The 72,089-nt window shown below is 42.4% G+C and overlaps 2 long non-coding RNA genes across 4 annotated transcripts; one reads left to right on the top strand and one right to left on the bottom strand.

The window, feature by feature from the left end:
* Nucleotides 1–36,566: 36,566 nt before the first annotated feature.
* LOC139078739 (uncharacterized) lies at nt 36,567–57,046 on the top strand. 3 transcript variants are annotated; one of them, XR_011531811.1, is made up of 5 exons: nt 37,235–37,373; nt 37,789–37,922; nt 38,234–39,076; nt 45,604–45,657; nt 48,132–57,046. It is a non-coding gene; the product is annotated as an uncharacterized lncRNA (long non-coding RNA). The 3 variants fall into 3 exon arrangements; XR_011531802.1 differs by adding an exon at nt 36,567–36,783 and having other exon boundaries at nt 37,178–39,076; XR_011531790.1 differs by having other exon boundaries at nt 37,789–39,076.
* LOC139078767 (uncharacterized) lies at nt 49,702–61,015 on the bottom strand. Its single transcript, XR_011531842.1, has 2 exons — nt 60,722–61,015; nt 49,702–49,949 (listed from the first exon to the last, which is right to left on the bottom strand). It is a non-coding gene; the product is annotated as an uncharacterized lncRNA (long non-coding RNA).
* Between the last annotated feature and the right edge of the window lie 11,074 nt (nt 61,016–72,089).

The following is a 72,089-nucleotide window of genomic DNA, read 5'->3' as shown; positions in this document are numbered from 1 at the left end:
GTAATTTGAAGTTCTATTATGAGGTACATAAATATTTAGGATCATTATGTCCTTTAATGAAGTGACTCCTTTTTCTTTGTGAAAGTAACTTCTTTATTTCTCTTAATATTCTTGGCTCTGAAATCTACTTTGTCTGATGTTGATATAGCTACTCCAACTTTCTTTTGATTAGTGTTAGCATAGTATATATTTTCTACCCTTTTACTTTTTTTTTTTGCTAAGGAAGATTGGCCCTGAGGTAACATATGTTGCCAATCTTCCTCTTTTTGCTTGAGGAGGATTTGCTCTGAGCTGACATCTGTGCCAATCTTCCTCTATTTTGTATGTGGGTCACTGCCACGGCATGACCGTTGACAAGTGGTGTAAGTCCATGCCCAGGAACTGAACTTGGGCTGCCAAAGTGGAACGCACTGAACTTAACCAGTAGGCAACAGGACCAGCCCTCTATCTTTTTACTTTTAACCTCTTTGTGTATTTATATATAAAATATGTTCCTTATAAGTGGGATATCCAATTTGACAACTTCTGCTTTTAACTGGGACGTTTACATTATTTACATTTAATACGCTCAATGATATGATCAGGTTTAAGTCCATCATCTTGCTATTTGTTTTCTATTTATCCCTTCTGTTTCTTCCTCTCTTTCTTCTTTATTTTCATGACTTCTTTTTTAGATTAATCGAATATTTTTGTTATTTCACTTTTATCTCCTTTGCTGGCTCATTAGCCATAACTCTTTCTTGTCATTTTACTGCTTACTTAGGGTTTGCAGTATACATCTTTAATTTATTGCAATTTTCCTACAGTGATATTATACCATTTCACTTATCTTAAAGATCTTTTCGATAGGATGCTTCCGTTTCTTCCTTCCCAGGCTTTGATTGTCATACATTTCACTTTTATATATGTCACAAACCTCATACTATATTATTATTACTTTTCCATAAATAGCCAATTACTATTTAAAGATATTCAAATGCCAAGGGAAAAGAAAACTTATTTGCCATCTAGTTACCATTTCCTGTGCTCTTCATTCTTTTGTGAAGATTCATATTTCCATCTGGTATCACTTTCCTTCTGCCTAAAGAACTGCTTTTAAGATGTTTTGTAGTGAGTGCTGCTGCTGATGAATTCCTTCCACATTTGTATATCTGACAAAGGCATTTCTCCTTCGTTTCTTTTTTTTATGGTATGGAAGTCTAGGTTGACAGGTTTTTTTCTTTCAGCTCTATAACAATCTTGTTCTAGTGTCTTCTCACTTATATCTTTTCTGACAAGAAATTTGCAATAATTCATATCTTTGTTCCTCTGTATAAAATGTGATTTTTTTTCTCCAGCTACTTTTAAGGTTTTTTACTTTTTCAAGTGTCTTTCCTTTCCTTTTGAGCAATTTGATTGTGATCTGCCTTGCTGTAGTTTTCTTTATGCTTGATGCCCTTGGGTTTTGTTGAGTTTCTCAGATCTCTAGATTGATAATTTTCATGAAATTGAAAAAATCTTTAGACATTATTTCTTCAAATATTTATTTCTGTTTCCCACCCGTCCTCTCCTTTGTGGATTCCACTTTCAGTTATGTCAGGCCTCTAAAGTTGTCCCCCAGCTCACAAATGCTTTCTTCATCTAAGAAAAAAAATCCTGTTTCCTTTTGTGCTTCACTAAAAAATTTCTATTGATATGTCTTCAAATTCACTGATCCTTTCTTCTGCAAGGTCTGATTACTACTAATCTCATCCAAAGTATTTTCATCTTGTACATGATAGTTTTCCTCTTTAGGAGTTCATTTTGAGTCTTTTAAATAACGTCCATGTACATCTCTACTTAATTTTGTAAACATATGAAATACATATAATAACTGTTTTGATATTCTTGTCTGCCAATTCTAACATCTGTGTCAATACTCCATTGTTTTTGATTGATTGATTTTTTTTAAATTTCAGGTTATCTTTTCCTGCTTCTTTGCATGCCTGGTTATTTTTGCTTGAATGTCGGACACTATACAATTCACTTTAATGAGTATATTAAATTAAGAAAAAATTATTCTCTTTCAAATTCAGCCCCTCTTATTTCATCTTGACTACAAGAGAAAGTCCCTGCCCAATACCCTTGTAAACAAATATGTTTTGTGCACATATCCTCCAGAGTCAAGATCTATTGCTTGCAACTAAGAGCCTATCTGAGGCGTCCTCTTTGAATCCATCAGTCCCTCCAAAGGGAAGAATCGGACTTCCCATCTTTTCCTGTTCCAAAGGTTCCCCTTCTTCCCTTTTGAGCTGCCCATTAAGATCCTGTTACATGTGGCAGATGCCTCCACCTTTCAGGTGATTTACAGACTCAGATAAATGCCTCTCACCCTCCGCCCTCCCACCACATCTCCCTTCAGCTCCCTAACAATGCCCATCCTTCAAGGCTCTGCTTCCATGCCAGCTTCTCAGGGAGCACCTTCCCTAACGATTAGATTGGAGTAGGCCTCTCTTGATAAATATTTTCACAGCTTTCTATGCCTCCTTATCATGTTTATTCCCTCCACTTAATTGTAATTACTTATTTTTTTAAATCTGTATCCTCCATTCCATTGTCAGCTCCAAGAAGGCAGGGACCACTCTGTCCTGTTCTTTGCTTTATCCTCTTCATAGTGTCAGGCCCACCATGCGTACTCAGTGAGTACTTATTAAAGGAATGAGTCAATGGATGAATCAATGAATAACTGAATCATTCACTTATAAGGTGATAAAATGGGACCTTATGGATTGATTGATCACTTAGCCAGTTCTTGGTAAATTATCTTTTTATCTTGGAAGTTTTATAAGACAAAATCATTATCGACTTAATTTGGAGGGAGGTTGTGATTCCTGCAGCAGGGAGTGGAGGGCAATTTACTCACTGAGAGTGATTTCCTGAGCCTGCCACCCACAGAGAACAAGCCTTATTTCTCCAGAGGAGGAAAAGACACAATATCCTAAGTCAGACCTGGAAAGAAACTCTAAAAATCAATGAATTCACTCTTTTTCCTACAGAGTAAGATGGAGCAAGGATGAGACTTGCTGGGGTCACTGGGCTATTTGGTGGCCGAATCTGGACTAGAAATTAAACCTCCTGATTCTCTATCCCATGCTTTTTCCAGCCCCCAACTTCCATACTGCCCCCATCCCCACACTAATTTGAAATATAGCCTGGGGAAACGGAGAACCTTAAATAATTTTCTGGCTATAATGGTGCCACTGATTTGCTGAACTTGCTTTTCTCCAAAAGGGGAAAAGTGTAGCAATGCACATCTTCCATCCGGGAGAGCATTTCCTAATAAATGCACACAAGTGAAACTCAGCAACATCCCAAATGTTATACATTAATAATAGTAATGGCCACGAGCAAGTGTGTATACATACCACCATCTGCAGGTGCAAGCCGGAGCCAAACTATTTTAGAAGTAGCAGTGAATCTCATTTATATCTAGCTAGCTAGCTGCGGGGAAAATGTTCTAACCCAGCATGCTGCCTCCAACTTTTAACTTATCCCGGGATTACTCTTGCTAACCAACGTCTTCAGCTAAAGTTTTATTGTTCCCTTTTAACAATAGTCTGAGCAACTATTCTTTTGTTAATGCAAAGTCCTAGAACTTAACCAGCTGATTAAATAATAGAGACATCTTTTGCTTTTCTCTGTGACTCTGCCTTCTTCTGGGTCTTTCTGCTTCTCCAATTTTTAATGAGTGCGTTATCTAGAACACAGTCCAATAAAGGTCATCATAAAACAAGAAAAGGATAAACATACTTCTTCTCTACACTGTTCGTCTCTGAGCACAGTGAGACTACTCAGACCCCTCCTGCTGGGGAGGGGTCATGTGGCGCAGCCCACACACTGGCCGTCAACTTCTTGTTCCTGAAAGATGAGTCCGTGGCACAGGGAATAGTTATCTGTCTGAGCAGATGCCTGTGCACCTACTGTCTCATCACCAGTAAAGCTCTGAGCCTAAAGATGACAAAAGGCCAGGGGCTGCCACACTATGGACCATGTACAACCTACATAAGCAAAGGTTGAAATGATCTTAAGCAAGTGGACATATCTCTAGAAATGTCTTTTTCCCTCCCTGACATAGGCCATCAGTAGCAAGTGATAGATTTTTGTTTCTTAGCTTTGACATCCCAACGCCTTATTCACATCTTTAATTCCTGGACCATTAAAGAAGACAAGAAAAAAACTTGGCGGTTCCTCTGTGTTACGGACTGAATGTTTGTGACCCTCCCTGCCCCAAATTAATGTGTTGAAATTCTAACCCCCAAAGTGATGGTATTAGGAAGCAGGGCCTTTGGGAGGTGATTAGGTCATGAAGGTGGTGCTCTCATGAATGGAATTAGTGCCCTTATAAAAAAGACCTCAGAGAATTCTCTTGCCACTTCCACTCTGTGGGGACAAAGTGAGAAGACGAACTTCTATGAACCAGCCAGTGGCCCCCACCAGACATTGAATCTGCCGGCACCTTGATCTTAAACTTCCCAGCCTCCAAAACTGTGAGAAATAAATGTTTGTGGTTAAGCCAATCAGTTTCTGGTATTTTTGTTACAGCAGCCTGAACAGAGTAAGACACGCTGCAAGAAGCTTCCTGGAGGGGAGGAGTTTATGCCCAGAGTATTGGATAAAAGCTCAGTGCTGGCAGCACACCTATGTAGACGGAAGCGTCACTTCTTCATTTACTAGTTTGGCCAAAGCTGGGCAAGTCATGGCATTTCTCTGAGCCTCAGTCTATTTGTAAACGGAAATACCAGTACTGGCTGTCAGGGCAGGAGGGAATTAAACATGATAGAGTGTGTAAAACACTTGGCACCAAGTCTGACACATGTAAGTGCTCAGCTGAGAGCCATCTTTAACCAAGAACGTCTTGTGCAGAATAGGTGCGCAACGTGTGTTTTTGGTTGCAACTGAATTCAGCTAACGTGAACACAAAATAAGTTTCTTGGGAAAATTATATTTTATACTTTTCATTTAATGACCCGTACTCTGAGATCCCATTTAACGTAACCTCCAGTCTTTGCACGTAAGCCTTAGGTTAGTTAAACCTCCGTCAGGGTGCCTCTGCCCATTGCCATGCTATCATACTAGAGAATGGTTATTGTTTTCACAGCATGTTCAGGTTTTGGAGGGAAATGCAAAGAAGAATGAAGGAGCAAAAGTATACCCTTCTTCCCAGGCATCGATGGAGTCAACTGGGGAATCAATGAGATGACAGATGTTGGAGACAGATGCCCAAATATCCACTCAATAGTCAGGCTTAATGAACTAACACAGGAAGAGCAATTAGAGAATTCATTAATTATACTCTAGGTTCAATTCCATTGTTAACTCTAATCCTTTATTTGGGCTAATGACTTCAGTTCTTATAATAATTTGTGCCTATCAATGAATGATAACGTCTTCAAATTTCTATTGTTGCATAAAATTCACACTATATGTATAACTTTCTATTTCTAAAAAGGACCTAAAGTATTTCTAAAGATACGTAAAATACTTCAAGATGATGCAAATTAGGAGAAAAACAAAAGTAAGAATGCAGCTGAGAGCAAGGAATGAAGCTAAAACAAAAATATATAACACAAAGTCCCGGACACTTGTCTCAGGTTGTATTTTATACGCAGGATAGCTCAGAGAGCTCAGCCAAGATTTTCATCCATTAACATTTAAAATTAGTGAACAGACTTCTGTTTAAACATCCACCGTAGTAAATTGGCTCTAATTCAATAGTTTGAAAATTGTTGGTCTTTTTTATTCTTACATGGTAAGATATTGCCAGCTAGCCTGTATTCCTTAAGTCATCAAAGAAACCAAAACAGAAATTCCTTCAGTTAATGAAAGGTAATGAAAATGCATTTTTGGTCACTTTATGTATTCTCAGAGAAGGGTAATGAGATTCTGTGCTCCTAACCTTTAAGGTGCTCAGTCCTGCTCTTGAACTAATACATATGCACTCATTTGCATACTCTCTCTCCCTCCCTCTGGCGCAAGCCACACTCTGACACAAGGAGCCTCCTTGCTAGGCACTGAAACTGTTTCAAGATGTTGCTAGCCGAGAAATGGCCACCTGCACGCATTCTGGGTAAGACTTTAACTTATCCTACTGCTCAAGTCTTCCTGGGGAAAGTTCAAAAGGTGTTCATCTGAATCATTCATGCTTTTGTTATCCTTGACCTACAGCAATCTGGTGGAATTTTTGACGGGGAGTGAGCTCCAACTTTACATGTGAAAATGTGAAAAAAAATCACATTTATATGTTCTAATATTTTAATAATTGTATGGATTTGTTTTTTATTGCATCATAACACTGTACTTTATATTACTGATAAGCTAAACTCTAACATGAAGAATTAGAAAATAAATAAGAGATATGAAAAATCTACTGTCGTTTTGATCAAAAGAGAGATTCATGTATGAAAATATGATTTCATATAAATGCATAATTTTATCTTATGCGTGTAGACGATTTCATTTGTTTTTATAAGCAAATAATTTACTTCCAAGCTGGCTTAAAATGCCTCAGCTAGAGAACAATTACGGTAGCAGAACTGTATTTGCATTTGTTAGTGTGGAAACCTTTTCAGTGATTTCAGAACCAGAAAATGCATGACACATGAGAAAATGCACCTTCATCTCTTTGGCGAGAAATGTGTGAGTCAACATCAACACAGACCTCCTAAAGGGAAAAAACCTATATAGTGTGGGTTCTTTCACCTTTGCAAGCTGGGAGCCATTAAGTAGTGACTCCCTCCGCTCCCCCACCCTCTTTGGTGAAACACATCCTGAACATCGGGCCCACGTTTTCCAGAAGAATGTGCCCCACTGCCCCTTGGAAGCTCCATTTCATTTACTTGGTTCAGTTAGTTAATGACGGTCCATTTTGGCTCAAACATCCAATTCCCTTTCATCAATCATGTCTTTCTGGACTGTCAGTTTCAGAGCAATGTCGACCAAGCCTGTCCACGCAGACATCCACAGACACTCTAGGAGAAAGATCCAGATCCCCTTCTCCATTTAGGATTTCCTAGAGACCCATTTCTTCCACTTCCTTCCAAAGAAAAGGAATGAGTTATGTGAGAGGCGAAAACCCCACCCGAAAACGGATGTTGGTGACTCAAGTGTTAATCTAGAAATTCTTATTATTTTGTGCTGCGAAAGGGCATTGTAATAAGATGGGGTTTTGTACAATGCAAACGTGGGGAGCACAAAACACTGTCAACCATGAAAATAAGATTTAATTTGGAATCACAACACACAGGGTTTTTTCCACTTGAAATTCTCCTTATTCAATCATATTTGTTATAAATATTCAATAGAAACGCAGTTTTCCAGGACTGAAATGCTCTTTAATGAAGCAAGCCATGTGTGGCTTTTCAGTCAAGCATTTTCATGCTTGGCTAACTGTCAGGACGTTCATGTTCCTTTCCCAAAAAATATTCTTTGTGGCTCTGCTGAGGTCTCTGAAAAGCAACTTATTCTCTGGAGACTTGAGGAATCATCCACACATCACAGTTCTACAGACATCAAATGCACGAAGCATTTGCATGTGCTTTAACGCAGAGGCAGGCCTTCCAGCTGGACATGGCCACCCGTCCACGTGTCATTACAATTAATTCAGCCTGCTGTGAGCATTGCCTGGAAGCTGGAAGGACCAATTTCAGCTCCAGCTCTGCCACTTGTTGTGCAACTTGCTGTTTAACTTTGGGTAAGTCACTTTCCCACACAAGACCTATGATGTCTGATCTTTAAAAGGTGGAAGTTGGGCTCCATAAGAGATCATCAAAATACTACCAGTGGGCCAAATCCAGTCTGCTGCCTGCTTTTGTAAATAAAGTTTTATTGAAACACAACCATGCCCATTAGTTTACATCTTATTGTCCGTCACTGCAAGGGCAGAGTTGAGTAGTCGTGACAGGGACCACCTGGCCCACAGAGCCTAAAATATTTACTATCTGCCCATTAGCAGAAGAAGTTTTTAATTTTTTGAGAGATCTCCATACTGTTTTCCATAGTGGCTGCACCGGTTTGCATTCCCACCAGCAGTGTATGAGGGTTCCTTTTTCTCCCTGTCCTCTCCGCCATTTGTTAATTATAGTCATTAATGTTAATTAATGTTAATTATAACCATTCTGACAGGTGTAAGGTGATACCTCATTGTACTTCTGATTTGCATTTCCCTAATAATTAGTGATGTTGAACATCTTTTCATGTGCCTGTTGGCCATCTGTATATCTTCTTTGGAAAAATGGCTGCTCCACTCCTCTGCCCATTTGTTGACTGAGTTGTTTGTTTTTTTGTTCTTGAGTTGTATGAATTCTTTATATATTTTGAAAATTAACCCCTTGTTGGATATATGATTTGCAAATATTTTCTCCCAGTTGGTGGGTTGTCTTTTCATTTTGTTCATGGTTTCCTTTGCCTATGGGTGGTGAACACGATACAGTCTATATAGAAGCTGATATAAAATAATGTACACCTAAAATTTACACAATGTTGTAAGCCAATAGGACCTCAATAAAATAATTAACAGAAAAAAAAAAGAATAAGTTTGCCAGCCCTGGGCTAGACAATTTTCCGGGTCCTTTCTAATTCTAGAATTCCTTATATATTCTACAAAACACCTAATTTTTCTGTATTAATCCTTTCAACCCCTTATCTTCACTGAGTTTCTCCTATGAAGTATGCTTTGTCCTGCTTCAAAAGATTTTTATAATACATTAAGCAAACTTTGTAATAGTTTCTTTTTCTTTTTCTTATGAGATTTAAATTGTATTAACAGCTCTTGGAAATATCCAAGGCAATATTTGGGGGCAAATGCCTTATGATTTGATTATCATCGGTAAATAGAGCATATCTTTTTTTCCTACTAAAAATGTTTAAGAAGTTAAAAAAAAAAAAAACCGTATGGCACAGGAGACTTATTGCATTAAGACATCATTTTAGCAGATTGTTTAGTTTTGGTAATATAATTTGACATCTAAACATAAGCTGAGAGGGATCTCTCTCAAAACCTTTGATAATATGATTCATTGTCAAATGTTTGTTTTGCCTATCTGGCACTCATTAATTAATTCTTTTTAATATAGCTTGGATTTACTGATTTCAAAAAAGAGAATTATTCTTATTGATGTTGCTAAAATATCCAGGTGGCTTGAATTTCACCAACTAGATAGTTTAATCTAGCACATTTGTGTCACCCTAATCAAATCTTTAGTAACAGATGTGAGAAGCCCCGTACTGGAGCTAATGTTTGTGTCTCTATGACAATTAAATTACCTCAATAAGGAAAATAAATGAACAGTAATGACCAAACTTTTCCCCTAAAACTTGTATAATAGTCTTTACAACATCTTTTTCCTATGGAGCCTTTCCATAATGAAATACAAATTAAGAAAGTTTCATTTAAAGATATATTTTTTTTCAAGAACTACTCACGTACTAAATTGCTTAAAATCAAATAATCAAGTAGGACTTCTTTTATGAAAAAGGCAAAACCTACAACTAAGCCAAAATTCAAATTTAAGGTTTCTCAACCAATTCATTATAAAGAATAGAATAGTCATTTCTTTTGGCCAATAGGATAGGAAGTTTTTTTAAGTATTATCTCTTCGTAGTATTTTCTAAGGGATAGGAAATGCCTTTCTCAGATTGAATGATTATTTCCACATATAATTAGTTCCTGCTTACGACTGCTGCGTTACTGTCATGGCTCAATGGATTGGCTTTATAATTCATTAATCATAGCATTCATTGAGCTTCTGGCTCCGGGTGACAGTACCCACCAAAGGCCAAATAACTTCTCATTTAAAGGCAATTTGTACAAATAGGAAAGGTTAGAATTCTCACATTCACCAAAGGATTGAAAAGTGTTTAAAAAGCCAAAAGAAGGCATTTTATGCAAGGCAAGTTCATGGAAGAAAGGTGGCTAATAGGTGACCGCAGATGGCTTGCTGGGGAGGCCCTGGTTCAGCCGCCATGGGGAAGGCCATGTGGCAGCTGCAGATCAGAGCACATTGGAGGTGTTTCGTGTGAACGTGGAGACAATGCCGCCTCTGTTCCTGTTCCACTGGGCTCTGACCTCGCTGGAGGCGAAGTGGAGTCACAGCTGCGCTGACGGGCCGGGCAGCAGTGCTGGAGAGGGGCCAGTGTGGTCCTCCCACGGCCGAGCCCTGCTCACCCAACCTGTGTGCCTGCAGGTGTGGCAACCTTCATGTGTGTATTCTACTGTATTTGTTTATTTGCCTGGCTAATCAGCTGGGGTCACGTTCCCATGCAAGATGTGTCCCTTCTTTGTCCCTTCATGAAAGAAAGAAAGAAGAAGGAAAAAAGCCGTCTAATTTTCTTTAGTTTCTCCAATAAATTGTCTTATTTTAAGACCTCTTGGACAAGGAATAGAAATATGATTTGACAATCAGTTAAAAAGTAGGTAGGTGTGGTGTTTAATGCACGTATTGTTTAATACAGAGTAGCTATTGCAGAATACAAATAAAGCAGGCCCGGCCCATTCTGTGCTCTTAGTTTAAGATATTCTAACTTTAAAAGTTCCGAGACAAAGCTTTGATTATTTTTTCTTTCGTGAGGAGGCCTGAGAGTCCGTTAGCTTGATTAGAAAAGCTGTGCGAAATGAATGTGCTAATAATTTTAAATTGAATTGGAAATAAACTTTTTCCTGTTTCATGCAAAACAAAGTGTATCTGCCTGTTAGTTCGTTCAAAGAAATAAAATCAGTTATGTCAATCAGTGAGTGGGTACCTAATGAGCCAGCCCCGTCCTAAGGCTTTATTTATCTCATGTAATTCACATAATGGAGAAGGAAGGAAGGCCTCGCGTGTCCCATTGACCAGAGGAGGAAATCGAGGCTCCAGGAATAACCTGCCGAGGGCGTGCGGCCTCGGTGGACAAGCTGCCTCCCAGAGTGCTGCTGGGACTGTTCCTCCGGGGGCTTAGTGGCGGGTGTGTGGTTAATTTTCCATGTTTATAGAAGCTGTCCTTCAAAGCACATGCATTCAGGTAAGTTCACAATTTTAGCACGAAACACACTTTTGAGACAAGATCGTGTAATTCCCATCAAATCGCCAGGATGTGCTCTAACAGGCCTGGTATACAAATTTAAATACGAGGGTCCCTTCATTCTGAGCAATTTATTATAACCAATTTATTTAAAATAGATAAACTAATTCTTTTTATGGGATTGGGAGCCTCTGCTTACAGAATCGCCAGTATGTAGGGCAGAACAAAGCATTTAGAAGATAAAATGAAATATTGAAAGTGTTGTAAATGAAATTAGTGGAACAGTTGGAGAAATTTGAATAAGGTCTGTAGATTAGATAATGGTACTGACTCAATGCTGAGTTCCTGATTTTTATTGTTGTACTGTGTCTGGGTAAGAGAAGATCCTTACGTGGAGGAAATAAATGTTGAGGTATTTAAGAGTAAAGGGACATCATGCTTATAACTTATTCTCAAATGGTTTGGGGAAAAATTAAATATCTATCTATCACATATCCATCCACCCATCGATCCATCCATCCATCTATTGAGAACAATAAAGCAACTGTGGTAAAATGTGAACATTTTGGAATCTGGATGAAGGATGTAAGGAGCTCTTTGTTCTCGTTTTGCAACTTTTCCTTCCTAATATATGAAATTACTTCAAAATTTAAAATGTGATAAAAAGGAAACTTTAAAATAAGTGAACCTCTAGACTAGGCATCCAGTTCCAGAGGGCATGGTGCCGGGATGTCAGTGAGATGCTAGAATATTCTGAGACAGATCGCTGTGGGAACTGTTTCTCTCCACGTGTTTGGAGCGTGGTTTCTGAAAGCCAAAATGACAACAGAATCCTGACAGCAGAAACAGGATTCATTTCCCAGCGAGGTATTTGGTCACAGGAAAATATCTGTTTCACCAAACAATGTGCACCAACATAAAAAAGCTCACTATTTTCAGGTTAAATGCTCCGAGTGTAACAATATGTATCAAGAAGCATACTGTTGTCCTCCTTATAGACAGATGTTTCTGTGTGCTGGATTTTCAATTATCAATACCAAATATTAAAATATTCCAATAAATGTAGGAGGTCCGTGAACACTGAGATTAAGATTAAGAAGCACCTTTGTGTAAGTATATTTTATACCCAAGGAGAGGTAATGTAAACATGGAAAATAACTTTTGAACTAAACTAAGAATAAAAAAGAAACAAAATTTAGAGCAGGTAAGAATGTGAGTCTATAAGAAGTCAAATTCAACCTGTATTTCAATTCTTAATGTATTGAGTTCTTCATGCTTTTTCAGGTTGCCCACTGTGTTTGAGATGGGATTTTCACTAGCACCTTTAATTAAAAAAACAAGTGCAGGGAGGAGGTTTAATTGTCAACATGTTCCAAGTAACGCTGGCATCCTCCACAGTCCCTCTTGACTTAGCTGGAACGTTAAGCACTTGACATATAGGGACTAGGCAAAGCCCTAGACTTAGTCAGTGGACCCAAAGCCTGTTCTAGTCCTGGATCTGGGACACATGCAAAGTCACCAAAATGCTACCCTTCTCTGGTCCTCAGCTTCCCCATCTATAAAAAGGGGAGATTAGCATGCATGACATTTACAATGACTTGCGGCTATCATGCTCTGACCTGCGACACCTGATGAGCTGACCTTGTTGGACAGAGGACATGAATCCCAAGAGAAGCATTCATATTATGCAGAGAGGGAATTTTATCGCATTTAATATTGCTTGAAAATAGCAGCTAGCACTCAGAAGTCTTTGGGTTACGTGAATAGTGTTGTTTTAACGAGAATTTTCTTTTGAATAAGAGAAAATGACATGCAAGCAAATGTATTTTCTTCTTAGGTTGAGTGTTTGAATTAACTAAAAATAACTCATTTTTCTACTTTTTACCTATATTTTAAAAGACATTTTCTTGTACTGGAAACGTCATAAGGAAATTTGGTATCATCATCTCTTTTCCCTACCTCCCAAGAAAAATTTAACTAAACTAATCCAAATGCTAGTCTTTCACAAGTACCTTCAATATTTTTCCATCTGTACTATTATTTACTTAACATTTTTCTTCTAATTGATTCATTTTTTTTTAAGCCTTAAATGCTTACAACCACCTCACGCATGTTGGTGGTATGCATATCATCCTTTGGAATCATAATATCCTAAATGTGAGTAATGATAATTAATATTTAGAGTTTGCCAAATGTTCCCACATATATTAGCTCATTTAATCCTTTACAACAGCCCCCAATTTTACCGGTGAGAAAATGGAGAGTTAGGTTAAATGATTTGCTATAATTACACAGTTAATTAGCGATTAACTAAAATTCAGGTTCCAATCTTCTAACGCCACATTCCATGCTCTCCTTGCTACACCAACAACACTATAGATTCTAAGGCTCACGTTCCAGTTCTCTTTCTAAAACTTTCCTTTGGCTGCACTCTCTTTCCCTTGGGCTGGGGAAGTGGGGGATGTGTGAATTTAGAAGAAAATACCAGGACTATGTACTATACGTTTATCATATGTTATCCTCTAAACTATACTTTATACTCTGTGCTCAGTAGTATGTGTCATATAATATATATTATGCATTTGATTTTTTTAAAGACAGAAAGTTCTGACATCTTGGTTTGATTTTTGTTTCTAAACACTCGTGAGCAGAAAGACCTGCTCTTTAGCTCCTATAAATTGGGTTTATTTCCTTGTGAATGCAAGCAAAATTGAATTTCTCTCCTTTTAGTTAAAGAAATCAGATAAGTTGCTGATTGGAGCAAGATATTCTGATTTTCATTTATTTATTTTTAGCGTTAATCGTCTCGGTTAGTGGGTACACCTTGGTTGGAAAGGAGTTAAAAATACAGTCAAAGAGATTTCCTTTCCTCCTTTCTTCCTGTGGATCGTGACCTTTGCTTTTTTCAACTTCCTCAATTTAGATTCAGTAAATTGTCATAGAGTGCCACAACACCTGCTTCGGTACTTGAGAAATTGACTTTTCCTGCAAATTACCCTGATCAGTGACCTTGTCTTGGCTACCAAAGGGTTTGGAGAAGGAGGCAGGCTGTACGTGTGGCCATGCCCCAGCTCACGGTTGGTATTTAGCTCTTTGAAGTTCACAGTTATCTATTTAATGCACAGACATATTCTGAAACAATTGCCACATTATCATTGTCAACCGGAAAACCCCACTGTCGCTTCTTAAGGAAATAGCATTTGATCTTACTTGGGATGGACTGCAGTATAATTTAAGAGCTTCCAATTATACTTCTCTTAAAGAGGGGACATTGGGTAGATTTGCCTTTTTGTTGTGAGTGACCATCTCTGTCAGGTCTCTGCGTCAGTAAGCACGCAAGAGTGATACAACAGAGGATAGAAACATTCGGTCAGCTCTTAGACTTTGTGTCTTTCAAAGGCGCTTCTCTTGGAAGAAAATTTAAGATCGCTGCCTCCTGCCACACAGACATCGGACGAGATCAAAGGTCACCCTGGAAGCTCAAGAGGTAAAATTATATTTTTATCCTCCAGCTTTGATTTTTGGCGGCTTACTGCATTTTTAAAAAAATTAATTGCTCTGTCCAGCCAACAGGTGTTAGCCTTCAAGTGTAGGCCCAACGGCCGGGTGCTGGGCAGGCAGCTTAAAGGCCCATAACTCACCGCAGCCTTGAGCTCCCTCAAATTGGTCCAGGAGAAAGTTCTAAAAGTACTTCAAGGCCAGATGACATGGGAACCTGCGTCCCTGTCAGATATCAAAGAAAAACAGTTAGACTGTAAAAATGTAAACTTATAAAGCGTGCACTTAATTTTGACAAGCTTTTAGTATCAAGTTGCAGATTTTAGGCAATAAGGCAGCTTAGGCTGAAATCGGCCGTAGGAAGCGGAACCTGAAAGCTCATTGAGAATTATATGGGGAGCCCCTGCCTCATTTTTTCCACATCTGTTCAGTTTAATTTAGACAAGGAGTTTGATGCACAATTTAGAGAATCAGATTCACTTTCTTACCTGTGATTCTGGTAACTCCCAAGAATCAAAAAAGATTTTTCTTGTTTTCCAAGACATTTCATACAGGTTAACTTGCATTTTGCAATTCATTAAAATGCTTTTAAAATATTGTTTCAAACAATGTCATGCTGTAAATGAAAACACAATGTTGTTTTTTTTTTTCTCTCTTAAACAACTGAAAGAGCAGGGCTTAATAAAATATTTGACCTCATACTGAGTCGGCTTAGAATGTCTCTAGAAAGCCTCGTTTCATCAGGGCCATCTGTGCCATGTACGTGGCAGGAAGGGAGATTATCAAAGCTATGAGACAAAGAATATCCAACCATCATTTTTGCGATGAATGGAGACTGGCCTGAAGGATCCCCCACAGCTTTAGTCTGTCTCTGGGTGTGCATGCCTTGTAGGTAGGTCAGCTCATCGGGTTACAACAAAATACTAACGAGGTTGGAATTATAAGCATGGCATGGAGTTACCTTTTTGTCCATTTCACCAATAGCCGCCATCCCATTTTCAATCAGCTAAGGAGGACCAGGTGAGTCCATAGGGGCTTGGGGGCTATCATAACCTTTCTACTAAGTAAAAACTTCAGAGTCACACATCTCACTGGCTATGTGAAAGGAGAGTTACCCTTATGTATAAAATGGCAAACTGAAAAAAAGAAAATTGATAGAACATCAATGCCAAGTGTTTGAACTTGTGGTCCTTCAAGTTCTCTTCTGCCAGAAGTCCCCTGAGAGTCAATGAAAGTCACTACGGGACGTGCCCAGGCGAGCTTAGTCCAGTCCGGATGCTGGAGAGTAAACTACCTTTAATGTTCTCCAGGCTTTAAAAATTTTTCTGACTGGAGGGTTAGTTGTATTTCCTGCTTCCTCTTTCTTCCCACCCCCACTGCTCCAAAAAAACATTAGCTCGGTGACCAGGCTGCTCATACTCCAATATGCTTTCTCACATGGAAAGGAGGCGAAACTTCAGCATGTGAATTGTATTCTCCACAACATATGGTGGAGAAAACAGACAGTGGGAAGGGAAGTGATTTGTGACTGTTCATCCCAATGTGCGTTCTATTGTGTTGCCAAAAATGATAGACTTAAATAAATTGCTCTTTTTGGAATTTCTACTCGTGCCTTATTCTCATTTTTAAAAAATGAAAACGAAAATCCTCGTGTCCATGTAGAAATTCCCATTTATTTATGCGGTTCCCTGGCCTCCCCTCCTCCTCCTGACTTCCTTACCCCAGCAGAGCCGAAGGCATCTTGGATATGGAAATTGTATGTCCCTTTTCAGTCCAGATGAACAAGAAAAGATGAGGTAAAAGGGGAGGCCAAGCAATTAGTGTGGAATCCTGAACTCCAGATTCTTCTCAGAAATTTTTATGGCTTTTCTTGGGCAGCTGAGGAGAGACTGGATTTACTTAGAGAAACTATTAAGCCTGGTGCAAATTAATTTTTGTTGGTCTACATTTTCTATTTTAATTTTGTCAATTGCAGCACCCATTGTCAAGAAAAAATTAGTACCTTAATGCCGTCTAAACATAAATCTCATCTTCAATCTGTTAACATTCAGCTGTGGTAAGAATAATTAGATGAAGTGTTTTTTAAGTATTATTTACAAATATGCTGGCAAAAGAGTGATTTAAACAGGCATTTTCTTTAATGGATTTAAAGACAGGCGAACGAAATTAATCAAGAGACTCTTGCCGTTCTTAATTTTATGGTTTGTGGCTGGGGGGAGAGCAGCCTGCCACGGGGCTGATACAGAGCAGTACCAAGTGAGTGCATCCTGGTGCCCTGCAGAGAAGGAAGAGCAAATTAGGCCAGGATAAGATTTAGAACGTAGATCTTGGGGACAGGCTGGAAATGATCCAGGGGTCACAGTGGACCAGACGCAGAGTCACATATCTAACCCTGCTTATAGATAGAGAAGTGAGGGGGTGGAGAGACGTTAAGATACAAGGTTGTAAAACTAGGAGTTTGGAATAAAACATCTGAGGTAGGGTAAAACGCTAATGGTGGGCAGTTCTGGTTCTACCAAAAAGGAGAGCTGAGGAAAGCTTTGCGGTACATCAAAGCAGAGCCACAAAATTTACAACAGAGTTGAAACCATACAGACATGAGGAGGAACAGCAGTAGGAACACAGGGATTCCGTGCATAGGCTGAGTTAAGCTCCTGCAGACGAAGGAATGCCCTCAATCCTGCCCCTCTGTAGGGGATACCACTCGTGCCAACTGGGTCAGCCTCTTCAGCCTGACGTCCGGGGGGGTCCAGCCTATCTTTCCAATCAGTCCTACACACCTCCTCTCTTACTTTCGATGCTCCAGCCAAACTCGACTGGTCTCTGTTCCCCCTAAACTCTATGCTTTCCTGACTGGCTGGGTAGGGCATCTTCCCACCCATCTTCAAACGTACAAATCCTTCTCACGGCCATCCCTTCTGCGAAGCCTTTCCTAAGCTCCTCAGCCAGACCTTGTCGCTCCTTTGAAATCCCCTCCCACGCCAGAGCTCTGTAGCTGCCTTTACTTTCTGCCTTCTAGACCTTGCAAAGCCAGCATTTTCATGGCCAGCTTTCACTGAGACCGTACCTTGTGCCAAGTGCTTTATGTGCATTATTTAATTTATTCCCCCAAAAGACATTAATCCCATTTTAGAGATGAAGAAAGTGAGGCACAGGGACATTAAGAAATGGGCCCCAAATCACATTGGTGAAATCAGCCAGGATTCAAACCCTGCTGGTCAGACTGGAGTTCACGCTCTTAATCATAGCAACATTACGACGTAAGGAACGGCAGTGACAAATGTGCAGCCCGCCTTCTAACGAAGTGTGGCATACCCTATGGCAGGTACTCTGGATATGAACCCTACCCTTCGCTTTATTTGGCAAGCTCTTTTCCCTGTTCCATTGCTGATTTCTCTCTTGCTGACGCTAGGGCTGAATAGTGCCCCAGCCCCCAATTCATGTCCACCTAGAACTACAGAAAGTTATCTTATTTAGGAAGGTCTTTGCAGATATAATTAGCTATATTAAGATGTGTCATTCTAGATTGGGGAGGGGGCCTGAATCCAGTGACTAGTGTCTTTATAAGAAGAGAAGAGGACACAGTGCAACACAGGGAAAACTCCATGTGACGATGGAGGCAGAGATCGTAGAGATGCAGCTACAATCCACGAGTGCCAAGGATTGCCAGGGGTCTCCAGAAGCCAGGGGGCAAGGCAGGATTCCTCCACAGAGCCGTCAGAGGGAGCCCAGCTCTGCCACCATCTTGATCTCTGACTGCCGGCCTCCAGAACTGAGAGAATACGTTTCCAAGGTTTGTGACGTTTTGTTACAGCAGTCTCAGAAACGAATCCACTCAGTTTTGAACTTTGTTATCCCGTCAGACCCTGGCTAGGTGCCTTCATCTTTATGCTTTTTTCCAAAGAACTGAGATGAAATTTATATAAGTAAAATTAGATTTCTGTGAGACCATTAAAAGAAAGTGGCTGAAGAGACCTTTCACTCAACTTAGGAAGGTCTGACTTCATACAGGGAGGGTGTGACCCAGAGAAGTCAGGGTGGGACGTGGCAAATGGATGGATGGTTATTCTTCAGAGTATCCAAAATGGGGTGCCCCAAGAGGCCAGGGGACCGCTGATTGGGAGAGTTGTGGCATACATTCTCATAGCAAACAGACGTGGGTACTCCTGAAAGTCACAGGCGTAGATGCTCCAGTTCAGGCTGATTTGCCAGTCAGTTTCTTCTCAGATGGACAACTGCACCTGGTGCCCCCATGGGTGTGGACCAGCTGGGGTTCACAGTTAGTCCAAGTTTGACCTCAGCCTGGGATGTTAATAACTCTGTCCTTGTCTCCTCCCCTTTCTGGGCGGTGAGCTTTCTCTGGACAGCTGGGCCTTTGTCAGTGACATCTTCAGCACTTAGCATGATTCTTCCTACAGAGCGGGATCTCGGTAAACTTTGTGGAATCACATTTCTGGGAGGAAGGAAGGCAGACATTCCTCTCTGTGCTAAGAAGTACCTAGTGCATTTGAGATGGAAGATATTTAGAATAATTATCATATTCTTCAAACACCCTGTAGGCCAGTGTAAGTCTGACCAACGCTTCAGTGTGAATACTAATACTTAACCAAGTGCCTTAAAAACTAGCCATTACCCAACTGCTTATATCATACTGATCCACATTTTGTGTTCGAAGAAAATGGATAAAGATTCTTTGAATTTTTTTTTATCAAACTGATCCACAATTGATTGGAGAATAAATTAGTTAATATGGAAATATTTGTATCATGAATTGCTATTGCCAAAGAAAGTTCACACTGATAATGTCCCCTGATCTTAACCAAAGCTCTGTCAAGTAGAGGGAGCAGATAGTAGTTTATTTTAAAGAGGCAGCAACTGAGAGCCAGAAAGTTCAGGTAAACTTGTGATGGAGTTTGGGAATAGACTCTTTCTGGGGCTTCACTCTGGAAGGGACCTTAGGGACAAGGAAACTGATCTCAAACCTATTGCCTAATGGGCCCAGTGAGGGCCAGGCTGCCAGGGACATAAGTGCACCTCCCAGGGAACCTCAGACAGTGGAGCTATGGAGTAGATCCAGCCTAGTCCTGTTTGACCACCAACCGACAGGTGGCATGTCCCAAAACTCCTCTGGTCTTGACAGCCTCACCTCTAAAGGGAAAAGCTTGTAACATCTGGTCTCGAAGAGCATTCGAGTCTGAATGCTGAGACAAACCCAACCGCCCTCTGCCTAGACTTACTTAAACTTTGTAGTTGAGTGCTTTTTTTTTGTTTACTCATTTGAATTCTTTAATTTTTCCCTTCAAGGATAGGTACCAGATGCACCAAACACAAACACGAATCAAAATTTTATAATTTTGAGTAAATGTAGCATTCAAAATTGTAAGATGTTTCTTTCTTGTGAGTAAAAAAATCATGGTAGTTTCAGTTCTGCATCGTAAATTGCATGTAGGAGCATAATTCAGCACAGGGACCCAGAAGATGCTCAGAGGATGTTGAATAATGGCTTTGTGAGTATATTAGGGAATTCTCAGGGTTGACAAACCTTGAACTTGGCTGAATTTGGATTTTGGACATTTATTTGACCATATGAACTGTAAACAGATAAAGACGATGCAAATTAATTATTCCCTTGTGGAGGTTTGTTGTTTAAACAAAAAGGGGAAATGTCTTTCTAAATAAATGACCTGTCACCACTTTATGGAGGTCTCTGCTTTGCAATCCGTCTTCCACTCCACTGCTGGATTCATCTTCCTAATGCATTTCCTTCTGTGTGTCACTCTTTTCCCCACTGACCTTCAAGAGCGCGCCTTCCCTGCCAAAGAAAGTAAGAAAGTCCCCAGTCTCACCCGTCCTGCCTCTTGGGCCTCTTTTCCCACTATGGATGGAGATCCATCCTTGTGCCTTTCCTCCCTTCTCCTCTTTGGCTGAAATTTCTTCCCTCTTCTGCGTCTCAGACCTACTTCCTGCGGCCAGCCTGGTCCAGAAATAACAGAAGCAGTGACATGTCTTCACCGTTCACTTAGCACCTCCTTATCTTCTTGTCTCTAGATCTGGCCTTAGCTGGATTAGAAGCTCTCTGAGGATAGAGGCTGAATCTTCTTGCCCCCAGCAATTTTCCTAGACAGAGGTAATGGGCAACAGATAATTCCCGACAATAAACAGGAGAGCCAGACCATGGCTTACTCGGGGAAATGGTTTCTCCACATTGTAAGGCCCTGAATCTATTGGCAAGCCATTACTGAGTCCCTCGCTAAACCCTCTGCCAGTTATCAATTCCTTACTCTCCAACACCTTCTTTCGTATCATGATTTTATAAAAGATCTCTCATATTTTAATGTACTGTTTTATTTTCCTCTCGTCTTCAATAGATTCTATATTTGAATCTCTTAAATCTGCACACAGCAACCAAACTAAGCAGAGAAATTCTCCATGCTATATCTCCAAGAGAAAGCCCCACGACCACTTTCTCTCTGCTCCCAGCCTCTTGCAGAACTACGTAGGCAGACGGTAAAGACTCAGATCCAAGGAATTTCCCTGTCATGTGAGATTCTTTGGAGCCCAAGAAAAATTCAGCTACAGTGTACTTTGTCTGTAATTTGGGGTCAGAATGGGTACCATCTCATCTCGTCATTATGTGTTCCTCAAAATGTTTCCCGTGTTTCAGAGGTCTTCACATACAAAGGCAGGTAGAGGAAACTCTGCGGAGTTTGGCCTCCATTGCACAGAAGGAATCTGAAATTCAGAGAAGACGCAATTTGTCCAGCTTGGGTCCAGATGAGGATTCAGAATATAACTCAAGACTTTCAAAAGATGATTCATGAGTTGGAGGAGTTATGGTGAGGAATTTTTGAAAGGGGTGGAGAAGTAGTAAATTCCCTACCTCTCATTGATTCCAAACAAGTCTTCTCATTGGAGCCTGGAAGTATGAGAGCAGGTCAAATATTCTCTTTTTAGATGATAGAGAAGAAAGCCTTCTGAAAAGATTAGTCTTCATGATTTTCTATAAAAGAGAATTATTTATTTCACAGTAGGGAAACAAATACGTCGATTGTTTAGTATAAATCTTCAGGGGATCTTGTGTTTTGTTCTGATTTTTATAGTACCACTTCCTTTTCTGTAAAACTGGGATAAAAATATTTGCCTTACCCCCCTTTGCAGGGCTCCCAGCAGGTTCAAATATGATAAAAGATAAGACAGTACTTAAGAAAGTATCAAGAACTCTAAATACAAGAGAGCATCGTTTTCATTCAGAAAGGGTTTTGGACAGTCTTAATGATGGCAGATTCCTTAAAAGAACGTGTTGAGTACTTATTTCTAGGTTTCACATCTAAGTTTGCTTTATATTTACTGTCTTTGTTTTCCTACTGTGAAACCTATAATCTCCAAATTATTATTTTTTTAAACAAAAATCTTTATATTCTTTAAAAATAAAGTAAGAACTTCATCTTTTGGGAAGATGAAGTCCACCTACTTTTCCCTACCTCTCCCTCAAATACAACTAAAACCTGTGGACATTATATATCAAACAAGATAAGATGACTCTGAAAGGCAGAGGAAAGAAGGCAGAATGGGCTGGGCACCATGGGAGCTGAAGAATAACACAGTGATGAGTTCCCTGAACTTTCTTGTTGTCTCACACAGCCCAGACAAGGTGCTGGAGAAGCTGGCAACCTGAAAATGCCAACAGATGCAGACCAGAAAGCCCCAGTAAAACCCTGATGTCTCTGGCCAAGGGACAAGGAAATGGCAGCCTTGCAAAAAAGAACTTTCAGAAAACAACTGCTCTGCTGCAGATAAACATTAAAGAAAACACGGTGACCCTAGCCCCACCCACGACAGCAAAGGCCAAGTGGGAGCCTAGACATCCATCCTTATTAGGCTGTAAGGAGGTGCCCCATACTCCACCCCTACCCCTGTTGGGGTCGTGTTAGAGATGGCCATGTAGCTGGGACTTTCCTTTTTTACAGGGGATGAGGAACTCCCACTCCCAACACTGCCCCCACGCCCCTGCAGTATCAGTGCAGACCACGTGGGAAGCCTAAACTTCAACCCCACCCAACAAGGTGCCCCCAACTCCCCTACTCCACTGAGGTGGTGTCACAGGGAATATAAAGAGTCAGGAATTTCACAGCCTTCTGGCGTTAAGAAGGCTACTCCATCCTGGGGTGTCAGTGGAGGCCTAGTGAAGAGCCAGAGATCGTACACCCACCCAGCACTTAGAAGAAGCCCCCTCCCAGATAGGTGTCAACAGAGGCTGAAAAGGAACTGGACTTCCACTCTTACCTGGCCATAATGAAGGAGCACCCTCCCCAACCTTCTTCTGCCAAAGCAGTGTCAAAAAAGCCAACTAAAACAAAAGACTAAGAGAAGATACAGTCTCTTAACATTATACCCAAAATGTTCAGATTTTAATCAAAATCATTCATCATACAAAGATGTGGGATGATATCAAACTGAATGAAAAAAAGACAATTGATAAACGCCAACACTGAGCTGAAAGAGCTATTAGAATTATCTGACTAGGATTATAAAGGAGCCATCATAAAAATATTTGATGAGCAATAATGAACAACTTGAAATAAAGGAAAACAGAGAGAATTGCCACAAAGCCATAGCAGACATAAAGAAGAACCAAACAAAAGTTTTATAACTAAATAATACAATAATTTTTAAAACTCCACGGATAGGGGTTCAACAGCAGAGTGAAGGGAACAGAGGAAAGAATCATTGAACTTGAAGATAGCACAATAGTAGTTACCTAATCAGAACAATAGAGAAAAATTAGGCTGAAAATAAATGAGAAGAGACTTTAATAGAAGATCTAATATTTGTGCCATTGGAATCCCAGAAGAACAGGAAAAAGAGAGTGAGATTGAAAAAGAACTGGAAGAGAGAATGGCTGAAAACATCCTGAATTTGGCAAAACACGTAAATTTTCAAATTCAAGAAACTGAGTGAAACCCAAACAGGATACGCCCAAAAATATACACATCAAGACACATCATAGTCAAACTTCTGAAAACTAAAAACAAAGAAAAAATAAGTGAGAGAGAAATGACACCTTACCTATAGGAGAAAAACAACTCTAATGACAGGGGATTTCTCGTCAGAAACCATGGAGGCCAGAAGGAAGTGGTGTAACATTGTTCAAGTGCTGAAAGAACTGCCAACCCAGAATCCTATATCCAGGAAAGACATCCTTCAGGAATGAAGGGTAAATCAAGACACTTTCAGATGAAGAAAAACTAAGAGAGTTTGTTGCCAGCAGACCTATCCCAAAACAATGGCAAACAGAAGTTCTATTCAGAGAAGTTCTCTGAATAGAAAGGAAATGATAAAAGAAGCAATCTTGGAACATCAGGAAGAAGAAAAGAATATGGCAAGCAAAAATATGCATAAATACAACAGACTTTCTTTCTCCTCTTGAGTCTTTTAAGTTATGTTTGATGGTTAAAGCAAAAATTATAACACCATCTGACATAATTCTGAAGGTATTAAAGAAAATATGTAACAATCTTATTATATGAGGAAGGCTAAATGGACACAAAGGAGATAATTTTTCTTCACTTCACTTGAACTGGTAAAATGATGACACCAGTCGACTGATAAATTAAGAAAGAGATACATTCAAAACACCATAGATAAACCAAAGTTGAATTCTAAAAAATGTTTAAGTGAGTCACAAAAAGTCAGGAAAAAGAAAACAGAAAAATAAAAAATGGAGAGAACAAGCAGGAAAAAAAAGGCAGACTTTAGACCTAACATATCAATAATAATTTTAAATGTAAATGGTCTAAATATATCAATGAAAAGCCAGAGATTAGCAGAGTGGATTTAAAAACATGACCTAAGTACTTGGAAAAAAAAAAACTTCCACAACTCACCCAAAATGAAATAGATAATTTGAATAGCCCTGTAACTATCAAGAAAATTGAATTTATAACTTAAGAACTCCTCCTAAAGAAATCTGCATCCTTAGAGAATTCTACAGTTGATACTATCAATTGATACAGAAAAAGCATTTAACAAAATTCAACACCCATTCATAATAAAAAACCAACTCTCATAAAAAATAGGAATAAAAGGAACTTTCTCAATTTGATAAAGATCATCTACGAAAACTCTACAGCAAATGTTGTATTAACAGTGAAAAACTGAATGCTTTCTCCCAAGATCAGAAACAAAGCAAGAGTGTCCACTCTCACTGCTGTTATTCAACGCAGTGCTGGAATTTCTAGCCAGTGTAAGAAGGCAAGGCAAGGAAATAAAAGGCACACAGACAGGCTGCCCTTATTTACAGACAACATAATTGTCTACATAGAAAATTGCAAAAAATCTACAAAAAATCCACAACTCCTAGAGCTAATAAGTGAGTTCAGCAAAGTTACAGGGTACAAGATAAATATGCAAAAATCAATTGTATTTCTATGTACTAGCAATGAACACAGCACCAAAAGTAAAAATACAATACCACTTATTTGTTACCATTTCAAAACATAAAATACTTCAGTGTAAATCTAAAAAAATATGTCCAGGACTTATCAACTGAAAACTATACAACACTGATGAAAGAAACTAAAAAAGATCGAAATAAATGAAAAGACATACTTTATTCACGAGTTAGAAGACTCACAATAGTAAAGATACAAATTCTGTCAAATTTATGGACAGGTTTGATATAATTCACATCAAATTCTCAGCAAGATTTTTTGTAGATATAGGCAAGATTATTCTAAAATTTTTATGGAAAGACAAAGGAACTATAATAGCTGAAACAAGTTGGAAAAAGAAAAACTAAGTAGGAAGAATTAGTCTACCTGATTTCAAGATTTAGTAGAGAGCTATAGTAATCAAGATTGTGTGGCTCTGGCAGAGGAATAGACTCACTGACCAATGGAACAGAAAAAAGAACCCAGAAGTAGACCCATACAAATGTACCCAAATGATAAGTGCAAAAGCAATCCAATGGATGAAAGACAGCCTTTCCAACAAATAGTGCTGGAGAAATTGTGTATCCATGGGGAAATATAACCTTGACATAAGTTTCACACTTCATCCAAAAGTTACCTCAAAATAAATCACTAGCTTAACTGTAAAAGGTAAAACTAAAACTTTTAGAAAAAAATAGAAAAAATCTTCAGAATCTAGGGCTAGGCAAAGGGTTATTAGCCTTTACACCAAAATCACATACCAAAAAGGAAAACTTGATAAATCATACTTCATAAAAATTTAAAAACTTTTGCTTTGTAAAAGACCCCATTAAGAGGATGAAGAGATAAGCTACAGAATGGGAGAAAATATTTGCAAACCACATATCTGGCAAAGGACTGGTATATATAAAGAACTCTCAAAACCCAACAATGGGAAAGCAAGTAATCCAATTAGAAAATGAGCAAAAGGCATGAACAGACATCTCATTGAAGAGAGTATACAGATGGCAAATAAGTACATGAAAGGATGTTCAACATCGTTAACCATTAGGGAAATGCAAATTAAAAGCAGGAGCTATCACTACACACCTATCAGAAATGGCTCAAGTTAAAACAGTGACAACACCAAATGCTGAAGCTGATGTGGAGAAACTGGGCCACTCATACTTTGCTAATGAGAATGGAAAATAGTATAGCCACTCTGAAAAATCATTAGGTAATTTCTTAAAAAGCTAAACACGCAACTACCATACAATCCACAGTTGCACTCTCGGGAATTTCTCCCAGAGAAAGGAGAACTCATGTTCACGCAAAACCTGTAAGTGAAGGTTTATAGCAGCTTATTTGTGATAGCCAAAAGCTGGAAACAACCCAGATGTTCCTCTACAGGTGAATTGTTAAACTGTGGTCCGTCCATACCATGGAATACTCTTCAGCAAGAAAAAGAAAGGAACTCAATGTACATAACTGTCTGAATGAATCCCCAGAGAATTATGCTGAGTGGAAAAAGCCAGTCCAAAAAGGTCACATACATACATCTTTCCATTTATGTTACATCCTTGAATGACAAAATTACAGAAACGGAGAACAGCTTAGTGTTTGCCATAGGTTAAGGAGGAATTGGGACAACAGGCAAATGGATGTGGCCATAAAAGGACAACACGAGGGCTCCTTGTGGTGATAAAAATGTTCTGTATCTTGATTTCATCGATGTCAATATTGTGTGTGATACTGTACTATAGTTTTACAAGATGTCACTGGAAGAAGCTGGGTTAAGGGCACAAGAGATCTGTGTTATTTTTTGTAACTCCATTTGAATCTACAATTATCTCAAAATAAAAAGTTTAATTTTTAAAAATCCAGAAAAGAGCTTATAAGGCTGTAAGACAGAACAATGATATTTTGAGGAATAAAACGAAACTAATTTTTAAAAACTCAGCAGTTAAAAAAAGTAAAAGGCAAGCATGACAGAGGAAATCATGAAAACAGAGGACACAGAAACACTCATAACAACACCCCATTTCAGTGCTTCTTCAGCTGTCCACTGCTTTACTGGGAGTCATTATATTCTAGCTATCAGAGCTCATAAATGACAGAATATTGCTACTCCTTCTGCTCTAGTTACCTCACCTCCTACCTCAATGGTCTGTGATGATCATTATAGACATTTCTGAGTTTTTAATGTATAGTTATCACTGTGAGAACCTGAAGGTTCATACAATACAGTGATAACATTAAATTTATAAGCGGTAGTTAACCTAAATAGAAATAAAATCTAGGGTTAAAAGTATATATTATTCCAAAACACTGAGAGAGAGTAATTCTCTTGGATCTGATTGTGATGAACTGAAGTGGCCACTTTTTTTAACGCTCCCCCCATCCCGAAGTGAGGTCTGTCTCCCCTTGCCTTGAATCTAGATGGACTCTGTGACTGCTTTAACCAGTAAAGAAGTGATATTGTGCCATTTCCCAGCCCAGGCCTGTCCAGAAACTGTCGATTTTTTACCTCTTGTTTCTTGCGATGTTCATCCTGAAGGGAGCCAGCTTCTACATATAAGACTGACTTCCCTGAGACCACCACATCTAAGGCAGTGCAAGCTAGCTGTGTGGAGAGGCTGCACGGAGAAAGTGAGATGCCTACCTAGCCCTGACTTTTCCAGCTCTCCAGCCCAATGCCAGACATGTGAGTGAAAAAAGCCATTCTGGACACTCCAGGGCAACAGTTGTGATATGGAGAAGAGCTAAGGAACCCACCCAGAGAGTCAGAACTAGGGTCCCTGGCATATGATCCCCAGTGAGCCAGGCCAGTCCCCGTTAGCCATGTGAGTCATTCTGAGCAGACAGAAGCCACCTCTACTGTGCCCTATGTGAATTCCTGACCCACAAAATCCTGAGCCTAGTAAGATGGTTGTTGTTTAAGTCACTAATTCTGGAGTGGTCTGTTACACAGCAATAGATAACTTCAGCATTGTTATATGCAGGTAGTAAGCATTAACTCGAGTTTCCTCATGGTGATTCAACTTTGCTGAACTTTGGAGTCAGGCTGACTGGAGTTTGAGACTAGTCTCTGCCCTACGCTAGTTGTATACTCTTGAGCAAGCTCAACTCCCTGAGGCTTAGTTCCTTTATCTCTGAAACAGAAATGACAATTCTACCCACCTCATAGGATTTTGTGAAGATTAAATAAGCTAATGTATATAACTGCTCAACACATGGCTATTGCTATAAGATATATTATGTAATTATATAAAATGTGCCTAAATAAAATAACATATGATAGGTGCTCAAGAAATACTCATAAAAAGTCAATACTTTTGCTCTCATTGTTTACTAACAGAAATTGTTCCCAGTTCATATCAGCCACGGAGTTCAGCTTCTCTTCACCTCCTCAGTAGTGGGTCTGGGGACTCTTCTGTCCTTCCTTAAAAAGGGACACTTCCTAAATGCAACGTGGTCTCCTGGACTGGATCCTGGAAGAGAAAAAGGATACTAGTGGGAAAATTCATGACATCCAGATAAATTCTGGAGTTTAGCTAATAGCAATATATGATGTTGGTTAGTTTTGACAAACGTACCTGGTAACATAAGATGTTCAGCAACGGGGGTGACTTTGTGAAGGGGATATGGGATCGCTCTCTATTATCTTTTAACTTTTCTGTAAATTTAAATTTGTGCCAAAACAAAAAGTTTATCTTAAAAAATAAATATTCTCTTCCAAATCTTTTTAGCTAGTCATCTCTCCTAGATTCAGGCAGTAAATTTTACCTAAGTTTTGTTTCTCATCAAAGGTTTCACTTCCATTACTTTAACATGCCTAATTTTTCTACTTTATAAAGTAAATGAAACACATATCTGCCTTCTTCTTGTCTGAAAATATATTTCTAATAAAGATGACTAAGAGAAGTTTCTTTGGGTTTTAAATATTAAATTTAAATATTTAATATTTTATTAATTAATATTAAATTAATATTATTTAATATAAATATTTAAATATTTTAAAATATTAACTTCTATCACAGATTTTCCTTTTCAAACTGCAGTGGTTTAATCTGTTGTCTTTCAGCTCAAAACAGAATCTCTTAACATTCAGGCAAAATTTTCCATTCATATACATGGAAAAATCCCATGGCATAAAGGCATTGAGAGAGCAACACCTTGAGATCAACAATCCCCAGTTTGAACTCACTCATTCATCCAACAAGTACTCATCTATCGTGAAGAAGAGCCAGATCCTGTGCCAGAACCTGAGAATTTGAGGGCATAGCAAGGCAGATCTGTTTCCTGATCTCCTGGAACATGCAACTAGTGGGGAGACAACACCAGCCAGTCAACCACATGAGTAAATGTAAGCCCACAGCTGTGGAAGTGCCTCCAAGGAGAGGTACACTGTGCTATGCAAAGGGGCTCTTACCAAGCCTGGGGCAGTGGGAGGGCAATCAGAGAAGGCTTCCCTCAGAAATGGCCATTGCCCTGAGGTGCGAAGAATGAAGAGACACTCCAGATGATGAGTCTGGCATGTACAAAGGCCCTGGGACAGGAGGGAGCAGGAGAAGGCTGGGGGGCTGGAGAGCAGAGAATGGGAAGGAGAAGAGTGTTAGGTGAGGCTGGCAGGTGGGCCTGGCCCTTGGAGGTCTTGGGAGGGACTTCAGCCTTTTGTAAGATCAAGATGAAGCCACTAACATGTTTTAAGTGGAGGAGTGACATGCTCAGATTTTTATGGTTAGATGCTCACTCTGGCTGCAGCACAGAGATGCCCTGGGAGAGGGAAAAGTGGAAAAGGGGAAATCAGGAAGCCATTTGCAGTAGATAGAGAATATGGTAGTACGGCAAAACATGGAGAGGTTTTCAAGAGATATTTATGAAGTAAAATGGACAATTTCCATTAACATATCGGAAATGAAGACAGAGAAGCACGGGAAGTGGCGCCCGGGCTTTTGGTTTGTGCCACAAGATTGAAGATTGTTCTTTTGGCTAAGATAGGCGAACTTGGAAGACAACCAGCTTTCGGGGAAAGATCATAGTCTCCATCTTGTACCTGTTGAGTTTGAGGTACCTGTAAGATACTCAAGTGCAGAGGTCAAAGGGCAGTGGTACATATGGCCTTGGAGTTCAGAGGGAACTCCTGAGCTAAAGACGTGAGTGAGCAAATACTTCACCTGTTGTGCTGATTGGCGTGGATAAGAGGCTCAGGTAGAGTGAGCACAGAGGGGGCCTAAGGCTGAGCCTTATTCAACGTTGATATTTGACATTCTGAGAGAGAAGGGGGACTCTGCGGTGAGAAAAGTAGGTGGAGAGACAGGAAGAAAACTAGGAAAGTGTGGCCTCCCAGAAGACAAAGGAACAATGGGCAGGATTATATCTGCCTCTGCATCTATTTTCAACAAAGAGAAGGTGTAGACGGTATTAAGTACTGCTGGGTAATCCTATAAAACGAGGACAGAAAACAAAATGTCCGTTTGATTATAAATATTACGCCCATGGTGACTTTAACAAAGCAGGCTGGTGGGACCAGAAACTGGACTGGAGGAAACTGGAGAATGAGTAGAAATGGAGGAAATGAAGAGTGGATTACAAAACTCTTCAGGAAGTTTCGTTATTGAAAGAATGAGAAAGAGAGAGGGTGGTCGCTGGTAGAGATCCGGAATCAAGGACAGATTCTTTTAATTTGTGAGGTCTGAGCAGATGTAAAAGCCAATAGGAAGGATCTGTTTGAGAAAATGTTGGCTATATGAGAGGAAGTGGATAACTAATCAATAGTATAGGTTTCCTAAGAGGACAGCAGGAGATGGACTCGAAAACACACAGGTAGGATTCAGTCTTACACAGGAGAGATGACTTTAATTATTGCAAAACAGGAGTGGGTTTATTTGTACTTTTGGAGGGTGAGAAATGGAGGAACTCTCAGCTGAAGTCCATTTTTGCTGTGAGAAGGGGGACATTCAGTGGTATTTGCTGTTGGGGATTTGCAACCCCACCCGAGTGACTTTCCCTTTCAAATGTGTATCCATCAATGTCCAGTCAGAACACAGAAGACTCCTGAGCTATTCGAAGGGAGGTAATTTAATGTAAAGAATTGTTAATAAGATTAAAATGTTAAAGCAGTAACTGAAAGGCTTAAAAAAGACAACTTTCAGGCATCACAGAGGGAGCTGGTGCAGAAAGCCACAACCACCTCTGCGGCCGGAGGAACAAAGGGAAGACATTGGATTATTAAAATGTAGAAGCTTAGAAAAGGGACCGGTGGGTGGCATCCAGACCTCCGAGGAGGAAGCGCGGGCCAGAAGATGTCTCAAAGGGGCACCATGAGGCTGGTTCTGCAAGTGTTGGGATGATTGCAAACTGGATTCAGCCACCGTCTCAGAAAGGAACTGCACCTGCCCAGGGGAAGCGGCAAGGTTTGGGGACGGGCACAGAAACAGGAAGCCAAGAGGAAGGAGCAAGTCTCTCCTTCCTCCTCCAGGTCCCTCTAGCTCCCCCTATTGGCAGAACCTCCCAAGGAGCAGCTGGCAAAGCAGTAATGGGGTTTGCAGTGTCCCAGCCCCAGGTTCCTAAGCTGAGTATAGCAGAGGAGGGGCAGAGCTGAACACAGATCTTCCGGTGTGGCACTTAGGCCCTGCCAGGCTTACTTAGGAGGGAACATTAGCCGCCAGAGTGCCAATGGGGATGCTGAACTTCTGTGTCCTCTACCAGAGGATACAGGCTACATTTTCACCTGCGTGGAGATGGGAATCGAGTGGTTTTTTCTTTTCTTATTTTTTAATGTTATTTTTTCATTACTTAAGAGCTACTCTCATTTGGTGAAACGATGTGTTCAGAAAAGTAGAGAGAAATAGATTTTTTAAACCACTCTGTATTCTATTACCTAAAGACAAATATTAGTAATGCTTATTTATATATCCTTCCTGACCTTTTATGCACATTTTCTATTTTATTTTATACCATTATAATCATTCAAATATAAAATTCTGTATTCTCATGGTCTTTTTCACTTAATTTTATGTGACAAGCGTCTTCCTTGTTACTACAAAGCCTCTGTAACCATAAGATTAATGGCCGTGCAGTATTCCTTTGAGGGGGACAGTCCATAATGTACCCAACCATTTTTCAGTGGTTGAACATTTTGGTCATTTCTGATTTCTCACTCTTCTAAATGATGCTTCAATAAACATCTTTGAGCACAACAGCTTTTCTCGGCTCAGAATTATTTCTCTAGAAAAAGTGACTCAGAAGAAATTACTGTGTTGAAGGGTATAACTTAGGAAAAACTGTGATGATTTCTGCAGTTGGAAAATGCCCGCTAGAACCACATGTGACGGGGGGGGGGGTGGGGGGCGGCCTGGGAGCCCAACACAGTAGGGAATTTTGCTCTTCCTCCTGGGTGGGGGAGGACAACAGGCAAGATTCTATCTGTCCCAGGTATTAATGCTTTGGCCAAGCTGAATGACTGGTGTCTTGAGTCTTATTTACAGAGATATAGAGACAGGGCCTAGGGTAGGGGGTAGAGAAGAGGGCTCTCCCCACATTTCAGCAGGATTTGACCCTGTGTCTTCAGAATGCAGAGGATTATGAGGAATGCAGCACTGCAAGGCACCCGGCCTTGCCACGTTGGAACCATCCGGAACCAATGCTTTTATCAGGGAATCCATTTTGTCACCATGGGTTCTGGCAGCAGGGCTGGTGGTAAATTGCTCCTTCTCTATTGCTTCTCGGGGAGGGAAGCCGAGTGGACTAGCTGTGACTGTTGGTGAGAGCTCATTCAAGAACCTTCTCTGGACTACCAGAGGGAGCTCTGCTTGGCGGGGCCCCACTTACTATGTATTATGAAGGTGGGGGCAAGAGCCCAGGATGTGTGATTTATTCATGAGCGTGGGGTCGTTTCCCCCCTCATGCTGGTGAAGGCTGTAAAAATCAGGGCTTATACTTCTCTTTTATTAATCTATTGCTACAAAATATTTAATGTATAAGGAGTAAAATGTTGAAACCAGGTTCCTAAAACTCCTTTTAAAATGGTCTCCCTCGGGGTGGAAGATGAAGGGAGAAGTGGAGAGTTAAAACTAGTTGGGAGTTTCTTTTGACTTTTTTGAGGGTGAGACACCCTCATGGCAAGCCACTTGGGCTGAGAAAACCTGGCAAAAATGCAGACCAGGAGACCAGAGGAGTTTCAAACTCACTTCGAAGTGATGATTGAAAACAGGATGGAGCTAAACTCTGCTCGACAGTCCTTGGGGAGAAACTCCATCAACCAGCCTTAGAGGCCGATTGATGGAACTTTCTAGCAAGAGAAAACACGGAGGGTATTCGCTACCTCCCTTTCTCCTGGGAGCCCCAGAATTCTTCAGGAGACTTCTGGGAGCTTTCTGAAGCATGCACGATGCAATCAGGAATTAAATTTGGCCAGAAGGTTTGAGCCCTCATGGCCCTCGGCAAAAGCTTCACCAGTTGCTGAGTGGGCCTCCTCGTTGAAGCTTTTGCTGAACGAAATGACTTGAACATGATCCAGTCAATGACAAAACACTGCTGGCAACTGAGCCCTCTCAAGTCAGCTGAAAACGGACCTTCCTCCCCTGAGACAAATCCTTAGCCACCTGGGTCAATAACTACGGAGTTGTTTGGACTGGAAGAACTTCGCCTGGGTCATTTAGTCCATTCCCAGGCATCGTGGTGGGATCGAGTTCATTACTCCAAACAACCTGTAATAAAGAGGTCCCTCCTCTCGCTCAGAATAGCTCCAGGGATGGAAATTCCACTTTCTTTGGCAGTTCATTCCCTTGTTTTGCTTGTTCTCTTGTTCTGCACAATCCCTGTTGTTTTCTTTTTTTAACTTCTTCAAGCTCTGGGCCCATGTTTTCCCTTCTGTAACTTAAGCCACTGAAAGCGTTGCCTTCGATAACATCTTCTCACCTATTGTGAAACCGCTGGGGGCTCTGTCTTCTGTTGTCTTCCTAAGACTGAACACGGTTCAGGCTCTTAACTGTTCTGTCCTTCAAATCCTGAGTGGCTTTCTTTTGTTTGTTTGGGGTTTTCTCCATCCCTTAGCCAAACTCTCTAAAATCACTGCATCTTAAGGAAAAAAGAATTCACAAAAGCGTTTGCTGGGAGTGACATAGATGCTCCAGGTTCTTTGCCTTCTGGCTCCTGGGAGGTTTTCGTAGCAGTCTTTAAAGTGTGGGTGCAGGAAAGGATTTCAGGTGGAATTACCATGAAACAATTTCTCCGCATGGATATTCAAGGGATCATCACTGTGACTTTATAATTCAGTGTTGATTAAAACACAAATGTGGAAGACATTTCCAAGTGTGCCCACCTCCCTTCATAAATAAAGTCCAAACCAAAGGATGTTAATTTCCTCCCTGAATCAATTTCTCTCTCTCACTCTCTTCCTGTTCTCCAGCCCTTTTCTCAGCTCCCCTGGGCCCCCCACCCACTCACACATCCACAGCTGCCCTTGGGTAAACCCGAGGCTTCTTTGAAGTTCAGCTGTTTCCATCCAGGCAGCTGGACGACAGGCTGAGTGAGGCGCCCCTCAGCCTCCTCCTGGCTGGTCAGAGCCCTGAACCGTACTCTGGGGATCTCAGAGCTAATCTGAGCCTTGTTTCATCTTCCCAAGCATTAGCTCCCAAGGCAGGATGCGCGACTTCGTCCTGTCTCTGCTTCTCCTACCAGGGACCCAGTCCTGAAGAATTTCTGGAACGTGTGGGGCCCCCATTTCAGTAGACTGCAATCCTAATTTTTAATCAGGTGATGAGTTGAGATAAATGATCCTAGTTGTGATAAAGGTCAGGACCCACTCAAAACCTCCCCCTTCCTCCGGGAAGTCCCCCAACACCACCGTCCACTCTGATTGGTCTCCTTTAGGTCTTTGTTTCACAGCGTGAGGTCCATGGACCCTCAGCATCAGGAGCACCTGGAAACTTGGTAAAAATGCAATTCCCTAGCCCACTCCAGACTCAGCAAATCAGCATCTCTGGGGATGGGGCCAAGTGTCTGCATCTTTAACCACCTCCTCAGGTGCTCCTTGGGCCAGGAACACTGCTCAGAGCTGAGGGGGGTTGGGGAGAGGCACATGTCTTTGGCATTCTCCTGTGCTGCTCTTCCTTATACTTTCCTGTCACTCCTCATCCTCAAGGTGAGGTCTCCAGGGAGAGGGGCAGCCCATCCGCATCTCTGAATCCCCTGTAAACTGAGTCAGCCACATTTTATACGCCCGATGGAACAGGCCAGGTGCAGTGAGGCAGGCAGAGCCAGCAGCCTAGCCTTCTCCACAATGACTTTGAATAGATACTCAATGAACGAGTGTTGATGAATCATTCCTTCAAGGACTGTTCCTAGTCAAGTGCTTCATACAGAATGCCAGTCATGCCTGTGCTTCCTGGAGCTCTTATGGGCCGAGGACTATTCTGCCCAGGACTTGGGGTGAATGTGGCACTTACTTCATAAGGCGACTGGGAGGTTCAAATGGCATGATGCATATGAAGTGCTTAGAAAAGCACCTTGAATGTGGCCGACTCTCAGTATGTTAGCTTCCACCACTACTACGATGATGAAGGGGATGATGATGAGAAGGAGGACGACAACCACTCAACTGAGGTTTTAGAGGACAGAAGTCAAGGTCTTCACACGGGTGTGCCTGACTAGGGCAGAGACAGAAGCTCAGATTCGGATCGGGGCTCGTCCCAGTCTGCTGCAGAGTTGCAGTCATCCCTGTGGGATGCTCCCGCAGGATCTCGGAGGGACCAGGAAGAGGTGTGCAAGACCACATACACACAGATGGAGGAAGCGGCTCACGTGTGCCTTTGGGTCCTTCCCAAGCACAACTCTCCTCACACCTGTCCCCCCATTGGTCAGTTCTGTCTCATTTCCTTGTCAAGCCTTGAGAAGCTTCGCTTGTGGTTGGCTGCCATCTGGTTCTCCACCCTCATCCCAGCTTCTGCACACCCCACCTCCACTCTGGCCAGGAGCTAATAAAGGTATAAGGTGTTAACCTCATCAAGAATGTTCTTTTCTTATAGAGGAATGGGAACATTGTCAAATGTACTGTCAAAAAGAGTGCATCTCTGAGGGTGGAATTTCAGGAAATGTTATTTATATATTTTTATACATAAAATGTGAAATTTATGGTTCATTTACTTTGCAAGAACCAAATGAGGCTGACTATAAGAAATATTCAACAGAACTTTAAAAGTTAAAGAGAAAAGAGGAAGGTCTCATAGTGGTCAGAGAGGGAACGGGTCGATAGTATTCCCTACCCAGCGAATACGTGGTTGGGGTAACTAAGCATTCAACTGAACCCTGATTTTACCAGTGAATGGAGAAAATTATTTGGGAAGGAGACCCACTCGCTCAGCTCCTGAACACGTAGCCACTGTCTGCCGGCAGAGATGGCTCTGAGAGTTTTAATCAGCAGGAGGCAGAGTGAAATCAACAGCTTGCACCTCCAACTTTAGGTTTCAGCAGTGCTCAGTGTTGGTGGATGGTGCTGGAGAGATGAGATTCTGCAATAACTGGTCAGTTTTCAAAGCAGTGCTCTCGGCCATAAAGCCAGACATAGACGTGCTATGGATACCCACAAAGACTGCTTGGATGGATGGGGGATGGGGTCTTTCCTGAAATAGAATGAGGGCCGCGAATTCTTCCCTGGAGAGAGGGTCCGTGTTGTGTGCACCACACTCATCTTCGGAGTGTTCTTTCCATTATTAAAGCAAGAACTGATTTCAATTCTGAAATAACCCTCGTGCTCACTCTGAGCCTGGCCCCAGACCTGGGGGCAAGCCTCAGTCACCATGGCAGTGTGTCCTCTCCCCTTACAGACATCCAGGACAAAGAAGACACACAACTTAGCAAGGTGAGATGCCTTTTAAAAATGAGACAAAATCTTAGAGGATTTATTTCCTTTATCTTTAGACCTACATCCATTAACCCACACTCAAAGACAATCAGTGCCGCTGTTCTGGAAGGCAGCTCAAATGGGTCGAAATTGCCATCATATATCCAGGAAAGACAGGGACACAACACAGATTTAAGGAAAAAAAAAAAACCCTGCCTGTTTCCAGGGAACCAGCTCCTGCTGAATGTGGCCTGATAGAAATTCAAGATAAAACTCTCTTGGATTCTGCTTAACTATAAAGTGCCACCTCACAGACGATTTGCACAGTCTGTGAACTGCTCCGGTTCGCAAAACTTCTTTTTTGGCTGTTCTAAACTCTATCTCATCAAACTCTTATCTTTTAACTATACAGCGCAGCATTTAAAATGATAAACTGCAGGGAGGAGGGAAGAAAGAAGACGTTTCGTGAGTAGGTGGGACCAGACAACAGCCGGGGAGATGTCTGACGTCCTTTTGGAGAATCCAAACCCTGAAGCGTGACTTATCCTGGGTCTGTCTGATCGTCTTCCCTCTCGGACGATCTTCTGCTACTACGAGACACTTGCAAGGTGATTCCTGGTTCTTTTTCTAGGAGTTATTGTGAATGTCCAGTTTCTGTCAATAATGCTCATCTCTTTAAACTGTTACAATGCACATGGATTTTACTTCCCGGTTCTTCTTGCATGTTGCCATCTATCAAAAAAAAAAGAAAGAAAGATTTATCTTTCAGAGGTTGTTTCCTTATCTTCTGTTCTTAAACAATCATATTCTGTATTGTTGAGAAAAACCCAAAGCAGTCAGCTTTCCTGGACTCATTTCTCTAGCAAACTCACCTCACTCCCTATCTCACCCATCTGCTTATAATTTAATGCTCTGTATGTTTTAATCATTTCATTAGGCATGTCTTTATTTTGAAATGCAACTAATTCTCCAGTTCAAACAAACATCCAGTAATTCTAAAAATGAGACCATTCTTTCCTTTAGGTAGAGGTTGGCTTAGAAGAAATATCACACCTATTTTGAGAAGAGTAAAAGAATTCAAATGCTCCCAGTTTTTGAAAAATCATCAATTCTTAAAACTAGAAAGGATCTTGGAGATTTCTTGATTATCTCCGCAGGTATGGAACTAATTTCTGAAGATGTCTTCTCAAGTCCTTCTGAATAACTTTGTGATAAAAACCACTGTTATTATTAAGGCTTATCATCATGTAGAATTAAAAAAAATTTTCATGAAATATCTCATGCCTATACTTGGAGCCGAAGGACACAAAAGAGAAAACTGATCCCACTGTAGAAATTGTATATTTTGCTAGTTTGTTTTCTTTATAGGAGTTTACACTTATTAAGGCAAGGGGGATCATATTTTGCTATAAGGGGGCAGAGAATTTACAAAGTGCCTCATGTGATTTTTTTTGTCCATAACCTTCAGATTTATTCTACATCAAGAAATGAAGCTGCTGAAATTCCAGCACATATTTTGTTTTAACCTTATATTTTTAACATTATATTTATGGCCCAACTGTAAAACATGGAATTGATGTCTTTATTTTCTGATACTTGTTATTAATTTCTGGTAATAAAATGTTCTTTCAACATTTTAGAAGCACAAGTAACATTTCACACACAACAGACACTCTAACAAATGTTTGTTGAAACATCGGTAGATAAGTGGGTAGGATACACATTGACATTTAACATTTGTGTCTTAATTCAGCTTTAAGGGCCAATGTTTATTAACGATAATAAATAGCAAAGGCAACAGTGGGCTTTCTGATATATTCTCTTCCAGTGACAATTTCTTCTACTTCCAAAACATAAATCAGAACCATTTAAATTTCCATATAAAGATCGAAATGATAATAATAATCTAATAATGAAGTTATCTTGGAGGAATTGTTTTAGAACACATTGGTAAGCTATTGACAGATGGGAAGTCTTGGGATGTGGCTGACACAAATGGTTGTCATGCGCCATCTAGTGGCTCTATGCGAAACTGTGCTCAGTCCGTGGGAAAGGCTTTTTTGGAGCAAGCTTCTCTGCTCCGAATTTCAATGCCTGTCGAGCAACCAACGTACATTTGTCCATCTCTAAGGCTTTAAACTGATAGAGATCACTGAGGAAAACATGTCAAATGGTCTTCCGAAACCTCTGTGTCCTAACGAACAGCTAAGAAGTAACTAGTCAGGATACTGTTTCTTCCTGGATCCAGATACACGAAACCGAGAAGCAATCAGAGAAAGCTCTGCCTGCCACAGTTATGGCGTAACGCAAGGTAAGAAGCATGACATTGCCTGCTACATTTTTCCCACAGAAACCATCACCGTGTGCAGAAATCCATGGCCTGGCCATGACTCCTAGAACCCGGAGGACTTGGTTAGCATTGCCGAATTTGCACAGGGGGAAGATTCTGTGGCAGGTGTCTCAGTTTATCCAGCGGTCAGTGCTGATTCATAAGACATCTTAATTCGCACACATATGCATAATAGTGATGTTTTGCAGTGGATTACAATATCGTATTTCACAATGATCAACAATCTGATTTTTAACTTTCCAGTTTGGGGCTATGATAGTAAAAGAAATAATAAATTCAAAATTTGCAGTGAAAAACAAATATCTCCAGGTTTATTCTTGTAGTGTCAAGTCGTCCAAAATAGAGTGAGCACTTTGAGTTCTTCTTGTATTCTATCAGTTTTAAGCCTCTTCATGACAATTTGGACTGGGACAGTGAATCATTTACATGTCAATTTCACACGCAAAATCACTAAATAAGCAGTGTATGACTATGGTGGAATGGTGGGGAGAGCATTCGATATTGGAGAGTAAAAAACTAAAATTAAGACGAGTTGTTTAAAAATCTCACAGACGTGACGATTTTGATTCTCTGTGGTTTCATATGCTAGCAAGTTTACGGTGCTTGAGAAATGCAGCTTTCAAAGTCAGCTTACCTCTTTTGAAGAACATCAAGTAAGAAACGATTGAGCGTATTAGTTCCAAAATAGAAAAGCCTACAAGATCATTTCCCTTTCCTGTTAAGGTCGATTTCCATTAAATATACGTTTTCAGTATAAAATGCCCAGCCTAAAAAATATTTGCATCTGCCTTTTGAACTATAATCCTGATCCGCACGCTGTGATAGCGGCTCCAGCGACATCTCAAACATGTATTTTTCACTTTCTTTATCAAAGGGCTATTTATTTTAAGGGAAACATTGATCAATTTAAGGCGTCTGTATCGTTCATTTTTAGAAAAGGCCATAAACAAATAGCAATGGGAAGAACCTGATTATTATACAAGTGAAGTCAACTATCAGAAAACCCTGAAATTTTTTGTCACTTTAGCGCACTATTCTCAATTACAAATCCATTATCTGAAAGCTAGAAGTATAAACAAAAATATTGGTGTGTAAAAACAAATCGGATTTGTGGGCTTAAGTCTCTGTTGTTGCCTGTATATTTAGACATCTACAAAGAAATTTGTCCCCCAAACCTTTCTGCTTTCCTTAGTCTTAAATGTTCAAAGTGATGGCATTTTTCAGAATATTTACCTATTAACTGACATTATCATTGAAAAAGAAATCAGATTAATTTTTGGCTGTGCTGTGCCTCACTACAAATCCTGTTTGTACTGTGAGAGGGGAGAAAAATAAATTTGCAAAATTCCAGGCTCTGGCCCTTTGCGTTTTGCTGGCTTTCGTGTTTTCCATCAAGTCCTCAGTGTTTATGCCACAGCTCAGCTAACGGCTGATGCAAACAATTTTCCTCACATGCCAACACAACACCTTTAACTATACCTAAAAGTAAAAATTAGTAAAAATTTAAAAAATTCTTTGTCCTTGGCAAAGCAGGCATGTGCGGTTGAAGCTGGCCGTGGTTGCCATAACTCCAGTGGGAATCACACCCTTCTTTACAATCTCTGACTCTCTCCTCTGTCCACTTTATAGAGATGTTGCTGGGATAAACGGAGACAATTTCAGGAAGGTTATGGGGCTCAGGAGGACAACAATGCAATGCATTGTTTTGCACGGTCTGGCTGGAGGGTGTAGCGTGAAGTAAAATTAAGATCTCCTCTTTTATTGTGAAGCACAGTTGGGCTGTTTGATCTCTAAGTCCTCGGGTAATTGGAGTCTACACAGCATGTGGAATCGGGGCCTGAGCAGCTCGCTCGTGTGCCCAAAGCCCACTGCATACCTGCCTGCGGCGCCATTCACCCCCGGCCAGATCCAGCTTGTATTCGGGCTTCTGCCTGGACACAGGCATTGTTTCTGAGCTGAGAAAACAACCGTGCGGAGATTCTAAATGGAAGACGTGCTGTTTGTTATCAGGTACACAGAAGTAAACAGAAACTGCCCGGGCTCTGGGCAGGCATCCTGCACATGGGGGTGCCCCTCGTCACATTCCACAACCCTCCTCCCCAATAACGGGAGTTGTCTGATCCAACTTCACTACCACTGGCTCGTTTTTCACACTGGGCTTCCATGAAATCGACCTGCGCCCCCACACCCCAGATCACTGCGCACTGTTGTCCCTCAAGCTCGGAAGGCGGGATGGTTGGTTCACAGGCCGCTCATTCAACAAATAGTTACTGGGCACCTACGAGGCGCAGGGCACCGGCCAGCTGGCGGCCCCGTGGTGAATAACACCAGCACGCGTGGGTCCTCGACAAGCAGGGTGACCAACTGTCCCGGTTTGCTCAGGACGGAGCGGGTTTCAGAGACTCCGTGCACTAGGCTTTAAAACTCCTACAGTCCCAGGCAAACTGGGAGGAGACGGTCACTCTACACCGAGCCTAGAGTACGCCGTCTTATATGGCTCCTTGCCTTCTTAGAAAGAAGCGCGCGCCCCGTCCACAAAGGAGGGTCCTTCACGCCTGTTTTCATGTCTAAGACCCAGAAACGTTGCATTTTTCAGCCAGGGAGGACTCGGTAGTTATCCAAACGAACGGCTTCCTTTTCTAGACAATCATGAGACGGATCCAGGTTTTGAGGGGCTTGAAGCTTTTACAATCCGGGGCCCTCTTTAAGAAAAAGAAGACAAAATGATGAATCCAAAATACAGTGCTTTGGGGGAGGGACATGAAAGAATGAGACAATGGCCTGAAGCTTCAGCTTTATTAGCTTCACGGACAGTCTGCCTTTGCACATGATAACAGTAGTGAGCGATTAACGTTTATTGACTCACTTAATCCTCACAGTCAGCCTGTGAGGCAGGTGGGGTCATTATTCCCACTTTACAGATGGGAAACTTGAGGTCCAAGGAGGTTGGGTAACTTGTCCACGGTCAGCCACAAGGACCGCTGGGCAGCTTAACTTCTAACGGAAATGGTGACTGGATGGGGGTGCAATGACTCCGCCTCCCCCTGGAGGGAAGCAGAATGTCCAGTGAGCAATTCAGCAAACTCTTTTGGGTTACAAATTAAATCCTTAAGAAACCAGCCAGTCAAATTTGTGGACCCCCAAGAGGTTCTGGGCAGCAAGAAGCCCGGGAGAAGCCTGAGCGCATCTGTGGCCCTCAGCGAATGGACGTATCTCTAGATGGTCAGGAGAATTCTCACGTGCCTGAGAATGCACGACGGTTGTACCCAAAGGTCTACCCCCCCCCCCCCACCGCTAATCGAGGGCACTGGGTTCTCCCAAGGCTGTCGGCAAGCCTGTGAGAAACTGCCTTCTTTCCTTGGTTTTTCGCAAGATCCCTTCCCCACTTCTTCACCTCCCTCCTTCACACTTGCTCCAGACGGATTGTGGGTGCCCCTTTCCACAGTCCTATAAGGAACTCACAGAGCAGGGGCCGTGGACAGAAGATTAGAAGTGTGCTCTTTAACACCAAGCTCCCTGGCTTGCCATCCTCACTCTGTGACCTTGGATGAGTCACGTAACTTCTCTGTGCCTCAGCTTCCCCATCTGTAAAATGGGGATGATAACAGTATCTAACTCACTGGGTTGTTGTGAGGAGTCAATGAGTAAATATATATACAATGCTTAAAACAGGGGCCTGGGGCATAGTAATACTCTAAGTGTTAACTGTTATCATCATCATCAAATTATTATTATTACTGGCAAGTGGGCACTTCTGTGCAGAAATCTCCACTAGGAGGAAGGGCAGCCTGCCAGGTGCGAGGTTCCAGGCTGAGGCTCGGAACGGCCATTTCCATTTAGAATAAGCCATGAGTTATTTTCAAAGTCTCCGTTCCCTCGATTGTCTTGCCTTCGGAGCGGCTCACGGTTTGGGTGTGACTGTCTGTGGGACACACGCTTAGCCTAGAAACGGCGCATTAAATAGCACCTCCTAGGCGTCACATCAATTGCTAATTAAAGTGGCATTAACCCTAATGGGTTGGGAAGCAGGACTGTCATTTGCCCACTGTGGGTCTCCGCAGGCTGAGCAGACATCCCCCCATCCTGGGCCTGCACCTCGGGGTGACGGGGGCCCTCGGGGGAGGGAAGCTGGGGGTAGGGCCAGAAGTTCCGCAACTTCAGAATCTGCTTATTGTTCCTGACAAATAATAACATACTAAAGCCAGGAACGTGCTTGCACCAATCAGTCACAGGTGCTGATAATAGTTCACCTAATTACTTCATTATTTTTCGCCACTCCAGCGAGCAGTTTGTATTTACAGGCCTGTGGACGGTTCCATTACTACCACTTATTGTGACGATTCCAGCAATTCCGAGGGGCCTCTGAGGGTTTGGACAAGTAGAATCTTGTTTTTCTTGATTTCCCCAGGGGAGTGGGAGGTAGGGGCGGGGTGGAGGCAGGAGGAGCTGGGAGGAAAAGCATCCAGCGGCATCGGCATCGACCTACAACTGCTCATCTCAGATGAGTGATAAATGATGGGTGATTTTTGAAACGCTGGGATTTTTAAAACAAAACAAACAGACCCTATCCTATGAATTACAAGGCTAGTCATGGCGAGAAAGGGGAGAAGACAGGATGCATCCGCCCCAGGTCTGCACTCACGACAGAAGAGCGCTGGGGCCCCAGCCCCGCATCATTAGGTGGGAAGCGGAGCTGGAAGCCGTCCCCGGGGCCCTGTTGTCCTAATGAATACCAGGCCACAAATTAACGAAGTTGGTTTGGAAAAACATTGTGAATTTTAGTCACTCAAGCGTCCGGTGAATCTGTTAGAAGTCAGGGCTGGTTATTTGTAGCTTGTTAACATGTTGATTGTTTACAAATTATGTTTTCCCTTTGAAAAAGTGGGCAACCTCTCAGCAGCTTCTTGTCACTCATCACTTGCTAGGGTGCTTCCTGCCAGGGATAAAGGCCGCCTGTTGTTAGCGGATCTAATTGGTGTACCTCTCCACCTTGGGACCCCTTCCTGTCCTCTGTTCCCTCTCTCCCTTCCTCCTACATATAATAAAGTCCTTCTTAAACCCCCTGCCCCTGGAAGGAGTGTTTCAGACAGGCCCAGGTTCTGTACACCTTCCAGGTCCTCTTTGCAGATAACCAGAGAAGTGAGGGCTGAGCACTGCCTGCTCGCCCCCTCCGGTCCCCCTTCCTTTCAAAGAGGCTTCAAGGGCTGAATTTACACACCTTGGCTCAGGAGCCAAAAGCAAGTAAGAGAAAAAACGAGCGTGCCTGCTCCCGCGACCTTCACCGACCACAAGAAAAATGACCAAATCACAGAACCCTGGAGGTCATACACCCAAATTCCCTCCTTTAACTGAGACCTGAGGAGAAGTGGCAGCCCCAAAGCCCCATAGTGGCTGGAGACAGCAGGGAGCAGAACCCAGGGCCGCTGACTTCCTGTGTGTAGAATGCCTCACAGGAGCAGCTTTTCTGCATCTTCACATCCTTGTTTAAAGTCATCCTTTCATTCGTTCATTCATTCATTCACTCAACAGTTACCTTGGCCATACACACAAGTCCTGGAGCTACAGAGATGTCTTTCAAAGAGCCAGGGGCCCACAGGCACAGGCTTCAGCTTCTCCAAAGACCCACAGGAGATACTCAACTGTCTGGAGGTTCATTTGGCATCTGTTGTTTGCTGCTGGAGCTCCATCCTGAGACTTTGCCCCGTGTGGTCTTTGTGGGCCGACTTCCCCTTTTCTGTACCTTCCGTGACCAGATACCCGGCTGTGTTGTCAGAAGCCAGGTGGTGAGGCTCTGCTGTGGGAGGTGGGGAGGAAGGGGCATGTCTATTTCCTTTTGCAAATTAACTTGCTGGATATTGTGGGTCCACATGCTGACCTGTCACTTCACAAGGATGCCGGCTTTACAGCTTGCTGCTGTCTGGCCTGAGCACTTCTGTCCTCACAGGGGCCTTGGACACAGCGGTGACCACTTTCACAGGAGCTTGGGTTGGGCTGGATGCTGAGAGCAATAAACAAGCAACAGATCTCCATTAAAATCACCCTGGTCCAAGGGGAGGGCAGACCCATGCAGACTGTCTGATGGGTGACCTGCAGCCAGTACCGGCTCAGAGCCCCACTCCTCAGTAAAACGTGACGGTGATAGGAGACCTCTCCCCTCGCCACAACCCCACCTTCGCCCTGCTCCCCCATCCCTGCCTGGCTCTCCACAGGGTCCCCCGTGGAATGTGTGGAGAGTGTAGCAGTGACAGCACCCTAGCAACAGGTGACGAGTCCACTCCTAGGGCTCTCGCAGCTCCTGTGCTGTGTTCTTCAGGGACAGCAGAAGGTTACTCGGAGGGTGTGAGCTTTCACTGTGTCTAGACACTTAAATCGTGTTGCAGACACTCACAGGAAAAGCATAAGGCAAGCTGTATTACTTTCCTGGGGCTACTATAACAAATAGTCACAAACCGGGTGGATTAAAATGATGGAAACTTATTCTCTCACAGGTCCAGAGACTGGAAGTCCAAAACATTGATCTTGGACTTCTAGCTTCCAGAATGGTAAGAAAACAAATTTCGGTTGTTTAAGCACCCAGTCTATGATACTTGGTTATGGTTTCCTAGCAGACTGATACACGTGGCTTGATCCCTGTGTGTCTCTTCTCTTCTCATAAGGATACCAGTCACAGTGGATTAAGGGCTCACCCTACTCCAGTATGACCTCATCTTAATTAATTACCTCTGTAACAACCCTGCTTCCAAATAAGGTCACATTCTGAGCTTCCAGAAAGGACATGCATGTTTGGGAGGACACTATCCAACACAGGGCAGTTTACCTGAAACAGTAGCTCACTTTCACCCACTTTTCATATCGACTCTTTTTCACGGGTCTCAGTTTTCTCTCCCTCCTTGAGAGAGGTCAAGGGACACATATAACGTGAGAGTTGCTTTGCAAAGACAAGAGGTTAGTAAGCCCTGCTGTGCTTCAGGAGGGGCTGGGAGCGCTCATCTGACAAGGAAAGAGATGAAGCTCCAATCCTCCAAACAGCCCACGCCTTACACACCAGCTTGGAATGACCCACACTGCTTTCTCCAGCTCTAGCCATCAGCAAGCCACGGGGCAGCTTTATGACCTTGTAATTTATCGTTATTTACACCTGTGATCTGTTATCGATTCAAATTTTTCCTGAGCTGTTTGCCAGGAAATGGAGCATGAGATGGAGCAACTGGTTTGATCCCTTCCCATCAAGAAAACGTCAGTTCTTCTTTAGGATGGGGGTGGGGGTGGGGTGGGATAGTAGTGTTTAGGTGTCTCTAGCTCCTATTTATTAGAGAGAATGAGAGTTTGGGGGTTCACAGTCTTGGCCACCGATTGGAGAACTTCGAAAGTACTGATTCCTGGGTCCCTCCTCAGAAATTTTGCTTGAATTGGTCTGGGACAGGCCTGGGCACTGGGGTATGTAAAAGGTCCCCTGGCTGAGAGGCACCTGCTTGAGGTGTGTGGAGTCCTGAGTTATCAAGTAAATGGAATCAGGGTGAACTTTGGATCATGGACTCCAACTCGCTGACAAAAGAGAGAAGGAAACTGGCATCTGGGCACCCAAGGTCACCCGAGGATGCCTAAGCGGAGACCCCAGGAAACCAGGATGAAAACTCAGGGCTGGGGCTCCCAGCAGCCTCTGGCTTCTCCCAAAGTTTTCATTTCCTTGCTGCAAATTAACATGCTTAATGATTTTAGCCCATCAGACTGATCTGCCTTTTAATGAGGTCTGCAGGCTTTGACCGACCTGGTAGTTCCTGACCCAGGTACCTTATTTCATCTACACTTGAAAATGTGCTGCAACCTCCTTATTGTTTTGATGCCTAATCTAATTGGCTTCACATGGAGAAACGCCACGTCCCATAGCCACACAGACCGAGCCCCCGCAGGCCTCAGCACAGGTTGCCACTGGTCGCCAGGAGGCCCAGGTGAGAACACAGACCTGGCTTTCAGCAAACTCTCTCACTCCACCAACGCCTGTGAAAAGCCCACATTCTCCCATGACCTCCAGTGGCAATCTGTTTACGAGTTACGGGCTCAGCTTGCTAACATTTACAGCCATGAGCAGCTTCATTTTTCCCACCCAGCCTTTTCAACTTGTGTACCTTATCTTTACAGACTGAAGAGTTGTGATTTGCATTCACAAAGCTCATAACCTGTTGCGTCATGTCCTTTGTGTTGGCTTAATATTGGAGAGCAGGAAAATGGGGAGAATAATTAAATAGGTTGATGTTCAGTTCACTGGGGATGAGAAAGTCAAGGGTCAGCTTTGTTGAAACTGGAAAATAAAAGGGGCCTTTGTGTCTCTTGAAAATATCGGCTCAAGGAAGGTCTTTATAATAAAACAATTTCACAAAGTATATTTTTTCTTATATTTATTATAGTTTCTTTATTTTTTTGGTCCTTTCAGACTGTCTTCTTGATGTTGTTCCTTTTAAACCAGGGTCTTCTGCTCTCCTCTCTCTCTCTCCCCCTCCCTTTCTATGCTCCCCCCTCTCTCGTCTCTTCCCTCTCCAGGGAGCACACACATGTATTCCTTCAAGAATCCTGACTCTTATAAGGCATGTTTTCCTGTGAATGATTTTCACACAATTTATTACCATGTCCTTAGGGATAAGAAACAACTATACTTTTGCTTTAGTGCTCAAAGGAGTTTCATGGAAATCCTTGGTTGCAAGTCACCCACTTAAAATAATGAAAGCACAATCTAAGTGTTTACTCGCTGGGGGCGCAACACTCCTCTGCTCGCTGGAAGGCCTGGGGTACCCAGGGTGCTGGGACCTGCCTTCTGGGATAGGAGGAGTTAATTAAATTACCTTATATTTAGTGTTAATTTTGTCCTGGGCTTGTCAGATAATAGACAACAAGCTTGTACTTGACTGGGAGCATCGTCCCAGGCATGAGTAGTCTCCTGGGTTGTCCCATTGTCAGATTAATTGAGTTGACTTCTTGGTTGCAATTAGTTACAAATGTGGTTCCAATACTATTTCAACAGGTGTCAGTTTGGGGTCGGTGATCAGAATCACACAGCCAGCTCCATGAGGATCGGGGCACTCGGTTCAGCCACTCAGGTGCTGATGTGACTGTGTCTCGCCCAGGCGGAGAAGAGTCGAGAGGCTTGGGGATGTCTCTGAAGAACCATCACTTGCAAGAGAATTTAACACTTAAATAGGTTAAGAGGTCGGTTTGGCCCTCACTTTTGCTGGGTCCAGCTTGGAGCGGGGAAGTCTGTCGGTGATACAAGAAAGTATTGAGAATTCTTCCTGCATTAGGAGCGAACACTCTTGATTGCTGATTAAAATTGGCCTCACTGATGCAAACCTGAACCTTTCAGGAAGTGGGTTGTGAGAAGTCCTAATTAGCGTGAAATTATATTTTGTGGCCCTGATCCGTGTAGGACCGTAACTCCCTAGGTGAGGGAAGTATTCGGATCGTCCAGGCACTGGAGATTGCCTGGAACCCGGACATGAACTCAAATGCTATTTCCTACCCTCACTCCCAAACCCTGAAGAGCACTTTTCACTCAAATGAAAAAGAATTTCGAAATTTTCCCCCTTGTTTTAGAGGGAAGAGGTAAGCCTCTCTCTGCCCTTCAGAAATTCAACATCAACTTCTCATTTTCACATACCGTTTGGTTAGTTTCCACACGTTACTTGTCCATGAGTAACTTCCCAAACAAAGATCCTTTTCCCTCCCAAGTGTCCAAAGCTGGTATCAGGTCTCTAAATAAGTGCCAAAGCATTATTATTGTATTGCCTGATAAGCATAGGACAAAATTAACATAAAATAGAACGAAGTTGTTTAACACTTCTTATCTCACAGATTAAATACATCCTGAACGGCAATAGGGCCGTCACAGAATGCCCTGATAGAGAAAAATCTTGAATCATCGGCCAGAGATCCACAAGACAGCTGTGCACCTAAGAGGCCTGGGTCCCATAAGTGATCTCAGAGCCAAGTTGCGTTCTCTGTCCAGATTCAGGGGAAAAGCCTTGGGCGGCCAGCCTGCTGGTAGAAAAGATGCGGAGCTTGCATTCTGGCTGAGGCCCAGAGCAAGATCCCAGGAGCCCCAGTTCACCTGAGCACAGTCACATAGAGCCACCTGCCAGCCCTGGGTCTCTGCAGCAGCCAGATGCACCCGCCACAAGCCTAGAACAGCTGGCAGCAGGGAGTAGGGGGGAGGGGAATAGGGGCGTGGCTGTGGTGAGTAAATCACCATCCAACACCCTCCCCCTACAGATGTCTCAGCAATCAAGTCTGCGGGTGAGCGAACAATGATAGTGGAACACCTGGCTTTGCTATAGCTTTGCATACCTGCCACAGGCACTTTGGACACACAGAATCACATGTTGGGTGGAGGGTGGATAAGCAGCTGAAAATGCATCTATTCATCATAGGAAGACAGGGGGAGTCAGGACATGGTCCCTAACATTTGGAAGAGCTAAACTCGGGCTGAGGTCTTCAGAAACAAGATGCCATTATATACAAAGACTGAAGGGTGACAGGTGGCCCCATTAGAAAAGAATTCACAAAGCTTCAGTTTTGATATTACTTGGAGACTGAAATGTAATGATCCCATTTATTCCATCAGCAAAAGTTGTCACAGTCTTGTTGTAAGAAGAATGAGCCTCCGCCCTTTGGAAATTCAACGTGAACTTATCATTTTCACATACTGTTTGGTATAGTTTCCACATGTTAATTGTCCAATAAGTAACTTCCTGAACAAAGATCTCTTTCCCTCCGCAGCATTGAAGCTGGTGTCAGGGCTTTGAATAAGTGCAAATCAAAGCACGTCGTCTATTCCTTGATAAGCCTAGGATGAAATTAACATAAAATATAATGAGGTTATTTAACTCTTCCTATCTTACAGATCAAATAAATCTAAGATGAAAATAGGATTGTCACAGAATGCCCTGGTAGAGAAAAATCTTGAAGTAATAATCTATGTTTCCTGGCTGAATATAGACCTATGGTATTAACATCATCTCATATATAACATACATATTATCACACATTTATGCTATAAATATTATATCCATATACACACTCTATACGTGTGTAATTAAATATTAGAATTCTATTCTTAACTACCCCAAAGTCATATTTTTATAATTATTTGTTTGGCTAAGATTTTAACTCCTATAATTTAATATTCCATGGTCCACCATTGAATCCCTTGCCCCATTTGGAATTAATGAGGAGACAGACGAATGAGTGAATGAATGAATGAGTGAGGAATATGTGCTGCCCACTGCTTTTACTCTCCCAGGGGTGGGCAGTCTCCATTTCGATCAGCCTCTTATAGAGAGTTGGGTCCACACCCCATTTCCTTCCACCTTGACTTTCTAGATTGATCTGTAGACATTTTCCAAGAGCAGAACTTGGCTTAGAGAAAGCACTATTTGAAAAGTGTTTAATGATATTCCCTGAAGTTGCTTGGCCAAATATGACTGAATCTTTCTAACGCAGAGAGAAAACAAAATTATTTACTCATTCAGTATTTATTAGTTTGGAAACGGGACACAGTACCTAGCACACGACAAGGACTGATGTTTGCTTTCTCAAGGTACCTGCCTCATGCTCCTTCAGAAGACAGCAAGAAGAGGCTTACAGTGGCCGAGCCAATGTTGACTGTAGCACAATTCCTTATGTTTTAGGGAGCAATTAATTCTGATAATTGATGTTGGTATAACATGGGTCTTAAATGATTTATGAAGGAGTTTTCTGACTCAGTACAGGCGTCTCTAAGAGTGTGCTTACCCATTGCTGCCATATCCTGTGGAACACCAGATATGAAGGAGACCAGAAGGCAGGCAGAGATGGGGAGCAGGAGTGTCATGTCTCAGCTTTGCACCTGGGGCAGCCCAGGCCTGGGGGACAGCACATGCTGAGCCCAGGCCACACCAGCCTCGCTCATCATCCAGAGCTATAAGCTGGACACTGGGCAGGCCCATGATGGAGTTTCAGGTGGCAGCCTCAGAAGGAGACCACAGAGCCTGAAGTGGACTTCTGGCTGTGAGACTCTGTGGTCATGTGGTTCTCTGGCTGCTCATGCCCACAGACTGTCCATCTGCCCAAATACCGACCCCAGTGGCCATCAGCCCACTACTCCTTGGGATTTTAAATGCTTTAGGATTTTCCTTTTGAAAGTCAAGGCCTCTGGTACAGGCAGGCTTCAAGCCATTACACTTTGTTTATGAAGTAAGACCTAACTCAGAGTTGAATGATTAATTATGATGATTAACAGTGGGGTGTGGAGAAGGGGAGGGGAGGAAAAAAGGGGCAAGAACAGGAAAGGACACAGAGACTAGTATTTATTGAATACCTACTGTGTGCCAAGCCCTGTTGTGAGACCCTTTATACATCTGTTGTTTCTAAATCCCCACAAGAACATTGAAAGATGGATATAATTATTCCTGTTTACAGATGAGGAAACTGAGGCTCAAAGAAAGTGAGCACCTTGCTGTCAGTCACATCTCTGGAGGTGGCAGTGCTGGTGTTCTCACCTGCATTACCTGACCCAGTGTACCCTTCTCCCACTGTGTCAGGAGGATGCTCCAAAGACACACCTTACACTCCCACCTGGGGTCCAGCCTGGGCTCCCCCTCCCCCCCCCAGTCTCCCTTGGAGAAGCGAGGACTAGGGGTGGGGAGATAGTTGACAGGTTCTAGGGAAGGTGGTGGCCCCAAGGGAGGGGGGAGGGGAGTTAGGTGCTTCATTTCTTCCTCCAGCTCAATGTCTGCCACCACAAAGCAACTCCATGTGGATACAGTGTAAATAAATAGTGTGAGCTACGCCAGCACAACCTCAAAGCAAGACCTCTAGAGTCTCTGTCTACCCCGACTGCCAACTCTAAGCCCCCCTCCTATGGAAAATTTGGAGCCTCCTTTGATTTACAAAAGAATATGCTAATGTCTCTTAGACTGAATGCTCCCTGAGAGCAGGAATGTGTCCGCTTAACTCTGCACGGCATCTAACAGGCTACACCCAGTGCCCGCCCTACAATAATTTCCCAGGAAACACTGGTGACATGCATGAATGAAGATGAATCGCTTCTGCTTGCCTTCTGCTTTAAACCAAAAAAGCCTGAATCACCCCCTGTGGGTGAAATTTGCTATCCCCAAGGAGAGAAATGTCCTTACAGCTCTCTGGTAGCTTCTAGAGCATTCTGTACCCACTGGAGCCAAGCAAGGCCTGTGACATTCTTAGGACGCTATTGAGCTGCCAGAGCACGTCAAGTTTAATGCTCCCTCAGCAAACAAGGAGACACGCGCAGGCCCAAAGACAGTGGCTGTCAAATGGACATGTGAAAACTGAATTGCTGTTTCTTGGGACGTGGTGAGAGAGTTTCTCTCCCTTTTGAGAAAGGTCTGGGTAAAGGAACTCAGAGAAGCCCCAAAGGCCTGAGACTCAAAGGGGGCTGTCCAAAATTTATCGCTTATCTGACCAGAGCTGTCTTGGACAGACTGAAGTCATTAGCTGGGTGGGCTTGGGTGGGAGGAACCTCCGAGGTACCTGGCACAGAGAGTCCGAGAGGGGCAGGCACCATCATGGTCAGCTCTAAATCTCTGAACTAAAATTACTAGGGCAGAAAGACGTGGACATTCGGTGCCGTCCTTCCCTCCCACCTCCTTGGAGCAACATGTGCCCTTTCAAAAAGAATAGCACAGATAAAAATCTCATCCATTTACTGCAGAGTCTCTGCCATAGTTGTAAAAGAAAGGCCTTTATCATCCCCCGAATTAGATCTGTGATTTTTTTGAATGACAAGTATAATAATTAGACTGTGAAGATGTGCCGTTAATCCATTTAAAGGTGTAAAGAAGTCCATTTAATGAACATTATAGTCACATTAGACTTGGAAACATCCAACTCTTTTGTTGAATAAAAAGAAGTTCAACGAGATTAACTTCTCTTAGTTGGTTTTAAGGAATAATCAAACATGTCTCCCTCTGATAGTGTACCGTGCCTTCTCGTGTGGATTCTGCATACCAATGTCTGCCAGCCAGGAAGGGTAAGAATAAGGCCGCCAGACCTCACATTTCAGTCAAATAATTACAAATTAAAAAGGATCACTCCTACTTTCTATACTTACTATAAAGTGATAAGAGGCCCAACTCCTTGAACTTGTAATTATGTAACAGAAATGTTAATCTTCTGGTTCGGTATTCTCTCCTGCTGTATTACATGCATTCTTACAACGATCAAGTTTACTACTTGACATGTAGATATTTCTGCTGGGAGACCCATTACTTGATCCTACCAGATTCTGACCACAAATAGGGTAACGGATCGTTTTCAAATCTTGTGCTGTTTCGCATCTCCGGATGAGGCTGCTGTGATGGCTGCTTAACTGGAGTAAGTGCCGGGCACAGATGCTCTCTGCTCCGATGTAGAGTGGCTCAGAACCCAGATATCCTAGCTAACTCCTGGGGTTATTTCAAAGAGCCAGACTTTTGAAACAGAAATGGACAAGTTTGGAATAATCCCAGATTTGATTTAAAAAACAAACGAAAAAAAAAGAAGGTGCTAAATTGCGGTTGGTCAGATTTTGTCTATTAATTAGACTCTTCTCCCTCAGGCTTCTGACTTACTACCGCCTTTGTAGCTCGGGAATGTATATTTCACCTTATACATTGGCTCTCTCTTCTCTGTAGTTGCTAAGAATTTAAAAACAAACCACCGAGACATATAACATACCATCTAAGATTTCAGAAGGCAAAGGGTAAAGATTGCCTTTTCCCACGGAAAAGAAGCCTTCCATAGTGAGGAAGGACAAGCCTAAGAAGAGCTGGTCTAAACATGAAATTAGGGAGTCGGCTTGGGAAGAGCGTGTCAGCACAGCATCCTCTCTCCTTGCTTTGTGCCTGATGCCTCCCGCGAACCAGTGACAGTGATGGATGACTGTGGAGATTGTCCAAGCCAAACTGCTAACCAGCACTGTTAGATCTTTTTGTAGTTGAGGAAACAAAGCTGATAAGATCAAGAAGCAACATAATCCCCGGTGATGGAGTGTGATCTGTCTTGTAGAGCGTAACTGGCATTACGCAGACATCATACCTTAAACCAACCATGGTATTTGTAGGAGCGGAAAGAAAAACTTACTGCAGGTTAAAAGAAGTTTGGTTTTCAAAAGAATCATAAAAATGGGATGTGCCTTTCAGAGGCCGTGCCAGTGTCTAGTCCGGATCAGCTGAGACTAACTCAGAAATTAAGCCTGGAGACCCGGCACGCATCTCCAGTTTCACTTTCCACTTCTGTTTTGCTCTGGCTCCCTTATAATCCTCCAAGATGAACGTCCAAGAGGGATAAAACAGGGAGACCTTATTCCGAAAGGTCACAATTAGATCATTGCCTTTCACCGGCCTTCAAACGGGGCCAAGGGGAATAATGGTCTGGGCCTTCCATCGCCCTGGGAAAGAGGAAGAACATTACATTTTGTTATTTGTTGCTATGACTTTTCTTTATTTTGAGATTATCTTCATTATATGTTTATCCCACATAAGACACGTACTAGCTAAGACAAAGGGACAATACGTTCAGTCCACAAGTGAGCTAAAATGGCAAACGCAGAGGAAAACTTGATGTATACACTTCTGGAACTGATGGTCCAACTGTAAAAGACGACATGTTCCTTCTGGTACCTGTCTGGGTTTTTGGTGTAGAAACTGATTTAGAGGTCTAGGGAGCCCTGGGGCATTCGTAATGGGCGAAGGTTGCCGACATCACCAAAGTTTGAAGCTGTTCTGTAACTGCTTTAATCAACCTGAAATTTAAAATTACACTTCAGTGAAGAATATCTACGAGATCTTAAAAAAAAAAAGCATACATAGTAGGATCTATTCATATGCAGAAAAAGTGTCAAAATGGTTTTATCTCAGACAGCACCCAAGCAACATTTCCTTTCCCCCTTTCATTGAAAGGATCATTTAAATGTGAATACATTTTTTTGGCTTAGGCTATTAGATTTTGTTCAGATTGCACAAATAATTCTCCTACTTAGGTCAGATTAGAAATGGCTCTGGACGTTCCTCGACGGGATAAAAATCTTACGAAAACGGAACAAATGCAGAGGAGAATGAGAATCGTTTTGTCCATATGCTGCCCCAAACTTGCCCAAAGATAATTATCATTGCTTATAAATACATGTTTGAGGTTGGCTTGAATACGTTTTTGTGAAAAAGAGAAAAGTTATTATCTTGAAAGGAACTCAGTAGCGCCTAGAAATCGCTATCATGGTCTGGAGTGAAGTAATCACTTTATCCTCATCCCTGAGCACATTTATGCACCTCCTAATTCTTCACCTAATTAGAGGGAAATGCAGCGCTGTCCTGGTCAGGGAGGTAGGGATTAGGGTTAAGAAAACACTTGTATTGGGAACCCCCTACCTCCCCTGGTCAGTGTGAAAGATTCTCAAAGAATCTCCCAGCCTAGCTAATCCATGACCCTCAGCGGGGAGGAAGTGTTAACAATTTAGTTTAAAACTCACACTCTCAGACAAATGCATCAAAAACGGCTTCTCTCCTTTGATTTGTAGGTATTAGTTGTTTTTCCAGGCCCCATTAAGGACTCTTCATCCTGGACGGCAAGGGGCATTAAGCCCTAGCAAGTTAGACTTGTTCCCAGCTCTGTCTGATTCAAAGGCAATTTACACTAATTATTCGAGTCCACAGCGTTACCCATATTAGCGGAATGAACCATCTCAGCAGGTAAAAGTACTTTTGAAATGTTAATTTATTACTAAGGTATAAAAATGTCCTTGATTTAAAGTGGAAAAAAAATTAATAGCAATTTTAAAGGACGGGACTAGGACATTCGGTACCCCTTGCTTATTTGCACCAACTCCTTCAGAATGACTTGTCTTTGAAAAAAACACAGGTTGTCAAGGCTAATGGCAATGCATTCTCTGACGTTATGGTTAATACAAAGATCTCGCCTACTTCGGTGCGTTTTTCTAGCCAGTTTTCCAAGCGGAGCCGAATGAATCCCTCCGCCCAGCTGCATTCAGAAGCAGCCGTTTGATTTTGTGCCTCACAAAATCTGCTCACGGGTGTTGGTTGCTGTTTTCAAAAGCCTCTTTTCGATTCCATTGCTTGTTCCAGAACAGCTTCTCTGGTCTAGAAGAAGCAAGGCCGCATCAACAATTTCTCCAGCAGCATTTGTGGGTCCATCCTTGTTGGACCGAGTCACGTGCCCTGCGCTCCCAGTCTCCATTTTCTGGGATGTCCCAGGCACAAAAAAAATTTCATCATAAAGTCAGAGGCTCTTGAGTGCCTTCTGGCTCAGTCTCTCTCCACTTCCCAAGTGAGTGGGGAGGAGAAGGAGGTAACTGAAATTAGGTTCTGCCATATTGGGAGAGAACCCACTGCTCAGAAGAGAGCCAGCAACTATGCTCTCCCCACTAAGGGAAGTGCCAACAGCGACCCCTCCTGGTAACCTGAACGAGTCAGAGGGTCCAAACAGTGCAGCTAGTTGTCACTGAAGAGTACTTTCCCTTCATTCTTTCGTTCTTTAATTTTACAAGCATTTATACACAAATCTATGAGAAGCGTCCCTGCCCTCAAGCTGCTCGGAAGACACTAAGGGCGATAAACCTGTAAAGCTGTAACAGAGATATAAGGAAGAGGTGGTAGGGCCCCTGGAAAGAGACAGATCCGCGCTGTCCAACAAATACAGGAAACTGCTTACAAAAGAAAAATAAAGATTCACTAAACAGAGAGAAAGAGAATCCAAGGTTGAAAAAATAGCAGCTGCAAGGGCTTGGACTAACACAACAGCATAGCGTCTTCAGAGACCTGGAAGTTGGGTGGGGTATCCGGACTGTCCAGAGCTACAGGAAAATGAATAGGAACGAGTGGACAAACTGGAGAGGTGGGCAAGGGCCCCACTCAGCAGTCTTGGAAAATGCGGGGCATCTTCCCAGAGATTAGAGGTCTCCAGACTTTTTTGATCATTTATCCTCAGCCCTGAGAAAGGATTTGATCATCCCCAGTATACGTGTACTTATAATTAAATTATATACATGTACAGATTTCAATCCATCATAGTAAGTGCTAGTAATGCTTATCTCATTTCTTATCTTTTTGATGAAAATATGTTAATAGTAGCTCTGGTGTTTTCTTTTCTCACCTCCATGGATTGTTGACAGTGTCAAATGCCCTAGAGTTGATGGGCGCTTGGAAACCCAGTGTCTGCCCCAGAGATTTCTTCCTGCCCATCCCCAGAAGGCAGATGTGCTTCCACTTCCTAACGCAAGCAGAAGCTTGGTCACTTGCCAAGAGCTCTGACCTAATTAGGTCAGAAACAGGTGAGGCACAATTACAGCAGGAGCCAAAGGATTCCCAGCCAGTGGCTCAGCAGATGCGCCCTCCATGTCCCACAGGGGAGACCTGGCCCCGCACATCCCAACAACTTTCCCTCCTGTTTTGGAGCAAATGCTTTCAAGACCCCTAAATCAGCACACCCAGGAGCACATGCTGTAGATTCTAGAGTCCAGAACACAGCCAGAAACACTGTGAGAGTGCCCATAGGTCAACTCTAATATCAAACAATAGCAAGAATAAGTTGTAGCATAAATAAAAGAATATATAGGTCACCATGGCGCTAGAAGCTAATTTGTGCTTTCCGATTGTCTATGAAACACAGTTTTCCATGGATTCCGCGTGAATCCTTCCAACACACACACGCACACCCACACACTCCTTACCTTAAGTTCTACTCAAGCAATTCTAGTGTGCTTAGGAACCTATCTATATTGGATGCCTATAAGATACAGATATGGCAGCTACAACTAGAAGCCATGAATTACAGTGACACTTCTTTTTGCAAAATTTTGCCCTAAGACTAGGATTTGTACTTAGGTCATTGGAAATAGTGGGCTCCTTCAGGTTCTAGAAATGGCTAACAGAGCCAGGATGACCCAAGCTGCCACAATCCATCCGTCCACCCAACAAGTGTGTATTGTTGTTGAATGTCTATGGTGTGTTGGGCATAATATTTATAGTCACGACAGGAAGGAATATATTTCCACTAGTGTTTAAATGTTCCCTCCCAGACTATAGTTGGAGCCCGAGAATCTAAAATGATTGTACGGAATAACTGTACTTCAGATAGAAACCTGGTTCCCAATCAGTGCTCTTTTCACATTAAGTGTTTAAAATGTCTTTTTAAATCAAATCACCACATTATGTACATTTCTACTTGGAGAGGATGGTAAAAATCTTATTTATTTGGAAATGATAATCACCCAGACTCTAAGTGCACTAGCTCTCCCTTTTTTCCTGTTTTAGAAATGCCCTTTATTTTGTAGATGCTGTAAATGAACAGTGTATAAATAAGGAGGGAGGGTGGAAGGAGAACGTTGAAAATTCTTAGAGAACAAATTGCTTCCAACAGTTTCATAATACACCTTCGCCTGCAAATAATGGATATGAAATCACAAACCAATTGATTTAATCGTGTATCCTGAAGACCTTTAGCGTCGCAACCCAGCTACAATTACAGAGCATCCACACAAGTAAGAAGAGTACATTCCCATAAAAAATTTCTATGGTTCAAAGTATTCACCAGTTAATCTGACTGCCCCTTCACCGCCACCATCATTTAGTTTGAATTAATGAGGATGGATTCACTAATGAAAGCCAAGAATTTTCCTCATTCTGATGAGACAATACGGTCATGGGGAGTAGCTGTATAAAATAATTTCCATGGCATATCCTAGGAAGCTGGAAGTACTAAAGATCATGGTGCCTGGCTCAAGGCTTATGATCAGAAGGGGGTGAAATTAAGTTAGAACTGAGAATTTTTTACTTTAAAAAGCATAAAGAAGCAGCACGTTTTTTCATGTTGAAAGAAGTATTGAAAAATGTATCGTGAAATTGAAACCCTGAAAATCTTTAAGGAATCTTTCATTATCCTTGCACCAGTGCAAAAATAGAAGCTTTGCATATGCAAGAATCAAAACAGACGTACACGAAACATAATGTTTGTTGACAGAAATGGAATTTCCAGCATGCGTTTTATATACGTAATGCGTATGCGTACACCTTTAAAATGGTCTCAACTGGTAACCACGTAGAATTTCTAGGAAACTGTATAAAATGGGTTTGCTGGCTGTTGTGAGTGTCTTGAAACTTTATTCATCTAGAGAGGCAACACAAGTCAGCCGAAAAAGCGTGAGGCTTAGAGTCTGGAGACTCAGACACCCAGACCAGTTCACTCACTAGCCACCACTGTGACTGCAGGCAAGTCGCTTAGCCCAGCTGGAAAATAAAGGTTTGATTGGCTTGGCCTCCAAGAGCTCTGTCAGCACTAAAATTGTCAAACTCCATATAGGAAGCATTTGATAGTCATCAGAGAGGAAAGCTGTGTGTGAAAGCAAGTGTTTCCAAAAATAGACGTACAAAGGATTTTTTTTTTTAGTTTGAATTAAAGAGGGGAAAACATAGTTTCGTTTAAACCACACACACACACACATATATACACACACACAGGCCTATCTAGTGTGCATTTTGAAAGAGCCAGCAGTGTTTTCCCCAGTTGAATAAAATGTGCCTTTGCAGGCAATCAGATTGCATTGCATTTGCGCATTCTGCACAAGGCTGTTGCCTCCAGACAGCCTTTAATTCTAATTAATACAAGTCCAGCTGAATCTGTGGGTGGAGGAAGAAAGACCAGAAACGAAGAAAGAAAATGAGACGTTAGCACGAATGCCTATCACATTGTGAATATCTATTCATCTGCATAATATTAATGATACCAAATATGCAAACAGATGTTTCTCTCATTAAATTGTATATGCAAATACTACTGGTAGGAGTGGTAATGTTGTCTTGGGGTTGAGAGATCGTTGAGGGTAATTAAAGGTTAATCCAGTTTTCAGTTCACAGACTGTACGACGAGAGTGGTTGTAAAGAAAAATTGTCACTTAACCTTCAATTCATTACCAATGGCACACGGATTTTCTACTTAAATAATATAAACATATATGCATTAATCATTACTTCCCCCTCCACCACCTCGGCAGGGGCTGATCACTAGCAACCATTAGCAAGTACTTGTGAGTTGAGCAAAGTTGAGTATTTCTGTGCAGAGCATTAAGAAGGAAAAATTTATATTTCCTCAAAAGTGTTTAGAATCTATCCAGAGCAGTAATCTCTGATTTTTAATAGAAAAATCTGAAGTACTTCCATCATTACTCCTTGAATACAATGAAAAGCATTGCTTTAAGATAACTAAAGTGAGATATTACGGGCTGCAATGACTTGACCAAGATTGCAGTCTATCTTTGTTTTCCTTACTGGGTGAATTGAAAATGGTGCATGGTTCGGAACATTTTTTTGACGGAAAAGTTTAACTGGCCAGCTGGGGTAATTTCACTTCCTGTTTTGAGGAGGGGAAAAAAATTTCAGTAGTTAAATTCAGAAAAGTTCCAAACTGGCAGGTCTGTGAGAAGAAATGCAAGGTCAGTATAAACCATGTATTTGCAGGAAAAGTGGAAAAAAGGCAGAAGGAGAAGAGGTTTTCCTGCCTCTGTGGAATACTAAAGAGGATTTATGTCCTGATCAATAGTTACAAAGAGCTTACCTTTGGTTTAGTGGGAATCGGGGTTCTGAAAGGGTAATCTCTTCTCTCCCCTTTACGTCTTTAGTCCTTGATTCGACCAGAAGTGCCCAGCTATTCAGTCCATGTAAAGAACCACGCAAAGCCAGCAGGCGGAATACCTGAGGTCGCCGTGCCCCTGTAAATTAAAAGTGTGCCTTCTGCTCTGAGTATTCAGAGATGCCAATCAAAATGAAATCAGAAGTTTCATGGGCAGACAGATCCCTAACATCTAATCCTTATTATGCGCTGAAGATTTTTAGTTAAACCCAAATTTGATTTTAGTTCTCATGCCACCAGAAAAACCAAAGCGCCTTTCAAAGTTGCAATCCTACCTTAAATCGAAATCAAATCTTGAATATAAAACTAAATGTCTTTTTTGCTCCTCCTTTCTCATAGCAAACAGCGCTTGTTTAAGAGGCTTAAAATTGCCTTGGAAAAGAGCGCATTTCTCAAGAAAATGGGCTATGTCTAACTTGCCCAAAGCATCTTTTTCATAGAATTTTAGCAATACTTGTTTAATGGCTAACCCAAAACAGAAGGTAGCTGCCATAATTCCAAAAGGAGGAGAGAGATGTCTAACAATGCAGGGTTATTTTTCTGCACAATATCAAACAATTTAACTTCTTTTTTCCTGGCTACTTGATATATTGATTTTTTTCCCCTTCTTGCTTTTTTTTTTTCCATCTTTGCTGAATTGCTATTTGGTCTTTGACCAAGGGGCGAGTCTGCAAGGTCTGAGAGCAGGAATAGTTACGGTGCAGCCTGAGTTATTAGCACATAATACATGCATTTTCCCCCGGGTGCGTATTAAAAGATGTGATCATCTGCCCTCTGCCAGCTAATTCTGGGTAACACTTGGAGATCTCCAGCCCCACTCTCAGGAGACTCTTTTGAAATAACATGGCCCTCTGCTTCTCTATTTGTTAAGTAATTGAGAAGTAATGGCGATTATTACGTATTAAGAAGCAGTCAAATTCCCCTAGCACCAAGCGGCCCCCCTTACTGGTGTGCTGCTCTGAAGAGCATTTGGTGATGTCAAGGTCCAATCAGGGGAGCTGGACTTTGGTTGGAAAACCCTCAGACTGGGCCAGATGATTTATTTTGCTAAATGCAATGGAAACACAGATCCCAAAGAGTGGAAGGCCCTTGATTTTAAGTGATTCCTGGCCCCTCTTCCCCAGTGTCCTAAGATACAAAGCCTGCCTGTGGTTGATTTAGGCCATGTCAGTGACTTGAACCTCTTTCTGACTTGCTCTCACCGACCATCTTTAGCCCTAGCTTGATGGGATGTGATCAATGTGGTAAATTTTGGAGCTCAACTGAGCAGATCATGAAGACAAGTAATGATAGTAGAATGACCCAAAGGAGGGAGCCAACTGGGATATCTCAGGCAAGTTTGGCAGGAGACAGGATGAGTAGTGGCCACTGTGCTTTCAGGAAGTCGCTCAACTGCTCTGAGCTTCAATATCTTCTTCTGCAAGATAGGAAAATGGTAGTACTGACCCCATAAGACAGTTGAGATGATTCAATATCATAAATACACGAAGCGCTAAGCATTCAATACCAAGTAAGCTAAAACAATGATGGTAATTAAGATTAATGTGCTTATTTTGGCCTTCTTTGAGTCACTGAGTTGCATGAAGAGACTGGCTTCTGCAGGTAAGTCAGACCTTTAAGTGGAATCATGGGACATCACCTTCAAGCCAGTACTGAGGTGGGCTCTGGGCAGTTTGTAATAGAAATCCAACAAATGTTGTGTATGCCCAAAACCCAACCACGTGTGTAACATCATCAGCAAAATGGGTGCTCTCTGGGGTGACGTGGGGGTCTGGGGTGCCAAAACCCACATCTGACTGCCCCTTACTAGCTCTGAATTGGCACACCACTTCACTTCTCTAGTCCTCAACGTCCTCACCTGTAAACAGCAGTTTCAGTTCCTCAGGTCAAAGGATTGATGGATCGATAGAATAACAATGTAGGGGAAACACTTTGTCACATGTCAAATAACATCAAAAATCGGGGGGTTTGTAGTGTTTGCAGACACCAACAGGACATCATCCTGGTGTCCAGCACCGTAATTGGAACACTATGCCCACATCACAGCACTATTCTTAACCCTAATGGTTTCCTAATTTAACTTATTAGGGGCGTTTGAAAGGGTGTTTAAAAACACAAACCAACAATTAGTCTTTGGAGACCAAAGAATAAATGCAAACATAATGTATCCCTTTTCCTGGCTCAACACACACCATTTTGATGTGCTAATGGCCCCTAGTGAAGGCAGTAATTTTCAGTTAAATAAAACAAGCCACCTGTCCAAGTGCAAACTCTCCACAAAGACACACTCTGCCCTTCACTGTGCATCAGCCGGGAGTAAACAGTTATCCAGGATCATTTAGAAACAAATAACATAGAAATAAAGCAATACATCTAATATAAAATGTAACGTCAAAACGTGTAAGTTTGACGTGTAATGTACCGCTTCTCGGCAGCCTGGGGTTCACCGGTTCGGATCCTGGGTGCGGACATGGCACTGCTTGGCAAAAGCCATGCTGTGGTAGGCGTCCCATGTATTAACACAGAGGAAGATGGGCACGGATGTTAGCTCAGGGCCACTCTTCCTCAGCAAAAAGAGGAAGATTGGCAGTAGTTAGCCCAGGGCTATTCTTCCTAAAAAAAAAAAAGTGTAATGTAAAATGGAGAAGTTAAAAAACACTGATCTAGGAACCAAAAGACAAGGATTTGAGTCCAGCCTCTGACATTCATTAGCTCTCTGAACTCAGAAAATAATGTCAACGCTACAGAACAGGGCATGTAACAACCACAATCAATCCTACCTTCACTGATCCTCCAGTTTCTCATCTCTGAAATGGGGGCAGTGAAATTTGCTGCCTGCTCCACAGATGGTGAGGAACGTGGTTTAACGTGAGTAATCTATAAAGCACTATTTAAAGTTTGAAGGCTTCCGATTTTGATAAATTAATCTTTAGGGTAACTGATTGATAGCCAGAGATTGCCCCTGCCTCTAGGAGTGTCTAAGTAAACATGTGACCTCAAAGAAGAGGAAATTGGATGGTAGAATGATGGTAGAATGACCACATAATGATGCGTGTGAAGTGGATCTGCTTTACGTAATTTTTTTAAATGGTGGCAAAATACACAAAACGTAAAATTGACCAGTTTAACCATTTTAAAGTATACAAGTGAGTGGTATTTAGTACGTTCATAATATTGTGCAAACATCACCACTGTCTAGTTCCAGAACACTTTCATCACCCCTGAACCCACTAAGCATCACTCCCCATTCCTCCCCCAGCCCTGGAAAACCTTAATCTGTTCTCTGCTTCTATGGATTTGCCATTCTCAACACGTCATACTAATGGAACTATACAATATGTGGTCTTCTGTATCTGGCTTCTTTCATGTAGCACAATGTTTTCGATGTTTGTCCATGTTGTAGCACGTGTCAGAACTCTTCACACAATTGTAAGCCCAGTATTCTTTGAGCTATATATTCAAAATATACAGCTAATAAAAATTATAATCTACCATTTATTGAGCACTTACTGTGTACCCGGCTCTGAGTACTTTGTATACATGATCTCACATAATCCTTATCAGATGAGCAGTATTATCTCCATTTTACCGAGGAAGCTAAGATTCAGAAAGGTTAAGTGCCTTGTCCGAGGTCACACAGCAATTAAGTGTCTAGGAATCAAACCCTGGTTTGTCAGATTCCAGAGCTCTTGCTTTGAATCACCATATTTGTTGTTTGCACAGCCCTAGAGGTCCACCCCACAAAGAGCTGGAGTATGGCCAGATGGCCAATTATGGGGGCCCCAGGGAGCTCTGAGAAGGCCCAGAAAGGAGGTGTCAAACAGAGGCTTGGATCACCTCACAATCCTGCGTGCTCCATCCCAGCTGGCGCCCTCAGCTAGCTGGGAGTCGATGTGGCACACACACCCCAGGCACGGTCCCTGGGACTGCCAGCCCCCTCCCCGTAGCCTGCATTTGACTGTCCTGTCTGAACTCGGCATGGCAGGGAGCAGCCACTGGACAGCTTAAATGCTCTGGTCCTGTTTCCAGTGGCCCTCAGAGGTCCAGGCGTAGCTGGGATTATAACATCTTAGTCCTGGAAAGCGTTCTGTTCCCACCTAAAAATCCTGTCAGTTTCCTCTCACGTGTGGCCCAAACACAAACACTACGAGCCTGGAGACTGGAGAATTAGGCCTAATTGTGTGAGTTGAAGAGATGCACAAAGCCCTGACGGTCGTGGGGGTCCTAGGAGCTGCAAGTGGGGACTCGGTCATTGCTCACCGGAACTCTGCAGGGAGAAGAAAGAACGGATGCTTTCGTCAGTAGGAAGCGAGCACTAAATGTTCAGCATTGGATGGAGATGTGTGAACATCTGCCTTTTCATGTGCTGGTACTGGACTCAGAAGAGAAAGAGCCCTCATCTTCAGCAATCATCTTGCTGTCCTTTAACTGGCCCAATTTTTCATTAACTTATATGATATTTACAGAAATATAATATTAAGTACAAAGAACAAGGAATCAGGAGTAAAAGGACCCTGATTTAAATCCAGACCCACCACTAAGTAAACATAGCAAGACCCTGGGTATATCATTTATCTTCTTGCAAATGTCCGTCCTTCAAGATGGGCTTGAGGAAGGGGTTTGTGACTGCACACAGTGGCTGTCTCCCAGGAGTGTAACAGCCAGGCTTCTAGGGAGGACGTTCTGCTCATGCGCCTCATTGTGTGGCTGTCTTGATTTTACTGTTAGGGAAGACAGAAGCGAGGCTGGAAGGGCTCAGCAATCCTCTACTCACTTGCTCGGTGCCCCTGGCACACTAGGGTCTCAACTTCCTGGAGACCCAACCTGTGCATCCACGAAACAGGAATCGCGATTCCTCCCACCCAGCGCTGTTGGGAAGGCCGAGCGCCATGACTTAGCACATAGAGCCCAGCCACGTCAGTTCCCCTCCCTTCCCCCTGAAATTACAGAAAGAGAAAGCACATCTTGAGGTTATTTTACGTGATCTGGCCACACAAGTTAAAGAACTGACCGAAAAAAACAACAACAACAAAAGCAAATTACGTGCCGTGGGCACCGATTTCTGAACTGGTAGCAGAAGGAGAGGGGATTGGAGCAAAGTACAGCTGGAAGGAAGGGAGAAAGGTGTTCCAGTTTCAATGACATTTCAATAAGTAAGTCACCATCTTTAAGGAGGAAAAAAAAAAAGACTTCAGTGGACAGCACGTTTAGCCTGATTATGGCTCACCTGCAGGGTTGATCTGTGACTAAGCATCACTGATTGAAGGGCATTGATCTGTGAGAAACTAATGTCTAATTCTCTGGGCATTAAGCAAAAACTAAATATTTAATTGTAAATCATGACCTGTCATTATCTTCCATTTCATATGTCTATCTTTGAGTGGCAAGAGAGACACAGACTTCATTTCATCGGGGTTACAGTTAAGCTTGAAGTTCTGTCACGCGTCGAACTTTCATTCCGGTTTCCGTGAAATCTGCGGAAGCCAGGAGAAGCCAGAGGAAAGAGGTTGGGATTTGGGGTCAAACCATCTGGGTCTGAATCTTGGCTCCAACGCTTACTCTCTGTGAGACCTGAGCGAACCACTTAGTGGCTCGGAGCCTTAGTTTCTCCATCTGTAAAATGGTGGCAATAATAACACCTCCCAGCATTGTTTTAGGGCTAAAATGAAGGAAGGGCTGTCCAAGTCCTGTGTTTAAGGCAGTGTCCACCCTGAGGAATTTCTGAGTCCGCCCTCCACTTTGGAACCCAGAGCACTGTGCCAGCGGCTGCGGCGGGCTTGGGGGGGGAGCCGATGGGAGAGTGGCAAAAAGCAGAACGCGGCACAGGAGTTTTTCAATTGTCCCAAAGTACATTCTCTTCAGAATTATTCCCCAGAAATGGTGTGCATGTGTGTCGCTGTGTGTTTTCTGAAGTGGATGAAATTTGTCAGCAAATCTTTGCTAAAAATTCAAGTGTTGCACATCTAATTGCAGAATTTTGCAAAACAAAACAGAAGATATCTTGCCTGCCTCCAGGTGTATCCGAGGGCATGAATTTGTCTCTTCAGAAACAACTCTTCAGTCTTTCATTCTCTGTTCTCACAGTAAACTGTGGTAGAAGGAACACCGCACTCAGTTGGTACAGGAGAAAGCAGAAGAAAGAAATCTGCCACCCCCTCAAAGGAGAAACTGGGCGGGGAGGCCCACAGCCCAGCCGCCTCTAGGGGAGCGCCACAGCGCCTCCCTCTGGTCCACTGCAGGACAATCGGTGTCATAATCCGGTAGAGAATCTCTGGACACTGTTTAGTAGAAATATTTCTTTTAAACCTAAACTCCAGTGACAAATGCTTTGGCGAGTAAAGCGGAGACATAGTAGATTCGTTCTTTTCTAGTAATTATAGAGGAAATTGACTATATTGCAACCAGATCCCAAATCAGATACCAGAATTTGAGATTACTGTTGAGGTCAAGCATTGAACACTATTTGTACTTTTGATAATTGCCTGATTGATTTGTCCCAATCAGAATCTTTATCTGAAGGAATCTTTGTGGCAAATTCATAAATGTTTATCATGTGATGACTTTCTAATGGAATTTTTTTTGAGTAAAGTTTAGATTTGCTCTTGTCATTTTGTGCGGCTGAAATACAATGATTTTCCTTTAAAACATTTAAACATGTTCATCAATTTTCATCTTTCCAAGCAATCAAAGTAATATCCAATTAATAGTATGGGTTTTACTGACTGGAGAAGCATTTGTGCCACGAAGTTGGGCACAAGCCACCATTACAAGGTGGGTGGGTCCCTCCTTTAGTCCCCAAGTGAGCAGATATGTGGAAGGTATGGGGTCGGGGGGAGGCAAAACATCCTGGTGTCCCCCGCTTTTCCGGGGGCCCCCACCACACAGCTCCAGGAGCACTCTCCATTGCCTGCTTATTTAAGGTAATTACAACATGTGTTTCTTCCCTGCTGGCTCTGCTCAGGCAGAAAATACTTCATCATTCACTTCAGTCATGAGAATAAAGCAAAAAATCTGGAACATAAACACTATTTTTTCCTTGCATTCAAGGGCCGGGCTCAGGGTGAGTTTGGGAATAATAAACCCAAGTTGGCAATCCCGTTAATAAGTATGAAGTTGCTGGGAGAGAAGTCCCGCAGTCGCCTCGAGGTGAGGCGGTGCCCCGGGCCTTTTGTCCCCTTGTTGGTAAATAACAGCCCTTTGTTTACATACAGTTGTATGGGTTTCAAAAGATTTTCAAAGCCTGGGGAGTTTCTGCAGTTGCTGTACATGGAAACGGATGTACATGTGAATTTTGAAAGAGATTTTGCCCTAATTAAATCTCTGCTGCGGGAGAGAATGGTAGGTTTCCAGGGGGAAAGGAGGCACATGCGATTAGCAGGCTGGCCAGGGCTGTAGACAGGCGCTTTCTTTCTGAAATCAGCGTCACCCAGAGTATTCATCTGAAGCCCTGGGCTCAGAGAAATCCCAGGGCCAGACGTCTTTTGGTTGAAGAAGAGAACTTTGAACTCTCCATTTCAAAAACTGAACTTCTCCTCCTCGTGGTTAGGAAAAGCATCTGATGCGCAGCATCTCCATTCAAACTCTCCAGACTTTCGACATTTTCCATTTTAAGCTTGTAGCAATGAAAACCTCTGGTAATGAGTTCCCTGCCCCCGACAGAAGATCTGCATCCAATTTGTACGCTGTCCTGGTGAAATGGTTTACAAGTCTGAGAGGAAAAAAATCCAAAGGAATGCTCTAGAAAAGGAATGAAGGGCTATCATGGAAATCTTTATTTATGGCAAGAGAAAGAGCTAAAACATTACCTCAGAATGCAAGATTACAACATCAGTCGGATATAAAGTAAATCTATTCTAGTGGTGAAACATCAGAAACCCATAATCCTTTCTCAAAGCCCTTTTGTTATTTTAATGTCCGACAAATTATGCTTTTTTTTTAAGAAGGAAAACACTTAGATTTGAGAGGTTTCTTTTGCTCCAGTAAAAGTAATTTCACTGGTGAAGAAAGTTTTAATTTTCTGTAACCCAGTCTTTACTGTGCTGGCCACGCATATGCACAAGGCTAAGGTAATTTTTAGCTTCAATAGAACTGGGCACAGTGACCACCAAGATCGGCTTCAAGTTGCTATGGCAACTGTAGCCCTAAAAAGTGCTTAAGTTAAGCAGGGCATTTGTGGTTGCTAATTTGAAACTTTTGCCTTTTATAGTTTTTTTTTTTAAACGGATGAGTGTGGATGAGAAAATTGCAATCCTTACTGTATTTTCTCTCTCTTTATGTCAGTCTTATAGGAATCCCGGTTACTTATCTTTTAAATGACTTTTTAAAGAATACTAAGAAATATGGAAATTGTGAAGAAAATTGGGCAAATTGCAAAAAATAAAATAATAAGTAAATCCGTTTCTCTGTTGAAGCTCTTCCATGGGAAGTCCTCATGAGAAATCCATGAGAGGACGCCAGGCTGGAGAAGGGCTGTGGCGTCTGCATGCCAACCCTGGATTGGTGCTGGATGTGAAGACGAGCGAGATCAGGTCCACTCTCCAGGAAGGAAAGTGATGTGCACATTGACACAAATGGTGTGGTAGATGATGAGGGTGAAAGCGCCTACCAAGCGGGCTCTTTTCAAAATATATTAACTACAATTTGGCCTTTCCTTAATGACTCAGAGTTGGAGGTCAACAACAGATCTTTACTGAGTGCCTACTACATGTTAAGGTGACGGGCTCTATCGTGGAAAAAAACCAAACACCCTTGCATTCATGGGACTTATCTTCCAGAGATGAGAGTCAAACAAAAGCCATAATAAATGATAGATAGTTGATAAGTGACAGATAGATAGATGAAGTGATAGATAATAGATAGGTGATAGATAACGATGATGTTGAAAAAGAAGAAAGGGAGGAAGGATGGAAGAAGGAAAGAAAGGAAGGAAGGGAAGGAGGGAGGGAGGGAGGAAAGGAAAGAAAGGGAAGGGAAGGGGAGGGGAGGGAAGGGAAAAGAAAGGAAAGGAAAGCAAAGGAAAGGAAGAAAGAAAGAGTGAAAGATGACATGAGTGGAGCCATATTAAAATAGAGCTGGAGCAGTCATTTCAGAGGAATTGCCTTGTACATCTTGTTTTCTTTATTTTCCAAAGTGGACCAAACTGCCAACATTCCAAGAAGTCAGTAAGGACAAGAACATCCTGTTTGTAAACACTGATGAAATTGGACTCTACCGATGACTGAATTGCTAACCAATCAATGAAGCACAAGTCTAGCCTTTTGCCTGATGACCAAATCTCAAGCCAATCTATGAAGTACGTACCTAATCTTACCTCAGCTAGCACCAATGAACTCTTCTTCAATACAACTTACTTCATCTTCCCCCCTTTTTGCCATAAAAACCCTGAGCCCCTCTCCTGTAATCGGGACACCATTTGGGTTTCTATCTGAGTCTGTGCTCCATGAACTGCAATTCTTTGGTCCTAAATAAATGCTTTGCCTCTTAAACTGGTTTCTGTTTTTTGCAGGTTGACAATAGGCAGAGAGAGAGATATACAGATGGTAATAGATACATGATAGATGATGATGATAGATGATGGATAGATAGATAGATAGATAGATAGATAGATAGATAGATAGATGATAGATGACAAATAGTATGCCTGAAGGTGACAAATACTATGGAAAAAAGTAGAGGAAGAGTTCCAAGAGCAAGGATGGGATATGATTGAGCACTGGGTGGTCAGAGTGGGCCTCACTGAGGTTGGGGACATTTGAGCAGAGACCTGAAGCAGGTGAGGACTCAGGCCGGCAGACATCGGGGTAAGAACATTCCAGGCAGGGCAAACAGAAAATCCAAAGCCTTTGATTCAGGAGGTCATTATGAATAACGGTTATGCATTCCCATATTCTACAAAACAACAAACCCAGGGTCTATGACATTCATAAGGTTTTGTGCTCCTTCACTAAGTGACCTCAGACTTCAACGCACAAATTTGTCACTTTCTTATCTCTTTCCTTTGGGTAAGCTCTTCTTCTTCATCGAATCAATTTTGCCTTGTCCCAGAAGTAGCCCTTGGCTCCTTCTCATGCTAGTTCTGAAGTCGCCTGATTTAGGAAAACAGATGACCAAACCTGTTAGACTTGGATCTAAAGAAGACTGATGATGCCCGAGGTGAGGCTCTGCACCGTGAAGAACCCCATCACTGCGGTGCACTGTGCACTGTGTGTTTGTCTTTTACCCTGTGAATCTCTTCAAGGGGGGGCCACATGGCACCATGTGTGTATTCTTTAATACCCCACCAGCACCTGGCACATTGTGCAGCAGGATAAGGAGCTGTCCCACAAATGCATGGGTCAACTCGGAGATAGCTGTTGTGTCTATTCAAATGCCTTTTCCTTTCCTTTATGGTTCTTATCACTTATGGATGCCAGATAAGTGAGTCTTGAAGTGAATACGAGCACGCATGTTTAGAGCAGTTATTTCACCAGTGCGTTTCAAATCCATTACCTCACTTGGATTCTACCGACAACCCTCTGAAGCACATGGAGGAAGTGCCGTTAGCCTCAACTTATTCACGGGGTGGCAGATGGAAAGAAGTTAGGTGACTCACGCCACAACCAGGCCCCCCTAGGTCTAGAGGTCCTGATTCCAAGTTCACACAAGACCTGGAGTTATCTCCAGAATGGACAGTGACAGCTGGGACAGCAGAGGCTTGGAATTACTCAGGAAATATGTGAACTGGAGTGCAAGCTCAGGTGGCAGAGCCATGGCCAAAATGTAAATCACAAAAATTAACTCAGGAATTAACCTGGTAGGTGCGGCATGTATGAAAGTGCGTCTAGAAATGGGTGTAGAGGGCCATAGTGCTCCGGAGTGCTGATCTTGGCTCGGCCACCAATGTGCTCTTGGGCACAGCAGTCCCCTCTCGGAGCCTCAGTGTCCCCAATGGTGAGAAGAGAGCACTCTCCCAAAGCCCCTTTCCCAGAGGGCAGGGGGCCAGCAAGGGGATTTCCGAGTCCCCAAGAGGACACAACCTAGCGCTGAGGCAGGTCCTGAGTGTGTGACTTCCTTTTCTCTGCTCTTTTCAGCCCTCAGCTCAGGCACCTGAGGGCTCCAGAACTTGACTGGGCAGCAGTACTTGACTAAAATTTAGGAACACGGTTTTCACTAAATTTATTTTTACATTTCCCTTCTATTCATAGCAAATGACGTTGATTTTTCATCATTAGTAGGAACATCAAGATTCCTTTTAAAATAAATGTGTTGAAACAGTGAATTATTAAGAGAAAAATATTAAGTAAGTAACATTAGA

This window comes from Equus przewalskii, chromosome 1 (assembly GCF_037783145.1).
Source record: "Equus przewalskii isolate Varuska chromosome 1, EquPr2, whole genome shotgun sequence".
In the NCBI taxonomy this organism is placed as follows: domain Eukaryota; kingdom Metazoa; phylum Chordata; class Mammalia; order Perissodactyla; family Equidae; genus Equus; species Equus przewalskii.
This window is presented reverse-complemented; position numbering and strand designations above follow the sequence as displayed.